The 69,761-nt window shown below is 33.4% G+C and overlaps 7 protein-coding genes and 1 pseudogene across 15 annotated transcripts in view; 2 read left to right on the top strand and 6 right to left on the bottom strand.

Annotated features, from left to right (window-relative positions):
- The window catches only part of LOC149515961 (uncharacterized), a 2,702-nt gene extending 1,172 nt beyond the window's left edge, over positions 1-1,530 (bottom strand). The window contains exon 1 of the mRNA XM_089768690.1: positions 267-1,530. Coding sequence (XP_089624816.1) covers positions 267-570 — 304 coding nt within the window. The 5' untranslated portion in view covers positions 571-1,530. The remainder of the gene's footprint in view (positions 1-266) is intronic.
- A 192-nt stretch (positions 1,531-1,722) lies between these two features.
- Positions 1,723-3,703, bottom strand: LOC111289385 (E3 ubiquitin-protein ligase BOI-like). Of its 2 annotated transcripts, none has more exons than XM_022880380.2 (3): positions 3,238-3,703; positions 2,677-3,133; positions 1,723-2,582 (listed from the first exon to the last, which is right to left on the bottom strand). In XM_022880380.2, exons 1-3 carry the CDS (start codon positions 3,282-3,284, stop codon positions 2,043-2,045), a joined length of 1,044 nt encoding a protein of 347 aa, XP_022736115.2. In that variant the 5' UTR covers positions 3,285-3,703; the 3' UTR covers positions 1,723-2,042. The 2 variants fall into 2 exon arrangements, with proteins under 2 accessions (XP_022736115.2, XP_022736116.2); XM_022880381.2 differs by having other exon boundaries at positions 2,677-3,130.
- Positions 3,704-26,275: 22,572 nt separating this feature from the next.
- On the top strand, positions 26,276-34,919 carry LOC111291478 (lon protease homolog 2, peroxisomal-like). Its single transcript, XM_022883280.2, has 17 exons — positions 26,276-26,581; positions 27,077-27,189; positions 27,270-27,378; positions 27,543-27,712; positions 28,272-28,363; positions 28,509-28,688; positions 28,774-28,857; positions 29,156-29,283; positions 29,578-29,779; positions 29,870-30,076; positions 30,770-30,900; positions 31,184-31,397; positions 32,299-32,601; positions 32,981-33,175; positions 33,799-34,044; positions 34,242-34,343; positions 34,469-34,919. Exons 1-17 carry the CDS (start codon positions 26,475-26,477, stop codon positions 34,550-34,552), a joined length of 2,667 nt encoding a protein of 888 aa, XP_022739015.2. The 5' UTR covers positions 26,276-26,474; the 3' UTR covers positions 34,553-34,919.
- Positions 34,920-35,526: 607 nt separating this feature from the next.
- LOC111291479 (ATPase, F1 complex, delta/epsilon subunit) lies at positions 35,527-37,445 on the bottom strand. Its single transcript, XM_022883281.2, has 2 exons — positions 37,074-37,445; positions 35,527-36,127 (listed from the first exon to the last, which is right to left on the bottom strand). The coding sequence occupies exons 1-2, from the start codon at positions 37,338-37,340 to the stop codon at positions 35,783-35,785; spliced, it is 612 nt and encodes a 203-aa protein (XP_022739016.1). The 5' UTR covers positions 37,341-37,445; the 3' UTR covers positions 35,527-35,782.
- A 1,062-nt stretch (positions 37,446-38,507) lies between these two features.
- Positions 38,508-53,335, bottom strand: LOC111291498 (MraZ). 2 transcript variants are annotated; one of them, XM_022883332.2, is made up of 24 exons: positions 52,939-53,238; positions 51,935-52,054; positions 51,001-51,845; positions 49,921-50,036; positions 49,606-49,814; positions 49,280-49,399; positions 48,506-48,634; positions 48,273-48,398; positions 47,461-47,516; positions 47,265-47,364; positions 46,522-46,639; positions 46,179-46,388; positions 45,644-45,968; positions 45,063-45,156; positions 44,238-44,346; positions 43,839-44,098; positions 43,597-43,721; positions 42,804-43,038; positions 42,243-42,431; positions 41,869-42,155; positions 41,236-41,443; positions 40,908-41,147; positions 39,480-39,565; positions 38,508-38,921 (listed from the first exon to the last, which is right to left on the bottom strand). In XM_022883332.2, exons 3-24 carry the CDS (start codon positions 51,840-51,842, stop codon positions 38,762-38,764), a joined length of 4,344 nt encoding a protein of 1,447 aa, XP_022739067.2. In that variant the 5' UTR covers positions 51,843-51,845; positions 51,935-52,054; positions 52,939-53,238; the 3' UTR covers positions 38,508-38,761. The 2 variants fall into 2 exon arrangements, with proteins under 2 accessions (XP_022739067.2, XP_022739066.2); XM_022883331.2 differs by having other exon boundaries at positions 51,001-52,054; positions 52,939-53,335.
- Positions 53,336-56,717: 3,382 nt separating this feature from the next.
- Positions 56,718-59,867, bottom strand: LOC111289909 (F-box/LRR-repeat protein 25-like). 4 transcript variants are annotated; one of them, XM_022881268.2, is made up of 4 exons: positions 58,066-59,867; positions 57,759-57,929; positions 57,129-57,178; positions 56,718-57,035 (listed from the first exon to the last, which is right to left on the bottom strand). In XM_022881268.2, exons 1-3 carry the CDS (start codon positions 58,978-58,980, stop codon positions 57,158-57,160), a joined length of 1,107 nt encoding a protein of 368 aa, XP_022737003.2. In that variant the 5' UTR covers positions 58,981-59,867; the 3' UTR covers positions 56,718-57,035; positions 57,129-57,157. The 4 variants fall into 4 exon arrangements, 2 of the variants coding, with proteins under 2 accessions (XP_022737003.2, XP_089623687.1); XR_016346122.1 differs by lacking the exon at positions 57,129-57,178 and having other exon boundaries at positions 56,835-57,035; positions 57,759-57,901; positions 58,066-58,980; XM_089767561.1 differs by lacking the exon at positions 57,129-57,178 and having other exon boundaries at positions 56,835-57,035; positions 58,066-58,980.
- On the top strand, positions 59,415-60,395 carry LOC111289910 (uncharacterized; annotated as a pseudogene).
- Positions 60,133-69,761, bottom strand: part of LOC111289908 (regulator of nonsense transcripts 1 homolog) — a 10,821-nt gene continuing 1,192 nt past the window's right edge. The window contains exons 2-29 of one of the 4 annotated variants that reach the window (XM_089767560.1): positions 68,704-68,955; positions 68,461-68,631; positions 68,297-68,347; positions 68,077-68,169; positions 67,838-67,933; positions 67,608-67,658; positions 67,409-67,527; positions 66,748-66,856; positions 66,527-66,649; positions 66,390-66,461; positions 65,602-65,673; positions 65,443-65,509; positions 65,067-65,209; positions 64,915-64,986; positions 64,691-64,819; positions 64,432-64,587; positions 64,113-64,226; positions 63,919-64,017; positions 63,729-63,806; positions 63,285-63,419; positions 63,077-63,151; positions 62,808-62,925; positions 62,258-62,628; positions 62,093-62,155; positions 61,936-62,007; positions 61,391-61,522; positions 61,196-61,315; positions 60,133-60,933 (exon numbers count right to left, since the gene is read on the bottom strand). In XM_089767560.1, coding sequence (XP_089623686.1) covers positions 60,781-60,933; positions 61,196-61,315; positions 61,391-61,522; positions 61,936-62,007; positions 62,093-62,155; positions 62,258-62,628; positions 62,808-62,925; positions 63,077-63,151; positions 63,285-63,419; positions 63,729-63,806; positions 63,919-64,017; positions 64,113-64,226; positions 64,432-64,587; positions 64,691-64,819; positions 64,915-64,986; positions 65,067-65,209; positions 65,443-65,509; positions 65,602-65,673; positions 66,390-66,461; positions 66,527-66,649; positions 66,748-66,856; positions 67,409-67,527; positions 67,608-67,658; positions 67,838-67,933; positions 68,077-68,169; positions 68,297-68,347; positions 68,461-68,631; positions 68,704-68,955 — 3,306 coding nt within the window. In that variant the 3' untranslated portion in view covers positions 60,133-60,780. The remainder of the gene's footprint in view (positions 60,934-61,195; positions 61,316-61,390; positions 61,523-61,935; positions 62,008-62,092; positions 62,156-62,257; positions 62,629-62,807; positions 62,926-63,076; positions 63,152-63,284; positions 63,420-63,728; positions 63,807-63,918; positions 64,018-64,112; positions 64,227-64,431; positions 64,588-64,690; positions 64,820-64,914; positions 64,987-65,066; positions 65,210-65,442; positions 65,510-65,601; positions 65,674-66,389; positions 66,462-66,526; positions 66,650-66,747; positions 66,857-67,408; positions 67,528-67,607; positions 67,659-67,837; positions 67,934-68,076; positions 68,170-68,296; positions 68,348-68,460; positions 68,632-68,703; positions 68,956-69,761) is intronic. The other 3 variants (XM_022881267.2, XR_016346120.1, XR_016346119.1) reach the window with 3 other exon arrangements.

Below are 69,761 nucleotides of genomic sequence, written 5' to 3'. Positions count from 1 at the left end.
TTGACCCAATGAAATGGAAATATTGATGATGTGCTGTTACCATTCATTTAACAAGCTGCTAGATCTTTCTTTCAGTTATTATATGTGATTTTCTCAAATCTTATTACATTCTTTCATCTATATATCAAAGCATGGACTTCAGATTTCGTTGAATTGTTGGAATAGATATTACAGGTATATCATCTGTGGTTATGGAAACAAACAATATACTTTATAGCAATCAAATTGGCCAATGCGCATATATATATATATATATATATCACTACCTTTATGGGACCACTGGCAATGTTTCAGCATCTTCAGTAGTAGTTGCCATGGGACCAAACCCAATAGTGCATGCAATGACTTCAACTTGAAGCAGCAAAACACCGTCATATAAATCTGAAAATTTAAATAAATTTTAACAGAAAACAAGATTTTTAACCCAAGAGTAAATTCACCAATGTTTCCAATTAGCAAGCTACAGTACTGACAAATAATTTCTTCTCCTATATATATATATATATCCTTTTGAAATAGGTAGTATGTTTTTAAGGGATTTGCCTCCAAAATGCAATAATTAAAACCCATTATAGTGGTGGTTGATGTCTATAATGAAGACATTGTGCATCTCAGCAACACATGGACTGTTATAACTTGGATGATATGATTATGCTTCAAATTTGAACCATATAGCTCAGTTGGGTTTCCATTTCATTATTATTGGACAGGTTTAATCCTTGTTTTGGCATTAAGCAATACAAGAAGTTTCATTCTAAAAAAAGGAAAGAAAGAAAGAAGGAGAAAAACTGCACAATTGATACAAGAAAATGTTGGATGGAGTTTGAAACCATGCAGAAAAATTAATACAAAATGCCAAAATAAGCAGAAAGTTTAGAGTTTCCAACACAGAAACAATTGCTCATCTTTTGATTAACTTTGTATTCTTAGAACATTGTCGATTCATATTTTTGGCATTAAGCAAACAACAAGTTCTTGATTTGTCCTATATTTCCTAAACTAACCACAACAACAACAAAATTGAATTCATTGAATTCAAAGAATGCTATAACAGTCACCAATTTGAAGAGTGATGAGCTAAGGGGTAACGTAAAAAACTAGTTGGAAAAAAATCCTAACATTGAACTATACAATGATTCATCAAAATGTATCTTCATAGCTTTCACTGATTTCAGCAGTAATGCTTAAAAATCTAAGGAGATTTAAGTCAGGAATTAACTGTTGATAAGGACCTCAATACTGCCTACGAAACAACCATAAGAAACATGAAATTCATGAGTTTTCAACAACATTAACAAGTTCTCTAACATGTTTTCCCTTCCTAACTTAATCAATTATGGGTAAATTGATCACTGACCACTTTTATAGCATGTACAAATGGAGGCAGATGAAACTTTTGATGCTTTTTTTCGATGAAAACGATTGCTAAAACCTAAAGATGATAATTTATGTTTTTTTTTTTAATAAAAGCGATCATAGTTTGAAAATAAAATTATAAATACTAAAATTTAAATCTTATATCTGTTAATGTCTCGTATCAGAAGCTAAATCCTGTTTTAAAATGTCTAAGATGATGCTTTAAACATAATGCATTTGCATTTTATATCGCAATGGACAAGCTGTGTAGCAGGTAATTGCATTCTTCCAATTACCATGCAGAACAATAAACATGAACATATTTAACAACATGACTCCCGATATATTGATTAAGGGCAAAGGATATTTATCAAATAAAAGAATTTATATTATGAATTAAATTTCCAAAAATTAAACAAAAAAGAAAGAGACAGAGAAAAACAATGCCACCACCCACGTGGCTATGTACATTACCTCCGAGAGGGGGAACCAAGTAAAAAGAAAAGATAAAAAAGATTAAATCTACGGGTCTTGGATGAACAAACATAGTATCAGACCCAAAAAAAAAAAAAAAAAAACTGAGAAAAATGTAGAATTTATTATTATAATCAAAGGTTATTTTGATTTTCTTTTCTTATATATTTTTTTAAACCATTTTTTGTTTTTGACTTTTTTTTTTTTTTAATTCAAGAAAGAAAAACCTCAACGCTTGAATTCCTGACGGTGAGGCACAGAGGGCAGGCTTGCGCCACTCGATCACACTCCGTACACAAGCAAAGATGCCGACACGGCAGAAGCACCACCGATGAGACACGTGTCCTACACGCCTTGCAAGCCGGTCCCAAAGCGATCACCCGCTCCGGGTCCACGTAAGCCGACTCGGCGTCTTCAGCCTGAACCTCCACTCCCCCTGGGCACTTTAGCCCCTTCTCCCCTCTCCTGCTATCCTGCGTCACGGCAGCGCCTCCGCTCATTATAGCCTGTTGGAGCTGCGCTTGTAATGAAGCCGCCGTTGCCTCCTGTGCCCTGGCTTTCGCCTGCCAAACCTGCGCCTCCACGCTAAGTTGCGCTGCGCGTGCCTCCAACTCCGCGTTTCGACGCGTTGCTTTCTCCACTTCCGCTTCTTTCTCTCTTAACCTCCTCGCCACCGATTCCTCCGCTGCCCCCAGTAGTGCACGGTAGTGCCTATGCCTTTTCTCTGCTAACGTACGCCGTAATTCCTCCCCCTATAATAAATAATAAACGAATCCAAAAAAAAATTTTACTTTTTCCAAACAAAAAATTAACCAAAACCCAATTTATAAAAGAGAAAACTGGTACCTGGGCTTGAAGAAATTGGTCTAATTCTTCTCTCTGGCGTTTGATTTGGGTACCCAAATCATCGGATACTATCGACAAAAAAGCAGAGGAGTTGGAAACAAGATTCTGCTGTTGGAGGTGGTGGTGTTGTTGATGTTGATAACTTTGATTTTGATTTTGCGGTAAGTTTTGTTGTTGCTCGCCAAAAGATAAGCGGAGGCCGGTGGAGACTACATTTGGTTGGTGGAGTTGAGAAAGGTCTATCAGCTGTGGCGGTTGCGTTTGCAAAGAAAATGAATTGATTGGTGCTGTTATTGCTGCCTCTGCTGCAACTTCTTTTCCTCTTTTCCTTGGATTATTATTATTATTGTTATTATTGGTATAGTTGCTTCCATTGTTGAAGAACATTTGGGATTGATCAAGAAAAACTCCTCCTGCTTGTTGCTGCAATGAAAACTCATGCCCCTCTTGTCCACTTCTGAAAATATAATGCCAAAAGGCAGAAAAAAGAAGAAAAAAAACTATGATAAGAAATGATAAACAGGCAGAGAAAGAGAGAGATAGGGAGAGGCAAAGACGAACCTGTTTAAAAGGAGGACATTTGAAGGGTATTGAGCTTGAACGGCCATTAATACAGCAATGTGAAGGGAAAGCAATGAACTTTGAAGAAGACAAAGAGAAAAGAAGATAAGGGAATGAATCAAGCAATCAAGAATGAATTATAAGTTCAAGAACAAGCTGGTAGAGCACAATCCCAAATCACCCATCTTCTCATTTCCTTGTTTCTTTTTTTTGCCCCTTAGGTTTTGGTTTTTCACCCACTTTTTGCCTTTGCCTTTGCCTTGCTTGATATGCTTCTTTTTTTGCTTCGTTTGTTTCCTCTGTTTGATATATAGGTAGAACAGGAAAGGGAGAGAGAGAGAGAGAGAGAGAGAGAGAGAGATGCGATTGGAAAGAATCAGTCCAAGAGAGAGACAGCTTATTCTGCTCTTTCTTTCTTACTTTTGTATTTGTTGGTTTTGCTTCCTCTTCTTCTTCGCGTGGGGTTGGTTTTTCTTCAGGCGGAGTCTCGTGTTCCAATTAATACCTCTCCCCTCCGTCTGCCTCATATCTTTTCCCTTATTCTAATTTTCCTTAATTAATTATTAAAATATTTTTTAATTAAAACACTTAAAAATTCCATAAATAAAATAATATATATTTTTAAATGGCGTTGGTAAAACGAAATACATAGTGGTAAGTTGGAAGGTTGGTGTTGTAGTGCGTGCAGTGCAGGTCTCTGCCGGTACCGCTGCCGCTGGGATTGTTAACATGGCCCATGCATCTTTCGACAGCTTTCTTTTTCTTTTTATTAATTTCCTATTTTTATATTGGAACATCCCACACTCTCTGATTTTCCATAATTATGTTCCCAATCCCACCCATTTTCCTTATAATTTCTTCATATTTATGAAATTTTTTTCTTTTGAAATTTATTTATTACGTGGTTTTGAAGGTTCAACATAAGTCGGTTTGTTTGTTTGTTTGTTTGTTTTTTTTCCATTCCTTGATTATCTAAGAAAATAGAGAAGAAATATACATAAAAATGGATGATAAGTAATCTAATTGCTTTGGTGGGTGTTGGTTGATTTTTCTTGATAAAAAGGTTGGCATTAGATCAAGATCGAGTCTATATCAAATGGCTAAGGTCGTACTCTTCCCAAACCCTTCCTTCGGTGATATAACAATTTGAAGATAAAAAATAAAAAATACTTTTCAACTCTTGAAATATACGTTATCCTTTTTACTATCATACATTTTAATCATTAATTACAAAAAAGAAGATTAATGTTACAAAAATTTTCAATTCATTAGTGGGAATCACCAATCAATTCAATCAAAGGTTTCATTAAAGTCCCTTGAAAACAAGTTTTCATTAAAGAAAACTAATTTCCCATTTTAAGAAGAGGAGTGACACCATCCTCATATAAATGTTGCCTAGATTTATCTTAAACTACAAAATTTTGTTGTATAACTTTTCTCAATTACTACTTGTTGACTTTCATATATTCCCTGCATGGATAGATCAACCAACCCTTTGCTAATTAACTAGAGCTAATAAATTTTAAGTCTAACTAGATCAAGTGGAGGCTTAATGCATATGATTAATGGCATGGACACAGATGCTTAGTGCATATGGCAATAACGAGTCCACTATAGGTTTAGGTAAAAAATTTTAATCAAAGTAGTAATGTTCTTATCTTTATTTTTTATTTTCATTTTTTGTCAAGAGATGGATTTCAGCTTGTAAAATTTTTCCCAATTTCCTAAAGTTTTGACATCTTTTGTATAAAAAATAATGAAGGATTTTAATATATTTTTATTCAATAATCTCTTTTTATGATGCAAATTATGTTAGTTAAGTGTATAGGAAATGTAAAATCATAAAAAAAAAAAAGAAATTCAATTAAATCTCACAACAAAAGTTACCATGGAATTGGTGATCTTCCACAAAACCAAGAAGGGTTTTTAACTTTAATAAATAAAGGTGACAAGGAAAGGGAAGAAACCCCCCCCCAAAAAAAAAAAGAAAAGAGAGAAAGGTTTTGCAGAGATGTGAAAGAGAATGCTTGGAATGGAATCAGTCACACATTAATTGTCTTTGGCATTGGTCCCACTAGGAAGGGTCGGCTCTTTCCCTCACGATTCCCATCCTATAGCAATTGAAATCATAATCAAAACTCTCCTCTCATAGTCATACAAAGCTGCACGGCATTTGCATATTATTCACTCTCTCACACCCAACTCATTACTCATTGTTTTCTTCTCCCTTTCTCTAACACACCACCCTTTCCCGTCCATCCTCTTCTCCTTTGTTTTTTTCTTTGTTTATTACTGCTTTGAAATTAATGCAAAAGGGCATCAACCCTGTCTTTTTTTACTTGGTCATTTGCTTATTCATGAAACTTGGTGTTTTTTTTTTTTTATATATATATATATATATATAGAATCGTACCCATAATTTTTTTTAATGTTTTGAGAAAATTAGTGATTTAGATGAAATGGGTCTTTCGAGATTATTGAAGACTTAATTGAAGTTGACTGGTTCGATTTTGATGGAATTGTATGAAACCAATGTTTCATGAAATCAAAATGTTACACCAGCAGGCCAAATTGCTTGACCTTACACCTAGCTAGTTTTATTAATTTGTAGTAGGTTAAAATTAAATTTAAAATCGATATTTAATTTAATTATTTCATGTAATCGCTTTTAATACTTACAATCTTCCTACGTTATTTCTTTGAAAAAAATTAAATTTAATCAAAAACCTTAATTTTTTTTAACAAATAAACATCTTGGATAATTACTTCGTAATGATCTAATAATTTTCATACAAATTTAGGTAAATTATGTAGAATCATCGATAGTTACATCAAATTGAGGTTATCATTGAGTGGACAACAACAATTAACTAACGTATCTTCTAGTCTTTTGTTAATGTAGATTACTACTAAATTAAGGTTTGAAATTTGAGTAAAAATTCTAGATTGATGTGAAGATTGAACATTGGTTTGATAAGAACAATAATAAAATATTTTGAGTCAATACAAAACAGGGAAAAAAAACAGCCAGGCTAGTCAACACGGTTGGGGGATGATCAAATTGCAATGGTTTAACAAACACAAAGCTATTTTTTCCAACATGCTTTTTTTGAATTCTCTGTTAGCTTTGTCTCCTTGAAGCTTTTACATGGGGGGGTTGGGCCATGAAACAAGGTCACGAAATTCGGTAAATTGTATAGAGAAGTTAACCACAAAAATGTAATGAGAGAGGAAGCTTCATTAATCGCCATCTCTTTATTGTTCCGACCAAAAAAAATTTTGTATTCCTTTTTTTTTTTGGTTTTATTTTCAATGATGATTGAGACTAATCTAGGCAGATGTTTTCACTTTCAATATAAATATTGATTTTATAATCTAAAATTGGTAGCTTTGTTATGCAAATTTGGAAGATTTTTTGGGTATTTTTATGAAAAAGTTCTTTTGGTTAAAATGTTTGAGTAAAATCTTATCTAAATAAAAAAAAAAAAAAGAGATTTAATTCTACCTCTTGTTAATAAAAAAAAAAAGGATTTCGTTAATCAGTATTTGAAGGGGTATTATGTGTTTAAATTCTTTCAAATTCGTAATTTTCAGAATTATAATCAATATGTATACTATTTGAGTTAATACTTAATTGATTTTTATTAATAATTTTTAATGAGCTGTGTGAATATATTATTTTATATGATAACTTTTAAGAATACTATTAGGAAAATCTTTAAAAAAAAATAATGGCATAATGAATTATTGATGTTTGACAAAGAGAAATTTGAGATTAAAGTCTTGAAATAGTGTTGTTTACCATCTTTTATATAAAGTTTTTATGTACCATATAACTCATCAATATTACAGGGATCAAAGTTATTCATTATAGCTTTCAAGTGAATAATGCAAGTAATCATTTGTCTTCTATAATCATGCATTGATTTGAAACAATTTATTTAAAAGGTCAGTGTTTAAATTAATTTTCAATTCATTAAATTAATACTAAATTTGAGGCAATTTTCTACCTTGTGCTTTTCATGGGATAAAACTTGCAAGTCTAATATGAATCATGATTTTCAAGAAGTATCATGAAATCAGGCATATTTATTCCTTGGGTTGAAGGCATACCAACTTTACTTAAGTCATTTCTTTAATGCTAATCCAACCATTTCCCATCCATTTCCTTGCCCCACAAACCCTCTGAAAAATAAAAACTTCTTTCCATTATTTCTTTGCATTCCTTGGACTTTGTTTTGTTTACATTGTCACCATCCTTATTCCCACAAACCTCCACCACTTCCCAACAGTCTACCCACTACTTATGGCTTTCTTCACACCAAAATCACTGCCAACCATCCCCATTTCCAACCCACAAATATTTCAGCTTCATCTATTCTTTATTTTCACTTTATTTTATGTATCATTTTCCATGTCCCTATATATGCAATAACCCCACCTTAAATCTTTAAGTGCTCTAGCTTGCTTTCATTGTTAGTACTAAAACCTAATGGCTTCACCAAAAGCAAAAGGCATTTCTTTATTTATTCTATTAAATTCTAAACATAATTGGGAATTTAATATAAATTTTTTGCAATTTATTAAAAAAAAAAAAAACTCTTTTGTGAGAGATGAAAAGTAAGGAATATTAAGTGCCTATCAAAATGATTACAACATCAATATAATATGCAATATATAGCATATTATTATGATATTATTCATGGGTATTTTATGAACTAACAAATGAGGGGATGGAGGATAAGTGATCTACATTTGTTTTTTATATCAAGTTTGTGAATTGACACCTAAATCATGCTAATTGGATTACCTCATAGGTTTGCCACTCATTTAATTGGTTGACGAGCTTAACATTGCTAAAAAGTAAGGAGAGAGTGAATAAATTTCATTCTAAGCAAATCCAATTGTAACTCACCAAAAAAAAAAAAAAAAGGTGAGAGAGTTGTGGTGGGATACCTAATTCTATTCTTTTTTATAATAGTTACCTCTCGATGTATGCTTATTCCTAGAATTCTTGCAATATATATGGAATTGGTAAATTTGAAAATTAAAAATGGTAAAAAACATTAACTTTTGTAAAAAAATATGGCACATAACATTTTTACGGAAACAAAACTTGAAACAATAACAATTTATGATGGTTCAAATCAATTATATATAGAATTTAAAGCTTAATTAAGTTGATTTATATAATTATATTTAAAACATAACATTCAACAAATCTAATATTCAAATTTCAACACCTATATCCTTTTTCTATATTCTCAAGCTGTTGCTTTCTTTATATATTAAAAAATTAACTATATATCAAACTCTACCACTTGTGGTTGTTATCAATATAAATTCAAACAATAACCCCTTTTCTTGGAAAGGAAAATGGCAAGAGAAGATGGATTCGAATTAAAATACGAGAAACGAAGAAAATAAAGAAGCAAGAGGGATAGATAGAAAAAAAAAATGATGATAATGTCAGTAAGGAAGGAGGTGGTGGATGGTGCTAAAATTTATGAGAGTCTTTGAAATTAAGTTCATTGGCATGCATCTCTTCTATCAAGTGTTAATGTCAGTCACAAGAAAAGGAATAGCAGCCTAAGGGGGAAAAAAAAGAAGAAACAAAAAAATTGGAAAGAAAAGGAAATTAAAAAAAAGGACTTGAAGGGGTTAATATATGGGGAAACATCATATAAGAGTGGGGCTTTGCATTTGCTGCAAAACCAACCCTTCCCCCTCTATATTCATTGCGGGCACATTTTCAGAGTCATCTATAGGCCCCATTTGTATGGGATTCTGCTTAATTTATTCGTACTTCAACATTGTTTTGTAATTGTACATATATATTTTCTTTTTCTTTTTTTGTTTTTGACATTGACATGGGAGATTTTAGGCAATTTCTTGATGATAATCAAAGATTACTCTTCATTTCTCAATTAAGGATGGTTGTATTTTCATTAATTTGCTACTCACTACAAGGATGACAAACATGGATTTTTTATTCTTCTTTTAAGCTTTTAGATATTCCAATTTCCTCAAATGTGGAATATAATTGGAATTTGGGGAATATGACAATATGCTGTTCATTAAAGCTTAACACGCAATGTATAATTTCAAGCAATTTGAAACCCAATTTTAATTATTTGAAAATGTCCTATTAATGCTTAGTGGCCCACAAAAAAAAAATTCAATAATTCAGCTAGAATTTTATCATAATTTCACAATCATATCATTAAACATTAAAAAATATCACATTTTTTGACAGCAAGGGAAAATGAAATTAAAAAAAAATCCTTGAAAATATTGCACCATCCATAATGAATGTTGAGCAAGTTTGGTTAAAGAACAAAAGGCATAAATACTGGGGAAAAAATCAGTGGTCCATTAATCCAACATAACAGTACTAACAAATTTTGAAATCACATGAGGCTTTAACTGTGAAATAGGTAATGTATATTTTCTATATTGGTATAGGCTACCATTGGCAGAGCAGACTATTATTTTCTATTCTTTTTTTTTACTCTTTTTTTCAGTTTAAATTTTGCCCTTTTCCCTTCTGCCTAAACTGACACTGTAGCTCCAATTTGGGGATGCATTTTGGGACCAACTTTGATGAGTAATGATTTTTACTGATTCCAGACAGGGATTTGATTGGCCTATTTCAGGAATAGAAAAATAGTTCTCTGCATTTTGTAGCTTTGTAGTTAAAAAAAAAAAAAAAAAAAAAAACCAAGAGAAAGATGGGTTAGCCCCATCTGTTTGCGTGGACCCCTTTCGTCCTTCATATTAATTCAATTCAAAATAAACAAAAAGATTACCTTAGCTTCTTTTTCTTTTTCTTTATTTTTTTTCTCCACTAAAAATAAAAATCTAACCTCTCTCTTAAGTGATGCATGCATGTGCCCCACTTGTTTTATTTTAAATTTAGGGGGAAAATGGATTATCTTTTCTGTTGTCAGTTTGATGAAAAAAAAACTTTTGGCTCTATTTGGTTTAAAATCTGAAAGAGAAAAAAAAAAGATGGAAATTGATGGGAAAATAAAAGTAAATTTTTTTAAACTTTTTTGGGGATTCTAAGCAATGATTCATATTTTTTTTTTTTATTTAGTTGCTGATTCTATACATTGAATTTTGATGCGAATAAAATTGGGATTCAAAATTAGTGAAAGTCAAAAGACGAAAATTCCAAATAATAAAAATATATGAAAAATTCTTCAAATCATGAAGTAGTATCCAATAAAACTGAAGGGTGTGGCATGTATAAGCACATATAGAAAAATCTTTCAAAATAATGAAAATGAAGGGTTGGTTTTTGTTTGTAAAATTATACCCTAAGCATATTCCATATATATTATCAAAAGAAAGAAAAGAACCATAAAGTTTAGGTCTAGAAAACATTGCCCTTTTAAGATTCTTTTTTTTAGGGGGAAATTTGCCTTTAAAGATTCTTGATCATGAACAATCTTTTCGAATTTTGAATGGACAAGGAATTTGGATGATCTTGAGGCTTCTGACGATGGAATCATATCAACAAAGAAACAAAAACAATAATAATAATAATAATAATAATAATAATAATTCATGAGGATATAGCTGTGGGGGTGTGTGGGATATCAGAGAAAAGATGTATGATATGAATTAGATGTGAAGTTTTTTTTGTAAGTTGAAACTTTTTTACTATTTTAATAAGTGATTAATTTAATTTAAATTTTATCGATAATTATTTATTGAAATTATTTTCAATACAAAATTTATAATTATTTATTTTATGTTATCAAATATGATATATTTTATATTGATATAAATGATTAAGTAATTTATTTATTCGAATTATTGTTCAAAAATACACTCTTTCACTTTCACTGTTTTTCTCTCTCTCTCTCTCGATTTTACGTACCCTTCATTTGCAACAAATGCATCACTTTCTCTTTCACTCTCTCTCTCTTAGGAAAACGAGACGCATTTATAACGTTTACAATGCAACAACAAAGGGAAAAAAAAAAAAAACCCTCTCTCTCTCAGCTCTTTTCTTGTTCGAATCCAACAAAAGTAAGCTTGGCAATTGGCAAGCGAAACAAACAATAATCACTAGAGAACTTATTGTGGTGGGTACATGCAAATATTTCTTGGCATCTTTTATTTTTATTCATAGAATTGTTTTTTTTTTTTTAAATCACATCAGTTCTTTTAGGTAATTGGGCATGCATGTGAAAAAGTGAAATTGTTATATATATTTGTGTAGTTGGGTGGAATAAGTGAGAGCATATCTCCAATTCGATCTTGTTTTTTTTTCTCTTTGCTTTGATTCTTGTTGAGTTGCTCTTTCTGTTGGAGATAGGCTTGTTTTCGATCGATTGTTCCCAAGAATTTTGGCTTCATTGGAAAGGGTTTCTATTCATTTTGCTCAAGTCATTTTCAAAATGGGGTAAGTCTACAAGAGTGACATGTTTGGTTTAGGCCTTTTCTTAAGAAACCCTCCTCTCTTTTTTTCTTTTTAAATAAAATTTGCATTAAAGTACGTTTTTAGGAGATTAAACATGCATTCCCCAAGTTGAAGTCCTAAACAAATAGAACAATGCCAAGTGGGGGAATTTCTTTAAATTCTTTCAAACTTGTCATGCAAAAACAAAAGCGATTGACCCAACTTCTACATATATTGTTTTGAGATGGAGAATAGTTCAAATAAAGCTATATATATCATTGTGGTTCTTATCATCCCATTTCATTTTCAAGGGGTGTGATCACCCAAAATTTGACTAATCAAAATTAATTACCCTAATCTAAGGCATGGACGGTGAAACTAAATTTTTTTTCAAATATTTAAGGTCAGATGTAGCTACAACTATATATAACAATAAATCTAACTTTCAAATCTATTATTTTTAGCCATTCGGAGGAATACTAAATACTCGTTGCGTCGTTATTAAAATATTTAAAATGAATAAATAAATAAATATGAGAAGAAAATAAAAAAGCAAGTAGTGAAAGAGTGACTCACGAAACAAGTTACCATAATTGTAAGTATTTGCTAGTCTAAGTGTGCGTGTGTGTGTGTGTGTATGGGAGAGAGAGAGAGAGAGAGAGAGAGAGAGAGAGCCATTCATGGTGTGATATTGTGAAAAGATGTTGGAAACTTTTAACTTTAGCTGTAAATCTTAGATATGCCTTACTGTAGGTGGAGAGAAACTTGAGATAAAAGATAGATTCATTGAGATTTGGACAGAAAGGAAATGGGCTTATAAACTTTTTAGGAGACAAAGATGTTTCTTCTCTATAATATACATAATTTTTTTTCTTTCTTTATTTATTTCATTTGTTAGTTTTTTGGGGGAGGGAGATTGGAAGAATAGCTTGCAGATGATGTGAAAAGGCACGGGGGGATGTGTTGGGTCAAATTGCACATCTCCTCAACAAACATTATTAAGTGATGAGGCTATCAAAAGAAAAACTCTTCCCCTCATTACTACACCACCCCACCTCTCATGGCATGTATATGGATGCATATTGTCAGTACTGGCAACTGTTTCTTTCCTTTGCCACCACGTTGCCTTGGCAGCTACCTCATCTCTCATTGACCCTCTCTTTCTTGCTATAATAATTCATGCTTTCCTCCTCATCTATCACACTTGGTTTTTTTTTTTTTTGGCACGTATTCCCATTTCAAATCTCACCTAGCTAGAAATGATCCCTCCTTTCTCATCTTCACCAGTTCACCTAACTAATTAGATAAAAATAAAATAAAATTTTGGAAAAGGTGAAAGGAGATGGAGATGATGGGAAAACTTAATTAGCTTTACTAGAATCTCTTTCTAAATGTTGTAGTCCATGGGGTTATTCATTAAATGGGGTACTCATGTTTCAACTTTCTTATCGGTTTTTCCAAGGCAGTTCCAACTCTCCATCACATGCACCATGCATTCTTTCTTTACCTATCTTCCAAGTTCAAACAATTCAAACCCCTCTCTCTTCTTTGATTGAGTACTACATTGTGAAGGGAGGGATACATTAAAGAGATTTGCCTATGTCCCACATATAAATAACCAAGAATAGTACTTATGGATGGTTTCATACAATAGTGTCAAAGCTAAGCAATTAAGCAAGATTAAATTTTTTTTTATAAATTTAAAATTGTCAGAATTTGAATCTTAATAACTAAAACTACTAATTCGATACTTTATTAATAATTCACTCGAATATTGTATGTAAGTGTGTGTGATTTAAAATATAAATAATTGTAACTGAAAAATAAACTGGATTGCTTTAATGGTCTCAAACTTTTCTTGCACTGTTGTATAGAAAATTAGGTGGCAGTGGCAGACATTGAAAACTTGATTTCAATGTTAAGAAACTGTTTAAATTAGAGAAAAACATGCACAATTTGACCTGTACATTCTCCATTTGGTCTTCTAGTCTCTTTCATTCTTTCTCACCTCTCTTGACCTAAATAGAAAATTTCTTCATTTTTCATATAAGAAAATGATAGTACATTGTACACCTTTCGAATGGTAGAATTTTATATGCTATACTATTTATTTTGAAGTTTTGAAAATCTTTTGCAAGATTTTTATTTAAGCATCTCTTTATTTCAAACTTTTGCATCCTTTGCCATGATTCATGATTTTTTTTTTTTTTTTGCAGTTCTTTAATTTACTTTCTCTTGAACATCTATATAATTCAAAATGTACTAAATCTTTGTTTTGTGAAAGATCAGCTGTCATGTGACATCAAGAATGATACATGAATCTAAATTTCTAGCTACCCCTATTATTTGAAAAAGAAGCCAACTACCCAATTTTAAATATTTAATTTATTATTTTCTTAAAATTGAAAATTTCTCTTAAAATTTTTTTATTAATTTCAACCACTTAATTACTCTAGATAGAAAAATGAATTGAAGTAAATTCTTTTCTATCTCTGTTAAACTTTCTCTTTTCTTTTTTTATTTATTTGTTATATATTTCATGACAAGATGAAGTGGTCAGAGAGGAAAGGAGGTTTGGGCCCACCCATGGCCTTGTTGGGCTAAACTAAATAGTATGAAGAAGGGCAGGTACACCAGTACCAGACCCATAGGAGTCCCTTTGTGATTAGGGCTAACTTGTCCTCATCACCTAGGAAGGGGCCCCAACTCTTTCCAAATCTGAATCAGATCTTTTTCAACAATTATAAAAATCATGACAGTTGAAATGAAGCACATCATGTGCTCCACAAGTGAGTTGGGACACATGAAAATCCCAAAGTAATTCATTTGGTTCCATTCATCCATCCCCTTCTCATGTTTGATATACATATAAATTTTTTAATCCCCATGCCTTAATCTCCTCCCTCTAAATTTTATTAAATTTTTTAATCGGATTTTTGAGTATGATTATAATATATTAGGCCATTGCTTACAACTTGATAATACCAACAACCCAAATTAGAAGGTGGGTTTTTCTTAATTGTGAAGATTATGAGAAGACCTACATCATTTACAATTTAAAAAAAAAATGATAATAAAGGTGATGAGAAAATGAACATTTGACATTTCATCAATTTGTCCTCTTCTTTTGGTGGTGGTTTTAAGTTAGAAGAAAATTGAAGCTTAGATTAAGCATTTTTTTTTGGGTTCTTAGTTGGATTAGGTTAGGTCCATTCCCTCTCTTTCTCTCTTTCTATCTCAAAATTGATGTGCATCATCAACACTAGAAACACATGGATTTTCTCTAAGAATATTTCCCACTAGTCCACTATCAATCTTTTTGGCATCTTTTGTGATTAATTTACTCACACCAACCCAAATAGTAAAAACATAATTACAAATTATTTATCTCATGTGTTTGGACTTACACCAACTATACATGTAACAAAGAAAAAAATATCGAAGATTAATTAAAAAATAAAACGACCTTGGCTTAACTAGATCATACAAGAGATGATATTTGCAAATTAATAAATAGATAAACATATAAAATAACGTCAATTACCCAGGTGAAAAGAACATTGGGGGCATTTAATTAATTAAATGTTATGACTTTGAGTTGAGGGCAGCTTTGCTTTATTACATTTATTTAATGGATAACTGATTTTTTTTAAAATATTTTAATTTGAGTACTACAAAGTTATTAATCATGCACCTATAGATGTTTAGCTTTAACAAAGGTGGTTATCTCAAAAATTTTGTATAGTTTAAAATAGTGAAAGGGATATGACATATAATTATATATGGAAGCAGGCATCAAGACATCATTACATGATAGTTTTACTTAAGAAATTAAAAACGCAATATATAAAAATATATATATGTGGACAACTTAGGCACCGGCAATTCAACATGAACGAATCCTTCAATGTCTTAATCAAATATAATTAAGGATAGTTTAATTTCACAACTAATTTGTGGAATAAAAATATATCCATCTCTCAGCAGCCTGTTTGTTGTGACAGCCACACATATATATATATATATATATATATATATATATTTAACTAGAAGTCCATTTTTTAAACTTATTATTTATTAAATTCTTGACAAGGTTTAAAAAAGAGAAACTGAAGTTTAAAAATTAAAAAAAAAAAAAAAGGAAAAGAAAAAAAAATTTTCCTTTTTTTTTTATTAATCATTTTTAAAATATATATAATTAAGATTCAAACTTAAAATCTTCAATCTTAAAATTGATTTCAATATAACTAAACTAACAAAGTATTAATCTTGTATTTCTGTGTTAGAAATTGAAAGGTTTTTTTTTAGTACGAGGGAAATAATGTAAATAGATCAGTCAAGTTTTTAAACTTTTTAGATTAAAATTTTGACCTTTTTTTTTTTTCTATATAAAATATGAGCAATTTTTGCCTTTAATCAGTGAATGCCGACAACATCTATTTATTGCATGTTTGTCCAAAGAATATCCTTTTCACTTCAATGTGCTATCCAACCTCATTTGAATTGTTTCTTTGCCCAAAAACGTTGCTTAATTTTTCTTTCAGTACACCTGCCAAGTTGATCCCTTCACACAAAACTTGATGGTATCTAATCGCTTTTCTAAGCTTCTCCCTTCAACATTTTTATTAGTAATTTGTTCAAAATCATATCCATTATAGAAAAGGTGGTGTCCCTATCTCATATATCTTTTCTTGTACACCTCTAAACAGACCTATATTAGCTTAGTAGATGTTCAAAAAGTTGAAAAAACCCAAATCTCTAATAAAATAATCTAAGAGATGATAACCTTCCAAGGAAAAAATGGCTCAATGACAAAAGATAAAGAAACAAAATATTCTAGGATCAATTGGTCATCGAAACCAGTATTGTTGTTGGCTAATGGGGTTAGGCCATGCGCCAAATTGGCTAAGATTTAGCAAACTTGAAGCTAGGTTTTTGGTTCTTGTTTTGTAGTCACTTGTTTGGATTTGTTGCCTCATTATTGTCCCTTATGAAACACGTTCCAATGTGTGATTAGAAACAACAATTGACTTCACCTGCCTCAATTGACTATTTATTATCTACAATCCCAATTGCTTAGTCAATGAAGCATTAATCAAAGAAGCAAATTTTTTGTTCTTGAGCAAAGAGATAAGCCACACTAATTGGAATATATTCTTGGTTAATGGTACATGGGACAGACAATTGTAGCTGTTTGAGGGTTTTCAGCCATAATAGGATCATTGGGTGGCACCAATCTTGAATAATATTATTGGCTTTCTTTCGCTTGTCGCCTCAGGTTTGCCTAACTTGCCTTTTACTTTCATTGTATATATATAGGTCACTCTCAGGAAAAGGTTTGGAGGTTTGTGTTAGCAACGAAATTCTACCCAGAATTTTATTTTATTTTATTTTATTAAAAAGCCATCATATTAGACCAAGAAATTGGATAAATTTAGTTGGCTCAGCATACAAGTTATTCAACTAATGCATAATTATACATCAACTCATTTTAATTATCAGCAGTTGCCTCAGCAATCAGCATACCAAGTGAACAGATTTTTATTTATTCCATCTAAAATGACCTGTATGGCTGCACCAAGGACTTGGTTATCAGGTTTGATGGGAATTTTAAGCAGGTCAGAAATAAAAATGGAGAAGCAACTGATTCTCAAATATGGACCTGGTTATTTTTTCAATCTAAAACCAGAAGTCTGCCTTTGGAAAGTCAAAAAGATTAGGTGGTACAGAAAATCTAAATGTTGAGTTTTGTGAATTAAACATGTGTGCAGACTGTAGAGAACAAAATTTTGGTTGCTGATTTTTATGCTTTCTGGCTAGTAGCGATTTAGATTCTTTTGCTTTCATGAATTCAGGAGACTTTCCCTGCCAAAAATGTGCTGATTGTTACATGTACTCTAGAAAAATTCTTTGAAATCAAAAAGAAAACTAAATCACTTCATTTTCCCAATTGAAAAGCTCAAGTTTTGTTGACATTTGGGGTGACTCTGATTCATAGGCATTAACCAGGTTAAGTATATAAGGCTGATAAATTTATTTGTAACTTTTCCACATGTTGAATAATGTTAACCCCATGTGGTAAAGTGGGACTTTGACAACCAATCTCATGATCCCTAGTGGAAACCTTTGGCAGCAAACAGTTGAAGCCATGAAAAGTGAAAACCAGTGGCATTGAAATGGCATCAATCACAGCTCCAACTGTACCCCAATACACAATTATAGAGAAGCCATGATTCTTGGCTGCACATACACATGGGAAGACTTTATAAAAGGGGAATATATATATTTATAACCCAACCAAACATCAACAGAAAATGATGCTTCCTTCTCAATCTGAGCTTTCTTGATAGTCACCAGGGACAATATTTTATCTCCGTTTTTATTTAATCCTTATCACCAACATAATTATGGGTTATACTTGGTGTGGCCTTGGTTAAACAATTGAGCTAGATTGAATCAAGGAAGGTCCAGATGGAAAGCATGTGAGAGTAATTGAAGTCCGTGAGGGGTGAATAGTTCATGAAATTGATTTGGCTTCTGAAACTTCCATGTGTTTTAATTAAGACTAATATGTATGGCAGGCAGGGATATTGTCAAGTTTGATTTTGATAATTTACAAGGTAGGAATTTTTTGAATACCTGTCTCACAATTGATCACTAGGAAAAGTTGGGTTTTAGCTTTGATTATCCAATAAAAATTCCCCACTTAGGAGTAGCATTATCAAGATCCTCCTTGGCAATTTCTAGGCTCCCATTTGTTCTTTTAATGAAACACTTGCTACGTTTTTTAGGTGGGCTAATAATTTAGTCTTTGAATGAATCAAAATCAATTAGGATGAGGAATCATGATTAAGATCAACTGGTTGAGAGCACACTGACCATGATAATGGGGGGGTGGGTTGATAAAAATACAAAAGGTCCTTGAAAAAGGTGATGTTGAGATGAGTATAGCCATAGAAATTGAAAGAATTTGACAGCCTTGTTTCAAGGGAAATGGCCTAGAAAGATTGATATCCACCAAGAAAGTAGTTTGTGGGTTGAGAAGTTGAAGGAGAATAAAGCAAAGAACAATAAAAAGGCAATGCCCATTAAGAAACCTACAAAGCTTAATGGCTCAACAGAGTCTTTCAGTAGCAAAAATCAGAAAAAGATAGAATTTCTTTGTCATAAATCATAATGCGATGTGCCTTTAAACCCCATTTAGGATTCTTTCTTTGAAGGCTCCAGTAGATTGTCTAACCAATCTGACTTTGATTCAAAGATAAATAATGAATAAGAACATGTTTGATTGTCTCATAATTATTATTTGCTTCTCTCATTTTCAATCTCATTGCCCATCTGAAATGACCCCATTGTTGAACACCCCTAGGCCTTATCTTGCTTTTCTTCTTTTCCTGTGGGATGTTAATGTATTCAAGAAGTGTGGATTCGAGCTAAGGCATCCAAACAAACCGCTAATCATGACCTAAGAAAACAAAAACAAAAAAAAAGCCTGCCCTATGGTTTAAGTGTTCAGATTGATCAAGACATGATATCATTGGAAAATCACGAATTTTTTAAACTGGGTTTCTTAAAAGGTTTAAGAATAATATTTTGCATTAATATAGGTATAGGGTTAACAATTAACAGATTAATTGACAATATAAGATGAGATATGAAGAAAGTGAATAATGTATAATTTAAGGCAGTCGGCCAGCTTCCTTGGCCCAAAGAGGCTGCTGCTAGTGCTGCCATGACCAGGCTTTTCTTTGTTTTGTTTCCTTTGGTGGTCTTGGCAGGCTGCCGATGGCAAGTCAAACATTAAAAGTCAATACAAAACGAACCTGTTCGATCAAGGAAAATTTAACGACGGCCATTATATTCCAAAGAAGATCCTTCTGTTTTGAAGCAAATGTTGGATCTTCTCCAAAGTAGTTCTAGGCTGTCCCAGCTGGTTCATTTTTATAGTCTTCTGCACGAGAAACTAGCCATTGGGAAGAAGTCCAATCTTTGCTACTATCATTCCAATGGCTTTCCAATTCAAATCATCCGACAAACTTGCTTGACACAAACACTGCTCAAGGCATAAAATCCAGCCTAATATTCACAAGCAGGATGTCAAGATTTGGACTACCACGGTATTAAAGTTTAGTGCCAACATACACCAATAACCAAGAAAATGCTCGCCATTTTCTTATCAATTTGTCAAAGATTTATATCTGATTTAACTGTTGAAAGTGATTACAGGGCTTTCATATCCAACCAAGGAGTATAGATCTTCATGTTGGGCTTTCTTCAACTTACCAAAAATAGTTTATCTTGTGAGCTGATCTTTCATGTTGTTGCTTTTGGGGCAACATGTTAAGAACAAAAAGAGAATGGGCTACTTTGGACTGGGTATTGATAAGATGGGATGCAAGTAATACGGGATTAACCCACTTTGTAAAATATTAAAATTTATATATTTATATCATATTTTACATAAAAATTATATATTATAATATATGTTAACATAAAAATATAAAATATAAAATTTTTATTTTATTAAATTCATATATAATTATAATTTTAAATTATATTATTTTTATATTTTATTTTTGTACCATAATCATATCGTATCATTATATCATATTTTAAATTATCAAATTTTTTATCATATATATTTGATATACGATGGAAAGATGGAGACTCTTATCGGATCGTGATTTTGTTTTATGATTGAATTTATTTTTCTTACGTTATCTTTCAATGAGCCTTTAGAAGTGGATTTTCTCTTCATCTTTCCAAGTGGTTCAAACGGCTGGAATTCGATTTTGTTAAAAGATGAAAACGGCCGAACGGCTCGGAAGGTCCAAAGAAAGCACCTTAAACGGCTAAAAACTACTGACATTATGGTCTGGGCTCTAGCTTTAGGCCCTATGTTGTGTTTCAGGTCCACCTTTTTTTTCCCCCTTCTCCTTTTACAATTTATTATGAAAATTATATTATTGCTAAAATATTTAAACTCTACTAATAATAAAATTAAAGAGTTATCATGCACCTCAACAAATTTTCAATAATTACAAAATTAATATAATAACTAAGAGAAGTGATAATATTTTAATCTGAATTAACAGAATATCAAATGTTAACCCTTTATTTATTAAAAAATTAATTACTTCTAAATCTTTTTTTTATTTGCATTACAAATTAATATTTTGTGATAATAAAACTAAATGTTAAAAGATAAGATTTATTTTTCAATTATAACTTTTAGTTATCTTTATGCGGAATTCATGTTGATGGTGACATATAATTTATCAAGTTTAATTTTTATTATATATAAAATATTTATGTGTATTTACGTATGTGCATAAAAATATAATAATATAAAAGTATCAATAAATAATCGATTCAATCGATAGGTTCATATTTTTAGATTATGAGATATTGAATTCGAGTCTTATCAATAATTATTTGTTAGAGTTATTTCAAATGTATGATCTATAATTATTTGTCATAAATTATCAAATATAATACATTTATTTTAAATTAAAAAATTGAATAATTTATTTATCTCTAAATTTTTTGAATAAAAAAAAAAGAAGTGACTTTTTAGATACCTCCGAGTAATTGAACGTGAAAGAAATAATAATTTTCGAAAAGGACAAACGAGGCCATTATTTAAGGAATAACATACTTTTAAAAGGTTCTTGTCACGCATGACGGGGTGGATGTCCAAATTGGATTTTTTTTTTTTTTAATTTGAGGATGTTGAAAAATTGAGAACTTATTTGTTTTGTTATAGCAAATTCAAATCCCATTAGTTTATTGAAGAGGATCAAATCAGCAATCCACGTGAATTGGAGGCCCATGGGGAGGCATGTCTACATCTCTTTTTCTTGACAAAAAAGAAAGAAAAATTATAAAAGTTTATAATGTATGTCCTTTTTAACGTTTTAATTTTTTAATAATTTCACGATCAAGATTAATTAATATTTTTTTATATGAGCTTATATGTATGTTGATTAAACTTTTAAAAATTATAATTTTGAAAAGATTTAAATTAGTAATACTTTTGCAGATGAATTAAATATATAAAGATTGAAAAGTTATAAATACTTTCTTATATGATAAAAAAAAAAGGAGAGAAAAGTTATTTGAGAAAAAAATAATACAAGAGATGTTAAAAAATCTAGAACAGTGGGTCCAAATCCATTGAATTTTGTATTATTTATGTACCGTATCATTATTTTTGTCTTTTTATTTTCGAAATCAAACCATTTAACACGTCCAAACGATATTTAATTCAGCCAACGAGAAACCGGATAAATGCAAATTATTGAGCTTCTTCAATGTTCCCATCCACCCACTACCAAAAAAGAGAAAAGAGTAAAATACCCATAATTTAATTAGAAAAAATATCATCCATCTGCCGATTGCCAAACTCGTTGATTAGTTTTGCAAGGCGCAAATATGCAGTTGTGAATCGACCACACAATGTGCCCCGCGCAATTGACTCGATTTGGCTTAGTTGACTCCGCGACATCTTTGGTTGCTTTTCAGACTGACAATTCGCCAGACCGCCGGCTGCTCACGAAAAGAGTTAACCAAACAATTTGAAAATTATTAGGAGAAAGACTTTGGCAGTTTAGTTTGGTTGTACTGTACACTTTTTCTGAATAACAATCACGCGTCAAAATGATGAGTTTAAGGACAAAGGTTACGTGTAAGACGAAAATGATGAGTGAATGCTTTTTTTTTTTTTTTTCTCGAGCAGAAAAAAACTAGTAGAACTTTGCAGAAGATTTTTGTTTTCCTTTTAATTTGTTATATATATATTTTTAATAAAATTCTGTTACAAAAATAAAGGATCTTTATTGTTGTCATTAGGTCATTAGAAAGGATCGAACAGGAACAATCCCGTCTTTTTTTTTATAGGAAGTAAATTTTTAGATGTCACTGCTCGTTGGATTTTTTTTTTTAAATTATATTTTAGGCTTTGGAGACCCATCCCACTCACTTTTGCCTTTCGATTCTCATCCCTTTCTTTCTATTCTAAAAGAAACAATATTATTTGGTATTTTAGAATATTAGGGAATTTTATTATTTCAAATTAATTTTTTTTAGAAATAATTTTAGTGGGTTAATTAAGTACTAAATTCTAATTAGCTTTCATAAAATATAGGTTATGAAAATATATATTTGTTCATCAAGTGAAAAAAATAGCATTTGTTCTCCAATAATAGTAATGTTTAATAATGAATGAAAATTTTCAATTGTTCACCAACAATAATAATGTTTAATCATTGATGAAATATTACAATTATTAATCGAGAATAATAATGTTTTTCATTGATTAAAAATTACATTTGTTCATAAAAAATAATCTTATAAAATGACATGTGTTTTTATCTATTATATAAAGAACATTTTATAAATTTATTTTCATTATTATGCTTCGAGTGCATAAAATTTTATTGTATTTTAAAAACATATTAAAACCTTAATAAATAAATCTCAAAGCTTTATTATTTTCTTACAAGAAGAAACAATTAAATATATATTTGTTTTTTACTAAAAAATTAATAAATACATCAAGAATTGAGTAATATATTAATAAAACGTTAACTCTTACTTTTAATTATTTAATTATCATAAGTTAATCTTTGACAACTTCATATGTATGACATACACGATTCTCATTTCATTGCCTAGCTTTTTTGCTTGAAGGTTTAATAAAAATAATTAGGAACGTGTTAGTGTTATATAGTTTTATTCTTCATATATAATATATACCCAATTCTCCTTTCATTGATACGATAGTTTTTATTTTTTTAATAGATTTTACTAGTGATTATCAAGTACATCCAATAGAATCCAAACACGACCCTCCGATCCCATCAGAAATTGCCACGTGGTGCAACTCGGTGCAGGCCCACCAACTCTCACGAAGCGCCGGCGGTATTTGATCATCCTATTCATCAGCGTGCTGAAGCGTATTTTCCCAACTTATCCCTACATCCAACGGCTCAGAACTCGTATAGAAACAGACGTCTCCTCATCGGACGCTAGATAATATTTTTCATTTTAATATTTGTATGGTCCCTTTTCCCGCGCCTCTTCAGGCTTTAAGCAGTGGAGTTCACATTATAGTTTCCTCGTATTTTTCATTGCGTACAAACACATTATTTTTTTGTTCTATTAGCAAATATGTTTGACTAAAATCTGAAAACATATTTTTCACTGTCTGCTCAAGAATTATGAATTAGCACTAGGGAAGGTAAAAAAATTCGTACCCAATGGGTTTGGTGGGTTTCGGTTCGATCCAATTTTTTAGGATCAGTTTTTTTTTGAAAATCGGGGGTCAGGTCAGGGTCGGATCGGGTAGCATGAAGATAAAATCGGGATCGGGTCGGGGTCGGGTTTTAGGCAAACCTGACCCTATCCGACCCAATATAAAAATAATTTTTAAATTAATTTTTTAATTTTTTTAATTATATATATATTTATATAATGATATTTTTAAATATTTATATATAAATAATATTTTATTAATTTCAGGTCGGATCGAGTCGGGTACGGTTTATATAGTGTCGGGTTCGGGTTCAGGTATAAAAAAACAAAAAAAAAATTTCGGGTAGGGTCGGGTTCGGGGCGAGCAAAACCCGCCCCGAACTCGATCCGATGCCATCCCTAATTAGCACTTATCGTTTATTTAAAATAAAATAATTCATTTATTAATTTATTCATGTTGTAATTCTATAGATATTTTATTAAAAATTTAGATTTTATTTATTATTTCTTCTGTACCATTTTCTTTATCCATAACTTTTTGGAATATTTCAAAATTATGTTTTTTTGAACGTCTAAAACTTTTATTTTTTAATAAATTTTTTGATATTAAAAATCTGAAAACTTTAATTTATAAACAAATTAATTTTAATATTAAATCAATTAAAATTAAAGCTTTTTTTTTATTTTCATGAAAATCAATACCACCCAAACAATTTATGACAAAAAAATAATTAATTTATTTTGTATGATTTTATATCTGAAATTTGTTAACTTAGAAAATTAATTAAAATATTATTTTTATATTTTTATATTAAATATGGTAATTAATTTGATGAATTAAGATGCATTAAAAAAAACACCGCACAATAACTTTAAAAAAGTCTTTAATGTACATTATAATAAAATTTGTTATAATTATAATTTATATTTGATATGTTATCAATATATATTTTATATATTATCCGAAAATCAAATATTATTTTTATATTTAATATAAATAAAAAAATCTTTTTAATGTAAAAGTTTTTGAAGATTTTAAACCAATTAGTTTATTTAATCATAAAACTTGTATGGTTCAATGAAAAATAAATAAATGTAAATAATGTTACAAGAAAATTAACATGTGTCGGTAAATATGAATCTTTTGATCAATAATTGGCCGATTTATTAATGCAGAGGTTTTTTTTTTTTTTTTTTTTTTTTTTTTTTGTAATGGAGAGCAATGCTATAAGTAGCACTTTTTAACAGGGACAATTTCTTTATCTTCAAACAAATTTATTTTGTTCTTTTATATTTTAATGACCCATTCCTTTGCATGAACTATCATTCATGATCATGATCGATTATTAGTATATGTTATAAAAGCTTTGTTTAATATATTATTTTTATTAAATTCAAATGCATATAATATATTAATTAAAATTTTACTTTTTAAATGTTTAACTTAATGACATTGGCTATCAAGTACATCCAATAGAATCCAAACACGACCTCCGATCCTATCAGAAATTACCACGTGGTGCAACTTAAGGCCCACCAACTCACACGAAGTGCCTGCAGTATTTGATCATCCTATCCATCAACGTGTTGAAGCTATTTTCCCAACTTATCCCGACATCCAACGGATCAGAACTCTCCCAGAAACCGACATCTCCCCATTGGACGCTAGAAAATATTTTCCATTTTAATACTTGTACGGTCCCCTTCCCCACCCCGCTGCAGGCTTCAAGCACTGGAGTTCACAATATATTTTCCTCGTATTTTTCGTTGCGTACAAACGACTTTCATTATTTTTTTTGTTTTATTTGCAAATATGTTGGACTAAGATTTGAAAATATATTTTTCATTGTCCCCTCAATAATTATGAATTAGCACTTTTTATCGTTTATCTAAAATATAATAATTCTTTTATTGATTTATTCATGTTGTAATTCTATAGAATCTTATTAATTAATTTATTTTGTCAATATAGCTTAACTTAATGACATTGATTACCATTTTTCGTAATGTAAATTATATAAAATTTTATCATCCAATATATGATATATGCTCCCATAGCAAAAAAAGCAACTTCAGACTTTCTATTTTTATCTTTAGATTCTTTCATTCATTTTTTTTAGATTTTTATAATTATATATAAGTGTAGAAAACAATCACCAGGTACAAGATAATCGTGAGAAGAAAATAAAAGTAGGAGAGCATATTTGACTGGATTTTGTCAGTGCAGCATTAACTAGATGTCCAACGAAACCAAGAAATCCAAAAATGTGGCAAAAAAATTGAAAAATAAGATAAAAAGAGCCAACAATTTAAAACAGGGGTCGCCGTTCGGTTCAATTAAAATAGCGAACCAAACCAAAGCCCCGCATCACTGCAACACAGCCAGCCCAGGCGGGCACCCACGCGCTTTTCCATCGCTGATGCCGTCTCCCGTTACTTTTTCATTTTTCAATTTTTCGTTACTATTTTTTTCTTCTATTTAATCCTCAACTAAACAAATTAGTGATCTCTCCATCTTTCTTTTGGTTTTATTCATTTCTATTTTCTCTGAGAAGCGAAGGTTTTAAAAATGGCGGAGGCGGTGGAGTTGCCAGGTCGTTTAGCAATTCTTCCATTCAGAAACAAAGTTCTATTGCCTGGCGCCTTTATTCGAATTCGCTGCACTTCGCATAGCAGGTCTCTTTTTTTTTTTTTTTTGATGTTTGACTAAACTTAATTAACGAGTTACGAATCTTCTTTCTCTTGTTTGTTTCCCTAGAAAATCACAGTACGGAACAAAAATTAATTTGGAACTAGGATCGTTTCTCTGATTCTCTCTTTTTTTCGAAACTTGAACTAATTGAATTGTTTGCTTGTTTATTGCCTTGTTTTCTGGCGTATAATATCAGGCGTTGTTTTCCTCTGTTTTTTCTCGTGCAACATACGCGCCTTTAAAATTTGTAACTCGAACTCATATTAACCGTTCTCTTTCGGTTCTTGGAACTTCAAGCGATTTCTTCTTAACTTCTACTAAAATTATTCTTTTTCCAGTTACTGTTGGACTTTATTTAATATATTATGTTCATTTGAACTAAATAATAAAAATGGAGCTAGTAGAATCTCGGATTTGTTCGTTATTTATTCTGCGTGGAAGTTTGGATATTATAGAATGAATTGGTTTGACTAATGCAGTGTGAAATTGGTGGAGCAAGAGTTATGGCAGCGAGAAGAGAAAGGATTAATCGGGATTCTTCCTGTTCGAGATGCTGCTGAGATTACCTCAATGGATTCCGTGTTATCTCAAGGTTGTTGTTTGTGGACTTGTTTTGCTATCAAGAAAAATGTGTATAGTTTTTTAATTGAGAGTTTTTAAACGGTTTTTCAGGTGTTGGAAGTGAATCTGGAGAGCGAAGCTCAAAAGTTCAGGTTAGCACATCAGATGCTCACAAGGTTGATGGGAAAAACCACCCGGAAGTTATTCATTGGCATAACAGGTGCTTTTCAATCAACCATATACTGTTATTTTGTTCTTTCAGATACTGTTGGGTCAACCCTGTATCTATTTTGCTAATGTCAATATTCAAGACCTTGTCATTTACTCATTTAGTTCTTCTCAGAATGTGATTCTGTACTTATAGTACTTATGTTTGATTCTTAGGGGAGTGGCTGCACGTGCTTTGCATCTGTCAAGAGGAGTGGAGAAACCGAGTGGGAGGGTCACATACATCGTCGTCCTCGAAGGTTTATGCAGATTCAATGTAGATGAACTTAGCACACGAGGACCTTATTGCACTGCAAAGATATCTCCAATTGAGATGACTAAAGCTGGTAAGTTTGCATCATGTTCTTTCTTGTTTAACTACAATCATTTAAAATATTTGTAAGCGTAGTGCTGTTTCTGTTGCACATATATTTTCTTCAACAAGTCTCTCTTTAGTTCATGGATAAAAAGTATGTCCTTTGGTCTTTGGCTAGAATTAACTCTAGATCCATCTAGTGTATTGATTGCAGACATTTCTGAACACCTCTAACAGAGGGAAAAATAGTTAATTTTGAACGAACTTGTTGTCAACCTCTTCAGATATGAATCCATCTATTTTAGAGGAGAAGAACTTACACTAGTATCTCAATTTCAATTCAAACATGGGTTTGATTTGCGCTCCATGTTCTGAAAAATATTTATCATCCGAAAAGCAGAAAAAATCTGTCTAAAGAAATGGGTTGAGAGTGGATGTATAGAACCTGGGCTATATTCTTTTTTTTTTTTTTTGTTACTAACATTCTTTTAAAAAAATTGGAATGTTATTTATGATTCTACCACGCACTGTTTTTAGGCATTATGTCATAATCTGTACACTGAGTTTCTTCTACTTTTAATCATATTTAGAGATGGAGCAAGTGGAGCAAGATCTGGATTTTGTTACATTGTCTCGCCAGTTCAAAGCAACTGCCATGGAGCTTATTTCTGTTCTTGAGCAGGTAAACTATGTAATCTATTCTTTTCACTTATTAGTAACTATGACCTATGCCATAAATCCAATAAAGGTTGTTAGTTCTCTTGTGAGTCTGCTATGTTTGTATGTTGTCATTCTAGTGATAATTCATGTTCCTGTGCTGCTTGTAGAAACAAAAAACTGGTGGAAGGATAAAAGTTCTTTTGGAGACGCTTCCTTTTCACAAGTTGGCTGACATATTTGTTGCTAGCTTTGAGATGAGTTTTGAAGAGCAGCTCTCTATGTTGGATTCCATTGATCCTAAAGTAAGGCTTTCAAAAGCAACTGAGTTAGTTGACAGGCATTTGCAGGTGAGTTATTTATTTATGGTTAATATGGTGTCAATTTAATTCTTCTTCTGACTTTATCCAATAATTTAATGTATTAATTGTGCAGTCAATACGTGTAGCAGAGAAGATTACACAAAAGGTTGAAGGGCAATTGTCAAAATCACAGAAGGAATTTCTTTTGCGACAGCAGGTTAGCTTTCTTACTTCAAATATAGGTATTGTGGAGGGAGTGGAAAGCAGAGGGCGCTACAGATTTTGGTAGTTATGAACTAATTAATAATGTTTGTTGTTGTCCAGCTGTTTATATAGCACCAGTAGGGGTGGATATGGTCCATATGTAAACATCTTTTTTGGTGGTTTCTCATGTCTAATAGTTGGAGCTGTGTTGGCTGCTGAAAAAACCTTTACTTGATTGTTTCATGCATGCTTTTATTTTCTAAGTTTAGCTGCCTAATGATTTGTCGTTTGGCTATTCTAATATATTCTAGATGAGGGCCATAAAAGAGGAGCTTGGAGACAATGATGATGATGAGGATGATTTGGCTGCCGTGGAAAGAAAGATGCAGAGTGCTGGGATGCCTTCAAATATCTGGAAGCATGCACAAAGGGAGTTGAGGTATTATTATTTGAGATAACAGTATAATTGACACAATCTTGTGAGGTTGCACATCTAATATCTTCCAATGGCGCAATAATAGTTGTTCATAGCATTCTATTTCCTGGGGATATTAATGGAAGCTATCAGCAATTATATTACAGTATTTAATTTGTTGGTGACGGTATCACTTCCTAGCCTTTCTTGTTTCTCTCTTCAGTTTTTGAAATTTATGTGATCCGAACTTGTTGGCATCCTATATATTAATTGGCTATGATGTTTAACAAAGTTGCTTGTTTATTATTTTCATTTCAGGAGGCTTAAGAAAATGCAACCGCAGCAACCTGGATATAATAGTTCACGTGTTTACTTGGAGCTTCTTGGTGATCTGCCTTGGCAGAAGGCTAGTGAAGAACAAGAGTTAGATCTAAAGGCCGCAAAAGACCGTCTCGACTATGACCATTATGGTTTAGTGAAGGTCAAGCAACGCATTATTGAATATCTGGCTGTTCGCAAGGTTGACCAATTATTTATTCTTTGTTGCCTTGAAGGCTAAATTTTATATTTTCACTTTGATGTTCATTTGTTTTGAATTATTTGCACTCAGCTTAAGCCAGATGCAAGAGGTCCGGTTCTGTGCTTTGTTGGCCCACCAGGTATTGGGAAAACATCATTAGCATCATCGATTGCTGATTCTTTGGGCAGAAAATTTATGCGTATATCCCTGGGTGGTGTTAAGGATGAGGCTGATATCCGAGGGCATAGGAGAACATACATTGGAAGCATGCCAGGGCGTCTTATTGATGGATTAAAGGTAAAACGGGTTTCTTGAATTAGAATGTGATTCTAGACATTGTATTCTGCTCTATTGCATACTGCTTTTATGAATGTTGTTTGCCCAAACTGGTTAAGAATATCCATTAGAGTTCTAGATTGTTTTAACAGAGCGTCATTTAGCTACCTATTTGTTCTCATTCTTCTTAAGAAAATGCTCTTGGTCTACTTTCTCATTAAAATGATTTATTAGTCTGTAGGGACATTATGTTTTATACTCTGAACTTCTTAAGCTGCTTTAATTTTGATCTGTGTAGTCAATTCCCAGTTTTAAATATGCTTGAATTTGATTTATTCAGCTTTTGTCTTCCACCATTTCATTGTGTGTTTGTGCTGCATAGTAGCTTTCTATACCTTACTGTTGGTATTATGCTGCTGCGCATTACTTCATTAAGGTATGTGAGGATGCATTTTGCCTCGTTAATTAGTTAAAGAACCCAACAGTTGCTTAGAACTAAATGGAGATTAAGTTTGTAGATTGCAATATCAGATATATCACAGGCTGAATGATTGTTCACATTTCTACCATATGTGGACAATATATAGAATTTGAATTTTGGAGAACTGAATCCCCATAAATTAAGATTATCAACATCTTCATGGGAGCATTTATATTTTATATATCAATGATTATTGGTCTTACTCTAATGATCTTTTTAACTTTGCCTTCTAGAGAGTAGGTGTGTGCAACCCAGTCGTGCTATTGGATGAGATTGACAAGACAGGTTCTGATGTGCGTGGTGATCCAGCTTCAGCTCTACTGGAAGTTCTTGATCCTGAGCAGAATAAATCTTTCAATGATCAGTATCCTACTTTCTTCTAGGTCTAGATTATCATGGTGAACCTTGGTTTTGGATAAATATGCATAAACTTTATTGACCTTTTATTAGTAAATCCTTTAAAAAAAATTGCATTGTTGTTTTACTAGATGGCTTTTATTTAAGATTTATTCCACTGGCATTTTTTGAAATCTATATGACTTTGCTGCAGATTTTACATGTTTATTTGCATCTATTACCTTCATGACTCTAAACAATTTCGTGAATATGAGTGGAACCCTTGTGGTTCTTTAACCGTGGTTGTATAGCTATTTGAATGTGCCATTTGACCTTTCAAAGGTGATTTTTATGGCTACTGCAAATTGTGTGCAGCCTATTCCCCCTCCACTCTTGGACAGGATGGAAGTCATTGAGTTGCCTGGATATACAGTCGAAGAGAAGCTCAGAATAGCCATGCAACATTTGATTCCACGAGTTTTGGACAAGCATGGGTTGAGTTCTGCATTCCTTCAAATTCCAGAGGTGTTTATCATTTGTACATCTTTTCATCATTTTAAGGGTTATGCTTCCGTATTTGATTATATTAGGTATCTTGTCACTCTAAGTTCATTAAAATCTCTTGTCCTGACTCCCTGAGCATTGAGATGTTTTGAGAAATTTGTCAACTGGTCTTTGCATCCGTATCACCTCATATGGTTGAATAAACAATTGTAGGAACTAATATAAAGTATTAAGAGTGTGTTTGGGGCACATGATTATGATATGATAGGATAAGATGATATTATGAATAGGATTAGATTAGATAATGTCATCCTATTTTGTATTTGATGTGTACAGGGATTAGGATAAGATGATTTTATTTATTGGTCAAAATTATCCTTCCTCAAAGTTTATACAATTTAAATTATTGATGTAATTTTTAAGGGTATAATAGCACATCTAAGTTTAATCCTATGGATTAAAAATAATCCTGTCCACTTTGGGAGGATTCATCCTATGCCAAGAGGATGATTAATCCTCCTTGCATTCCTATCCCCTTTTTTAGATACAAACCAAACATGGTATAAGATGATTATCATCCTATCATATTGATCATCCTATGCACCAAACATAGCCCAAAGTCTGTTCCATTTCGTTTTGAAGGCTAAGCTTACTGTATGGTATTTTTGATTTCCTCCATGCAAGATCTCTAAACTGTTTCATTTTCAATATATAACAAAATGAAGCTGCATTCATTTCTTCAACTCTTCTGTTTAGGATTTAGATTTACATGTCTGAGTAGGATGCAAGACAAAAGAAGCAAATTTGTTCAGAATATAAGAATTGAATTATGCTGTGTTATACATTCCATTTTATTTATTTCTTTGCAATCCAAGGCCTTAAATTTGGTAATCTTTTCTTAATGCCTTTACCATTGTGGTAGGACATGGTTAAACTTGTCATTCAGAGGTACACCAGGGAAGCCGGTGTTCGTAATCTGGAGAGGAACTTGGCTGCCTTGGCTCGTGCTGCTGCAGTAGGAGTTGCTGAGCAAGAACAGGCTGTCTCAGTTAGCAAAGATGTTCATAAGCTAGCTTCTCCACTGCTGGATAACAGGCTTGTTGAGGAAGCTGAGATGGAAATGGAAGTCATTCCAATGGGTGTAAATAATCATGAGATATCAAATGCATTCAGAATTGCCTCACCTTTGGTTGTTGATGAGGCTATGCTGGAAAAAATATTGGGGGTAATAATTCCATGTATTAACTCTTTCTTTTATGGATATTCACTTTTTTGGGGGGCCAAGTGTGATGATTCACTTTAGTAAATCTTTAGAATTGGTGTTCCTAATTTGCATACATCTTAATGTGGTTGGGCATCGGTCCACCCTTTTAACTTCAATACTGGGGAGGGGGCACACCTGTCATGGTGTGAAAGTTTTTGAAAACTAAAAATGAGCTGACTAAGATTTTTTGGTTTTGAGTTTGTCCTTTACTGCTGCTTCAGGCATAAGCTCTTGATGTATGATATGGTCCAAAGACTTGAGTAGGCTTATGTTGACAGTGGCTTGAGTTTAATATTATTTCTTAACATTTCTGAGGGTGCTTATTTGCTTTGTAATACAGCCTCCTATGTTTGATGACCAAGAAGCTGCAGATCGTGTTGCCACTCCTGGAGTATCTGTTGGGCTTGTTTGGACCACTTTTGGAGGAGAGGTTCAGTTTGTGGAGGCTACAGCAATGGCTGGGAATGGTGAATTGCATCTTACTGGGCAACTTGGTGATGTTATTAAAGAATCAGCACAAATAGCACTGACATGGGTATACTTTCTTGGATCACATATTTTCTACATTTGTCTGGTGTAAAATTCATCAATATGAATGCTTCTGCTGGTCATTTAAAAATTGCTAACAGAATAGCTGGTGGTATGGGTATAATCTCTTGGATCACACATTTTCTACAAATAGCTACCCAATCTTTCAACTTTACAAATTGACTTGAATTATTTAAAGTTGAAATAGAGCACTTCCTGTCAACTTTCTTTTTATTCCATAAACAGACGTCATATGGATGCTGCTTACGATCTTAACTTTCATCACTTCTGCTTCTTTGTCATTAATCATGTTTTAATTGCTTGTGTGGTTGTCATAGTTCACCATGCTGCTACCCAATCTTTCAACTTTACAAATTGACTTTAATTATTTGAAGTTGCAATAGAGCATTTCCTGTCGACTTTCTTCTTATTTCATAAACAGATGTCATATGGATGCTGCTCACGATCTACACTTTCGTCACTTCTGCTTCTTTGTCATTAATCATGCTTTAATTGCTGGTGTGGTTGTCATAGCTCACCATGCTTGCTGGAATTGTCAAACCATTGTATAGTAATTGAAAAATCTATCTTCTTTGAAGGGTCGGTTTGAAATAGTTTCCTATTTTTCAGGTAAGAGCCAGGGCGGCGGATCTTAAGTTGGCAGCTGCTGAGGAAACCAATCTGCTGCAGGGTAGAGGTATTCATATACATTTTCCTGCTGGGGCTGTACCGAAGGATGGGCCTTCAGCTGGTGTGACCCTTGTAACGGCGTTGGTTTCACTGTTTAGTCAGAAAAATGTAAGAGCAGATACAGCAATGACAGGGGAAATGACGCTGAGGGGTCTTGTGTTACCCGTTGGTGGTGTCAAGGAAAAGGTGCGTTTCATGAGCTAGTCCTCTTCTTTTCCTTTGTTGCCAGAGATAATATATTCATCATAAGCAATAATAGGTATTTTCATGTGTTTGATTACATCTCATCTTTGATTCGGAGAATACTCAGTGACAAACAGATTTACTGGCAACGCTTTTGCTTCTCATCTTTTTCAACATTCTTTTGTATATGAAATATGTAGATACTAGCAGCACACCGTTACGGTATCAAGAGAGTTATTCTGCCAGAAAGAAATGTGAAGAACTTGGTTGAAGTACCTGCAACTGTACTCTCCAGTGTGGAGGTAAATTTTTTTCTTGCTTTTATTTGAAGCAAAAATATTACTCATGGCATTACATCTATATTACTGAAATCGTAAATTATATATGCTATGTTGGACTTTAATATCTATATTTATTGTTTCGCCAGATTCTGCTGGCAAAGCGAATGGAAGATGTGTTGGAGCATGCATTTGATGGGGGATCCCCTTGGAGACAACACTCTAAATTATGACAGCCCTCAAAGGCACATCTAACGTGTTTCCGGTAACTGGATTGTTTGGCTAGCCTCTTCTCTGAGTTAGAACATACAGTCCCAATATTTATTCAGCAGCTGCCTTTGGCAATTGAGGATCCAAGACATGTACATGAGCTCAGCTGTCATGGTCCATCAAAGACTGTTTAACCATTTGCAAATGGAGCTTATATAGGTTGTTTTTGCATATTTCCGGTGGAAACTGCTGGTATGTCTTTTTTTTTTTGCTCCTATTCCTTCTAACCTATTCATGTTTTTCCTTTTGCTCATTTTTTTCCTGTATAATTTAATAGCCCCGCAATGTATAATACTTTTCAATTAAGAGTTTTTTCTTACCATTCAATTATTGAGATTGTGGTGGGATCGTTCAGTGCCTTGAAAAAAATCGTGTTTGTGCAAATTGTGAAACTGATGCTTTGCCCTATAAAAAAAAGATGGAAAGACGTAAATCCATGCGGAGTAAAATAAGTTGGTGCTTTCGAACCATATACATAGGAACAAAAATGATTAAATTGAGATAATAAGATGAACATAGGATGAGATGTAAGTGATTCTAATGAAGGCAACTCACTTGTCAACATTGTCTTACCCCATTTCATATTATTCATTATCTAGTAGATCAAATGCAACCTAAAAGCACGACAATTGGAGTATGGACCTTAACGATAAGTCTGTATATGCCAGTCCCATTTATCTTACAGTGCTAGAAACGTAACCTGAAATTTAAGGACCAGACTGGCTGAACACGATCACTTGTGTTACTCACGCTTCTGGCGATTCATCCAATAAACAATTAGCCAAAATCTGCTGTCACTAGTATCAATTCAGTATCAAATGCTGCAACCATAGGATTCCATCTGATCTCTGGACATGCTCAATACAAGACATCGACTGTTTACAAGTCATTTATATTTTTGATCTAAAACCAAACACCATAAACTGATTTCCAAATATTATGCAAAGCAGAATTATGTTGGTATCATCAAACCAACTTCTAATGCATAAAAAGCATCAATAGGAAACAAAGAGCGATTACAAGGTTCTTGTTTCTGAAAATTTTATTTCAAACTCAGAAAATCAACATCGTAGGTATCTTGACAGATCTCAGTCGTTTGTTGATCTTGAAGACATTCAAAAAGTTGATGACGAACAAAATGGAAAGCATTATGAGAAAGCCTGAGGATTGGGCAGAATTGATTAAGAAAACAATTAGCCTGTAATTGCAGAGTTCATTGCACTGTGAACATCAACACCTATTTGGGCTTCAGCTTTCTCCAAATCAGTTGTAGCTGAGCCAAGCTTTTGGGTAAATTCTGCCAGACCCTTCTGGACCAAGGCAGGGTCAATGTGATCAAGCGGCACAGCTTCCACAGCAACAATATCAGCAACAGAGTTGGCATGGATAAGAGCAAAGCCACTGCTAAGGAAATATTTTGTTACATCATTTCCTTCATGCACTGACAAGACCCCAGGTTTCAGTTCAGCAATTGTAGGTACATGTCCAGGCAAAACACCCATCTGTCCAGTTGTTGCTGGAACTATTACCATGTCAACCTGATAAACACTAGATGCACTGTAATTCAGAAACTTAAGAATATAATGTCTCCGAAAATAGCATTTTTTTTCAAACACCCCCAAATAATATAGTTTACCTTCATTGCTTCTTTTTGCATCAACTAATGAGAAAAGTGGAAAAGGAAGAGAAGGAATAGTAAATGGGATAATAGTTTCTTTGATTCAGAAGATTCTTGATGATAACACCCAACCCTATGCATAAAAGGCTTAAAAATGCTTTGGTATATAAACATTCCTCAATCTATGTGCTTTTCTAAGTGCATTTAGATAAATTAACTGAATGATAAATAATATGCAAAAGACTCCAACTGATATAATCACCATGCTAAAGACATTCCATGATTCAAATAATCCATAAGCTGTAACTCCAAACAAATGTTGTCTTAGAAATAGAAGATACATTTGAACTAAACAAGCAAAATAACTACAATCCTATTACCCACAGAAGTTAAGTAGAGAAAAGCTATTGGATTCTATGTGGAATTCTTGATAGATAATTGATTCAGTATGCCCGTTCATAGAATCAAATAAAAACCTCAAATTAAACAGACAAAATAAATTTCTCACTAAATGTGTAAAAGTAACCATTTTTAGTTCTTTTTTTTATTCGTAAACTAATCACCAAATTGATTAAATTAAAAAAAAAAGAAGCCCAAATTACAAAGAGAAATAAAAAAAAAAATCCAAGCTAAAACAGCCAATCAAATACTACACTCCAATTTTAATTTTTTTATGACCTTCTAAATAAAAGTGTTAAAATGATTAATCAAATTAAAAATAAAACATAAATCAATCAAAACAATCCACAAAATCCAAATCCAAGCCAATTCCAGGCGCCAAAACCCTAGGCATTAATCATACTAAAAAGAACCAAGCAAACCCCGATCCAAGAAAAAAAACCATTTTTTTGAAGATCAAAACAAACCTCTTTTGCGGAGAGCTCAGATGCATAAGGAAGCACGAAGTTGACAGTGATTTTCGAAGGGATAGAAGCAGGGGTTGCGGGGCGAGGGGTCATGAAGGAAGACGGAGTCTTGGGAGGATCTATGTTGGGTATCACTTTCTTCCATGATTCGATGAAGTTTGAATCTTGTGCGGGTGTGGCTGGTACGTCTGTGGAGAAGGCTCGACTCCTCCTCGATGTGGCGGCCCCGGTGGTTCGAGCCAACAGGCGTGACGTTTGGCGGAACATGGTCAGATCAGAGTCCTTTTGCTTTCCTTTGGTGGCGGTGGCTTGGGGTTTAGAAATTGCGAAATGTGGGCGTTTATTTTGACTTTTTTTTTTTAAATTTGTTTACTAGTGTTTACTTGTTTGTTTTTTTGCCTTTTTTTTCTTCACTCTTCATTACTAGTAGTTTATTCTTTCCTTTTTATTTTACTGTTACTTTTCCAATTTCATTTGTATTAATTTTATTTTCCAATTATCATATATTAGTAATATTCTTTTTACAATTTAACATTATGGAGTTAATTAAGTATTAATTTAGGCAATATAAATATTTGGATTAGATTTTTAAAGGTTACGGAATTCAAAAGATTTAAACATATAATATTTTTCTTGATAAAATAAAAGTTGAGAGATTAAGTTAGATTACAAATTTCAAAAAAATAATAACAATTTGATATTACTTTTTTTAAAGAAAAATTTAAGAAACTTAGAGTTCATTTACTTTTATAAAAATAAAAGGGTTGTAAGTGACTAGTTCATCTTTAATCCTTACACATTATTCAACATGAAGTTAATCTCTCTTTTTATTATCTTTTTATAATAGCTAATAGTAATACTTACCATTCTTTTTAATATGTTGATCCCATTTCGAATTACGTATAAGAAAAAATATAGTAAAATTATGTGAAGATAATTTTAACAAATTAAATTAAATAAAATCTAAAACAAATCAACGGCCCATTGCTCTTTCATGCCCAAACAAATATGAGCCCAGATTGGCCCACAGCTTGAAATCCAAAAAAAGAGCAAAAACAATTGGGGAAGCCTGTGTTTCTATGGAATATCAAAACCTGGTTGTGGGCCCATAACCCTCAACGCTTCCGCTGCGACTGCGATACGTATAATTTGGCACTAGTGACTGCGTCCTCTTGCACCTCCTCGGTCCCGCACGTTTCGATCCATGCTAGTGCTAGGCAAACTTAGTGGACAAGCTTCCATAAGGATTAATAACTATACTATTGAAAGAACGGAAAGACAATCAAATTTACTATGAAAGTCATTCAAAGACTTCCAACAACTTTTTTTTTTTTTTTTTATAATTCTAAAAAATTGTAAATACTAAGATTTGAATTCAAAATCCAAAATCGCATGCATGATGCAGCTAATTCTAATATATAAAGAACCAAAACCTTTTTGCATCTTATATTCTGAAAAATAATTATAATAAATAAAGAACCAAGATATATCTATTCACTGATTCACAAAACTCTCAAATCATTTTCTGCAACTATACCCCATAAAAGTGCAAAAATGCAAAAGCCTAAACCCGATGCTTTGTACAACTTTGAACAAAATTTACAGTGGAAAGCAGCTGCCGCTCCCAGAGCCATAGCAGAAGGTGGGCCTCTGGTGGTTGATGGATTGGAGGGGCAGTCTCCTATAAGTCAAGAAGAAGGTTCATGGGCCCAGAAAGCATCTGGATCTGGACAGAAGAGGGAGAAATCTTGGATTTCCAGATTAGCAATGTGCCAATCAACAAAACGAGCTTGTATTGACTTGAATAGCAGAAGGATGGTTGGCAAGAGCCACCATTTGTCATCTTCCCTGTTGGCAAATGCAATTCAAAGAGCTATTAAGCATCTAGGTAGAAGAGAAAAAGTTTTGAAAACCCTATAAATGCACAGGTTCAGACAGGCATAACGAAGTCCTCCGGTGTGGACAAATTTATGCACAAATAAGAAAGTCCACAAGAATGATGATTATCTAGAGTTAAATCAACTTTTATGCAGGAAAGTTTTCTTTCAATTAGTAAAAATGATTCCACTACCTTTTGCAATAAAAATTTCTGTCAACTAGTAAAAATGATACTATCCACAGATGAAGCCTGTAAAATTTCCTCTATATCCATTTCTTAAGGAAGCAACAAGGACTCTATTACGAACATCCAAGCTCAAAAACTAACTTGACACTCCAGCCTCGTTAATGGACCTGATAAATAGTTTCCTAATCGCTGCTGTTCCGCTAACACTGCATGATATAGTAGTATAATGTGTAACACTATAGATGCAAACTACAAAAAAAATTGCATTTTTTAATCACCCTGAAATTTAGATAAGCTTCCTAGAGTTCCATCAGACTAATAATAAGTATTAATATCCTCACCTTCTAGTGTTCCAAGAATTTTCCTTGTCAGGCGGCTTGAAAGAGGAGAATCCGTAATGAATAATGCCGCAAATGAAAGCCACAGCCTACAAGAAAAGAAAACTAGGCACATGACACTGGCACAGATATTTAAAGCTCAAAATCGATTAATAATGTCTTATTCACAGGTAACATCAGACTCAGTGATTTATTAATTACACAAATTGCAAAATTCCTCCCTTATGCCATATTGCTATTGCCGATCATCTATATCCTATATATATAAAAGTACCAACTTCAAAAGTGCATATGGTGAATGCATAGATACCTTTGAATTTTGACAATTTATTAAATTAACTATTTTATCCTTAATTATTTTTTTATTAAATTAAAATATAAACAAAATTTCATTAATTTCTTATAACATTGAATTTCTTAATTATTAAAGTAAACTTTCCTTAATTGATAGTTTTCTTATTAAATTAAATATTGACCTACTTTCACAATTTATTTCCTTATTAACCTTGAACTCTATGTAAAGATTTTTTTAATGTGGCTATCCATTAAAGGTAATATAATGGTCAACATGGTATTGAGCTACATTATTAAATAGGCACATTATGTCTCTTATAGTGTCCTTATAAGTAATCAAAGAGAATAATTATCTTGATAATAGAAGTGTACCTTTATAAAGAGTAGAAGTATTAAGGAAAGGATTCTACATAAAGGTAAAAATGGTAGATTATAACTAATGCTTAATTATACTTTATTATGTTATTATTAATGTGGCCAATTATCTTCAATTATAACTATTAAGGATAAATGTTGCATTTTTCAATTGTACAAATATAAAGAAGCCGGTTAAATATAGTTTAGAATTCATATAATTCAAATATTATAACATCCATTATTGACTATGGTGAGTTTCAATTAATTTGACATCCAACTAAGAAAACATGATGCGTTAAAAATATATGTAATGTTTTTCTTAATTGATAGATATAATGATTAATGTGATACTTATCTATATAATACGCTTTATTCATATTAGTACTTATTACAATATTATTTTTATTACTAAAAAATAAAATTTTAATATAAAAATTCATTGATATTTGTATGTTAATCATCCACATGTGAGCCATGTGTAGTTTTAAGAAAAAGCCAATTGGAGGAGAAAAATCTATCCTTATCTTAAATTATTTCTCTAAATTGCGTAGTGCCTCATAGACAACATAACATCCTTACGAAATTTTAGGTGACTAAACCATAAGCGTGAAGGAATAAATTGGCATAACAGTACACTTTAGTTTATTGCATCACTAAACTATATTTCACAGAATGAGAAAAGTAATAGAAAACCCAAAAGAGTTATATCTGACTCGTGCTAATGTCAAGAGTGGAATAACTATCTCTGGTAATAAGTACTCAGAATTTGGAGTTACTTACAATATTTGACAGAGATGTAGCATTCCACAGGGAATATATACGAGCAAGTGAAGCTCTCCGAGGCTCTTTACTGAACAAGGCATTCAAGCCAGCTGGGATTGGAGAAAGCAGAGATAAAGGAAGAATAAGCAGGACAGCAAGGAATACCCCAAGCGATATCCAATAGAACTGAAGCAAAGTAAGAAGGGTAACAGAGAGATCTGCCAAAAGCATAGTAGTAATCAGGAGCTGAAGGGAGTCCTGAAACACAAAATTTAAGCGTTATAAGCTGAATAATTCAAATATCAGACATAGGAGTGAGGTTATACAAGTAAGATCTCTGAATCACCTGACGACCAATGGGTCTAGTGTTGTGCAATAAGAGAGAAAATGGGAAGAGAAAGTCTCTTTTAAATTCCAAGGATCTCAATGTCGCATCATTTATAAGACCTCCATTAATTCCCCCTGTGATCTTCTTACGAGATAATGCATGACTTGGGCATGGCCAACATTTTTGGAGCTGTTTAAGGCTTTTGCCTGCAGATGCAGCATCTTTCCTGAATCAATAATACACAAACAGCCAATGAGCATATAATAATTTACAGAGCTCAAAAAGAAACCATTCAAATATTGGAAACCTGCTCATGCTCATTCACTAGAGTGCTAAAAAGGGAAAATAAGTTTCTTCATATATTCAATCAGTAAAGTAAGTTCCAATCAACAGTAGTTATTGGAAATGAAGGGTCAGGCAAATAAATTAAAACCATTTTGCCAAATGCTCTGCCACAAAGGATGTTAATATTGTAATTTATAACTAATTTTTAATAGCATCCACATGCTTCAGCTGTTTCCATAGAAGATTTAATTCATATTTCTTCCACTGGCTTTCTACATTTTACCATCCAGTTAAGGATCAGCGATTATGCTACTATGCTTTATTTTGACAGTTAGAGCAATCTAACAGACAGTTACTTGAGGTTACCTTGGGTATCCATCATTGCTTCTATCTAACAAATCAGGTTGCTGCAAATTTTGAAAAGTATAGTCACCAACCACTACCAAGATGCCCAGCTGATAGTAACCAGAAGCTGTTGCTTGAAACCAGCCTAACTCAATTTTAACCCCATGGAATTCAAGCTGGGGATTTCCATGACTAGCTATCCAATCTATAACAGGAACCAATGCAGAACGGATGGATCCATGTCTTACAGTCCTCAACTGAGCATTCAAACCAGCCACCAAACGATTCCAAACAGTTGGTGGTATGTGCTGAGGATAGCATATTTCTTTAAGTCAGATGAATATTAAATCAAGTTATGATAAAGCTACTGAAAATTTATAAGACAGCCAAGACACCTGGCCAAGAAGATTAGTCAACAATGCATCACTATGAAGATTGTATGGTGACATATAGCTTCCATCACCACCAAATATTATGCACATGGGGAATCTCTTTTGTATGATTGTTACCATGTCCACACGCTTCTCGTCGCCACCAAGGAAAAAATCAATGTATGCAACCATCAAATCAGGTGTAGCTCCAACCTGCAAAAATTAGGTACATGTATAAAGACATGATAGAAAAGACAAAATGAATACAAACCTTGAAAAAAAAAAAAATCTATGTAACTGTGTATATAAGCCAATTAATGTGTGGATAGGTTTGACTTCCGTTTGCTGAATTTGCATAAAGGATAATGTCACTTGGTAAACATATCATGGTAGTTAAATTCTGATGATATAGAAACTAGCATCTTCTTCAAAGTCATAAGCACCATTAAGACAGTAATCAAACATGGCATCAGAATAATTTCAGAAATAAATCTCAAGCTAACGTTAAGGAAATGGTTTTGAGCAGATAAAGTTTGGCACCCAGGGAATAAAATGGCTCCAAAAGAATGAAATGAGAAGTATAACCTTCATCCCCTTGTATAGAGCACGTGATCTGCAAGAGCGGAGACATGAATGGTCATATTCTGATTTGACATATTCCTGAAGCCGATGTACCTTTTTCCTCCGCCGCCACTGTTTCCAAGACCAGGCACAAGGATATGCAAGCACTGACAATATACTGTGCACTGACCCTTCCCACCAATCATATGCAGCAACTGAATTGATCTCATCAATGAATCTGTTAAAAGCATCTTCATACCTACAGCTCAATGAAGTTTGTTTATTATGATAAATGAACACTATTTTAAGACCAAAAAATAAAATGAAAAGCAGGATTCTAACATAAAAAGGGGTTAAATAAACAAAATTCTATTAAGCAAGATAATTATCTACAGTACAAGATATTCATTGCATCTCTATAATTGGCAGGCTTCAATATGACATGTGTCTTGCATCAAGAGCTAGTAAACAGGTGATGCACAAGATTACTGCTATTCTCTCATGGATTCTTTCTTGTAAAGGGTTCTTTGCGTCTACTTCCATGTCCATTAGGCAATTCCTTCTACCCCTCCCACTACCCCCACCCACCCTCCAAAAATATAAATATATAAGTAGACAACTATTCTAAAGTAGCCAGCAGGGTATTAAAATTTTGGTTTACTATGCTAGGTACAAAATATTTAGAGCATAGCAATAATCCTTTTTTTGGCGATGGGGGGAGGGGGATAAATTTTGAGCTCAGCAATGATCATAATACTACATTAGCATAAAAAAGAGCCATCATTTTATCTCTTTGTAACTCAAGTTATTTTCTTACACGATCTCAATGATTGTATCAGGAGGAGAGTAAGGAAGGTGCCATGGTTCTCTAAAAGTATTGGGACCCATGAAGTACATTCTGTAAACATGACTCTGAGTTTCTTCAGCTCTGGTTCCCCGTACCTAGAATGAAAAAATATATGTAGTCCACAAAGGAATGTCATAAAATGATGAAACTGCATCCAGTCATAACTGCATACCAATAAGCAAGAAGATAAATTATGGCTTTCAAAAATATACCTCTGACAGGGAAAGAAGGTATGGGAAATGATGACTGCTCTGATGTTCAATATTAGCAGCATAAGAGCTTGATTCGACCAATTTGATTCTTAAAGTGCTTAACAATACAGCTAGAAGCACCAAAATGCCAGACAGAAGAAGTGCAAAAGGCCAAGGACCTCCAAATGTATACATCAACTCCTCAAGAGGTGTATAGCAATTTGGCATTCTATATTTGTCAGATATGCATTTATAGGGGCAAAATGGCCGACAGACTCCTCCTGGAGAAAACACACACCCTATGGTGAGAACGAAAAGTGTATAGAAGACCATATATATGAGAAAGAATCGTGGGAAAAAGAACATGGTATGGAAGACTGTGGATAAGAATAAAATGTAAATCACACTTTTGACAAGTACCTCGTACATATATGAAATTTGCACGATTTGGAAGAAGCTCCAAAGGGCAAGGAGTGCAAAGATCTTCATCAGAGCCATCAATATCTTTATAAGTGCCAACGGGGCATTCCTGTGAATGAATTCCATTATAATTTTAAAGAAATCCAAATTAGTTGAAATCTCACAAGTTTTGATTGTCAATAGCTGAGATGATGGATAGAACTGATAACCAAAATTCTAAATCTAAACAGAAAGACAATAGTTTCGCATCTATGTTGATGTAAAGTTAACAGGTAAGAAGAGTCGAAAGGCTCATACCAACATGATGCACAAATTAAGATATCTGTGCATGCATAACCATAGCCAATTAGCAAAGCAAACCAAGTCCTAATTTCTCATTATAATCTAGAAGTAGACTTGAGTAGCATCAGACAAATCAGACTATAGTCTGGGAAGTAATTTTGGACTTGAAGCAAACTCTAGTAACTAAGATTAGGCGCTTCTCCTCATAGAACAAAGAAAAATGATGGCATTAGGACTAAAAAAAACCATTTAGCAGTATCAATATCCCTCCATAGCAACCTACGAAGAAAAACTATCATGAGATGTTTTCAGAGGAAATTTTGAGTTGGGATGGAGGTTGGTACAAGTAGCAGTGAGATTTTAATGAACTTCTAGGGGGATTAGGCAAATAGTGCAAATTGCAAGAATTATCCGTATGTATTCTTGCAACATAACCCCATCAATGTGATGCAAAACGAAATAAGGCTTGGCTACAACACATGACGTCTTCAACAAAACTTTTAAAGGTAATTGTAACTATTTCAAAAGTAAGTGAAACCTTACCCTGCAGAATGTACCATAGAGGCCTTTTGGACATTTTTTCCCAGTTACTGTGCCCTCGTCTCCAAGGAGTCCACCATTATCCCCAGCACCTCCACTGTCATCCATCATGATTGAAGTAATAAGCAGCTACTTAACAAATTTTCTTTCGGAAAGGCTTCCATGTCAAAATTGTAATAGTTTCTTAAGGCAACAATCTATTTAACACTACACATTATTGGTGAGTGTATCAGTGGAGACATTAAGTAATAAATCTTTCCAAGCCTTACCGGAAAGTATTTTTCATATGACCTGTTAGTTTACTCCAAATAATCTGATAATAAAAAATTAATAGTAAGTGCAAATAGCCTTACAGGAAAAAAACTTCATCCAATATTTGATGTATTAGCAGTTGGTTAACTCCTTAATCTGATACTAAATACTGAATATCATAGTGCAAATAGCCAAAATCAGGAATACCCTAAAATGTTTGTGACATTATCTGTTTATAAAAGAATTACATGATCAACCAAGTAGTTAGTTACAGGTCACTTCACTTAGCACTATTGGGAAATTATGACATTTGTTCCATTAAAGAGTCATACCTACTATTGATGAAACCACTGATAGTAGCAACTGGAACATATTCATCCTCAATGCCTATCTTGGACCAGTGAAAATGCACTCTTCCACCCCCACCCCCACCACCACCAAGAGGACCACCATTTCCCCCAACAGTTGATAAAGATGAATTTTCAGCAAGCATAAGCTCTTGAAGGAATAGAAGAACTGTCCCACCAGAACCTCCACCAAGTCCACCGAATAATGATCCATTACCATTTATTGTTGCTTTACCAAAGCTTTGACCATCAGCCCTCAAAGACCCATAAATGCTGAGCATTAGGAGAGGCCATTGGGTTGAGCCCATTACTAGTGAAGAGGCAACCATAAGTCAGTTAAAATAATCAATGCATAATGTCAGAGAATATAAAAAATGGTGAAAGCACTAAGAATATTGTGGACATATTTACTAACACACTAATTCTTGAAAGATTAGTAGCTCCCATTACATGTTAAATACTTAAAATAACAACCTAATAAGATAGAACATTCTGGCAACTCATAAACTGAAAAACTCACCAATCATTCCTCCTCCAACTACACGTCCAAATGACTGAGTGGGACCCTCTGTTCCACTTCCCAACTCACAAGGAAGATCAGCATTTCCATATTCATGACCACCATTGCTAACTCTTCCATTGAAATATCCAGCACCTCCTCGTCCACCATGCCCAGCACCACTACCAGCTCCATTAAGATAATTTCCTTTTCCTATACCTTTGCTGCAACCTAAAAAAAGGGTAAAATTAGAAATGTTAACAAAAGCATGATTCCTACTTCACAGAAATTAACAGATTATTTTGAACGCCTTGTAGACAACATTGGATCAAATATCAACACTGCTGGTTATACTCTTTGTTACCTAATTCAGATGCAGTGATCAGGCCATTAGCATCAACGGTGACTGTCCTTGCCCCATGAATGTGAATTATACTTCCCTTAACGATCCCATTAACAAGAAGGTCCTCAACCCTACAAATCTGCGAATAGGTCAAATATAACCAGTTAGAAATTGAACCATGCCACACTCACAATAGCATCCTAACACTGTGAGTGAGCCATGAAGAAAATCACTTAAAGCAATAAGGTGCATGTTCTTCCTTCCCCAAGTCCACGGTATCAAAACAATTCCTCTTAAGAAAGAAATTTTTTCTTTTTTTGATAAACTGAAATGAATTTACAAGATGGCACCTCTTTTTTGCTATACATTCTCATTGTATCAAAATCAGTTCAAACCTTGTAACCAAAAGAACAGATGGATTATATTGGATCTATCATGCTTCACCCAAATGTTATAGAAAGCATGACCAACTGTGATATGCATGCCAATCTCAAATTCTAACTCTGAAGATTGTCACTTTCCCAAATACTTTCAATACATTATTTCCTTTGAACTTACAATGTTTGACCAGATAAAAGTTAGCATTTCAAATACGGTTATTCTGTTAAGTAAGACTTTTTAATAATCTAATAGAATGATATCAATTGATCATGAAAGCAACCTCTATGGTATATAATAGCACAATTCTTATAAATAATGAAAAACAAGTGAACAGATATTAAGTTGGAGTCACCAAATAATTCGAATTAAAATATGATTTCTACCTGGAGAGAAAAGGATAGTGTATAATTAACATGGCAATCATCTGGAGGAGTTATCAAATCTATTGGGCATGTTTGGCTCTCACAAAGGGAATTTGTAACCCTACAAAAACAAATGAGGATTTAAAGATGAAAGAAACTTCACTCTGATGCTCAATGTTATGAAAATCTATTAAAAAGAATTCAAATTCATACTCACACACTTCTGCTAGCATCATCATCCATCGGAGCTTGAAGTAAAGAGCCTGGCCCAACCTGTGACATGCAAGGACTTGTAAATAACACAGGGTATCAAATGAAGGAAAAAGTTAAATTTAGCTCAACAGAAATAAAAGGATGTCAGAAATATCAGAACAATAATAGAAAACTCAGAGAGAAAAAGGAAAAAGGGGAAAAAGAAAGAGACAGTTCCATAAAACCAAGTAAAACTAAGTTTATTAATCAGATTCTGATGGACTCGAGGCACAGTACCTGCAAAAACTTTATTGTCTGCAAGTGCCAATAATATTGGTCAATACATTTTTGTAGGGATATTGATCAAGACATAGATTCTCACAAAACATTACCTCAATTCCACCATACAAGTTAAAGTAAGTGCAGCACATGTCGGGCGGGGAGAAAAAGATGCTTTATAGGTCACTCCAATAGTATTTAGTCCCTCATATGCTTTTCAAGTTATAAAACAGAAAGACCGAGATGTTACATAAGGTTCTCGTATTTATCAAGACAGGCTTCCCCCGAAGAATCTCAGTTATAATATAGAGAAGCTTAGACATTTTACATACCTTTTATATCACCCATACATAGCATAATACCACAACATCATAGTATTTCTCTAGAGCCACCTGTGCAGAACTTGCACAGATATACATGCATACACAAATATATACACACACAGATAAGCATCTTTAAGATACACTCATACAAAAATTGCAGTGCCGTTAAACTATCACATACCCTTAATAAGTATAAAGGGCAGAAAAACAGTCATTCATGTCAGTAATAACTTACTGTTATGTTATAAAACAAAGACAAGGAAAGCCGTTGGCCTTTAATTGCATCACCCTGACCAGTTAACATCAGCAGTCCTTGACCATATACACCCAAGTTTGCGTTTGAACTAATGACAGAGTTCTCCTACAAAGACATCAAAAATATCTAAAACTTATAATCAACCAGGATAAAATTGAGCATTAAGAACAAGAAATAACAATGAAATTCATGATGAAGTTCAAGCGTCGTACCCTTAGGACAACCAGATTCCTTACTTCAAGGATAGATACAGTGACAACAGTATTTCCACCACCGTCTATTTGAATTTTGGAGTTCCACATGAGTAGCATTTTGACAGAAACCCTAAATGCGCCAAATACCTTCATTTTTGAAAGGGAATTATTTAGACTAACATTTATAAAAATGACCCATGCCTTCATATAGGTTAAACAAGACTGATGCTTCACAAGAAATTCAAAAATTAAAAAGAACATAAATCTTTAAAACTTCAATAAGAGGGCTACACAACTGTGGTCACCTATCAGAACATACTGAAATGAAATTTGCATATAAATATTGAATCAGTTTATCTAAGTATCATCACAAATATTCTGCAAACCTTCACAAAGTGAAATCTATAAACGTCAATGGTATTACAAGGTAAATAATAATACTGAATTTATCATATGAAAACTTACTAGTAATTGTCCCAAACACAGTTTTGGAAGGGAACGGCTTCAAAGAAATATTAACAAAGCAAAATCTATTATTAATCCTCTATGCTTCTTTAATCTTCTGGTAAGAACCAAAATCTTGGTTGGGAACTCATGCTAACTCAAGCAATAAATGCTCATCTTTCAAATGTACTCAACCTCGCTTAAAAGAACTCATACCCTAACTATCTAACATCAGATACAGCCACTAAATTTTGCAGTTCAGCTCAATCTAAACTAAAAATAATATTTAATATAAAACATTTTAATGTTTCCCTTAGAAAACATAAAATATCAATCAATGTAACATACCTTTATGATGGAATCACTCATTAAAAGTTCTTCTGCAACAAGTTCAAATTCTGACACCGGGTATGCAGACAACCCAAAGACAATTGTTCCCCCACGATATAGACTAATTTGGCCTCTCACCTTTACAGTTAAAAGGAATAGAAAGAAATCAGCATGCAATTGGAATATGACCACTCACCCTATTCCAGAGATCAAATGCTCTGAAGGGCAATGTATTTAGATAAAAGCAATTGTGCTGGGAAGCTATGAAATATAAAAGAACAGAATAAAGTGATAAATCTATGAAAAAGAGTAGCTTATTTGGAAGAAGAAAGAAATTACGCAACCTGAACCCTGGTCCAAAGAAGAGGAACCAAAACTTTTGCATTATTCTCCACAAAAACATTTGACCATAATGGTCTAGTAGGGAAATCAAGCAAAGGAGTTTCAGTTTCTGTGGTGACATTGTCGTTGCCAACTCTTAGACTCAGTAAATCAGCATTGAAATATGTACCAGCTGCTCCAGAATTTCCAGGACAACCAAAACTGAAACCACCTGCCAAAAATTGAAGCATATAACGCTGGTGATCTAACCACAGTAATTTGTTATTTTAAAGTAATGTATGAAATTTCTAGCCTTTATGGGTGTGATCAGTACAAACCATGCACAGAAACCTTGACATCTTCCTGTATGCTGTAGCAATCTAAAGATACTCTTCCACCACCACCACCACCCCATCCCATCCCACCAGCTGCACTTATAATACCATATCCCTTCCTACGTAATCAGATCACAAAGCAAACATATAGTCAAGAATTATAATCTAATTTACCATTTTTAAATTTGTAAGATGTTCAAAATTAATGACCCAAAGTGGTCAACAGGCTATGACGCCATTGTTTTGTCACTCATAAGCAAGCTTTTTGGGTACCAAAAAAGACTGTATTATCTTGAAAAGTCATGGTAAAAGAAAAACCATGAATCAGAATGTATCTCACTCTCTTCAAACCAGGAAGAAATAAGCCAAAACAGAAGTAAATTACATTACGTGATTCGCTTTGAAGCTTTTAGGATAAGATCTTTCCAATTGCTCCATCAACTAATCAAGCAATAGATTTCATTCAACAAATTATAAACTCCCATCCATTTGAATTGATGACACAAAAGCCTACAACTGATGCTACCACAGAAAATAGTGAGAAACTGGCCAAAAGGAAATTGGCAAAGAGAAACTCAAACAAATTTTTTGGGCTCAAATCTTAACTATTATCAATGAAAAATGTTACAAAATGCATTCATAATTTAGTCTGCTGAGGTATCTTCATCAAGTTTACCATTATAAAGATAATTCCAATATAACTTGCCACCGTAGCAGATGCATGCAGCCCCTTTCAGTATATCCATTCATATTCAAATAAACTACAGCAACAGAGACATTGTACTACCAACCATGAGAAATACAGTAATTCATTAGCGGATTAAAATTGCAACTGTATACTTGATGTTACATCAAAATTAATATATTACATATAGAACCTTTATATATGATGTCTGTGCATTAGCAGGAAGGGTAAGCATTAGTGAGAGCATTGATAATGTAAGAAATGATGGGTACCGTTAATAGATTTTTGTACAAGTGCTCAATCAGTAGGCATTAGTATCAAATGCTAATGCCTAACAGACAATGCAAAATGCAGAAAACTAAAAATGAAATTAGTTAGTTCAGGTAGCATGTACTCACAGCTTCACAGCCCTAATGTAGATACTTCCACCAGAACCCCCTCCCCCTTTTAGTCCTCCATCCCCACCTTCTGCAGTTACAGAGCCATTCAGATATAGCACATCCTTTACTATAAGCTTAACTCGTCCTCCACCCTTCCCTCCGAACCAAGGTCCATGGGAAGTACCATTACCCTTACTACCACCTTTACTCCCATAACTCCATGGCTCAGACAAAGTTGACCAAGCATAAACATCACCACCCCAAAAGCTTGTCTTATTATTTTTCAGACATGAAGCACCCCGGCCACCATGTCCTCCACCAGCTCCTTCGATGCCAACAGGTGTACCACTAGTTTGAGGAGGAGGTAGACCAGCTAAGGAAGTTGTATTAATAGCTGAATTGTGACCAATGTTCAAATTGGCACCGTAAATTACCACTGAACCAGCAACAATGGCAACATATTGACCCACATTTACATTGCCAGACATATTAAAGGTAACCATACAGCCTTCTGTAGCGCACTGGATTGAAACATGGGGAAGTATCTCCAAGTTTCCCGTACCATAAAGGTAAAGATCAGAACTCAAATACAAGTTTGAGTTTAGCAAGCAGGTAGTATTGAATGATCCAACACCTCCCAAGTCCTCGCAAGATAGAGAACTATTCAGTGGTAATGAGTTTGATTTCTTACCGTGGATAGAGGTGCCACTTACAGATTCATCACTCAAAACTAATCTCGGTTTCTGTAAAATATTTTCGGACTGCTGCTTCAAACTAAGACAAAGACCAGATGTGTAAAGATACCCAAACAGAATGCACAAGCAGAGGTAACCCTGCATTAGCAATGGATGCATTACCATCCACTGCAGCTGACCATTAGATAAAGTTGCAAGCATGTAATACTGCACAAAATTTTAGCTTCCCACTCTACCATAGACTTTTATCATCTTACACTTATCTATAGAAGATCATGTACTTGAAACCATCTTCAGGGGTCCTTCATTCCAAATGTTCAGAACTATGCTCCTTTCTTAAAACAGAAACTCGTATAACAACAATCATCAATGCTATCCTGTCAGAGAGACCATACATTTAGATTCATAAAAGGGCATAATAATGAAATATTAAATAGAGAACACACAGCATAACATACATAACTAGACAGGACTAGTTAAATGGAACAAGATTAACTTAAAAAGATCTCTGATGCATTAGAACACAAAGAGAGCAAAATACCCCTTGAAGTCCAGCTAAGCAGACGCTTCTTACGATCAACAGAACCTTATTTATAAGAATAAAAAATGATTGTACTGAATATGGAATGCATTGTATATGCAATTGTCTACTGTCCTTATCTTTGTCTCTTCTTGATAAATATAAAGCTCAGTTCTTCCTAGTTCAACCAACCCATTAGATTAAACAGTATCAATCAATCTTAGTTTACATTCTCTTTGAACTGCTTCCAAGAATAAGCAACAAATCTTATCAGCACCAATATTTTTGTCCAATTAAAATTACTTACTAATTATGTCAAAGTCATGACACAGTAATTAAAACAACTTTCAATTTCACGATCAATGTCTTTCCATTAAAATCGACCACCAAAAAAATCCACAAATACACTCAAAGTTAATTAACAATGCAATCATATCATGCAATGCAGATCGCAAGCTCACTTTTAATATCAGATAAAATATTTCCAAAAAATATATATTAATCCTTTTTCTTGTTTATTTTTCAAAGTCAAAATCCTACACGATCTGTCATTTCGGTTACAAATTTCACATTTCAGGCATCGAGAACTGAAAGAAACAAACTAAAATTATAGAAAACAGGTCCCATCACAGAATTGAATTTCGAATTCTAAAAAAAAAAAAAAGAAACAAAGAGTGAGTGCGAGAGCGATAGAGTACCGTTTGGCAAGAGAGAAAAGAGAAGGAAAGCGAAAGAAATTACCTAGTCAAATCTTGAGTGAAGCTTCCCTTTTAGTCACAATTTCGCTCTCCAACAAAACTTTACTGTATTTTTCACCCTCTCTGAGTCAGAAATTGTCTCTGCTTTGTCTCTTCGCTTTTCTTTTCTTTTTAATTTATCTTTCCCCTGCTTTTTCCCCCTTTTTGTTAAAGATTAAAAATTAAATCAGTACCTGTTTGGGGAGAGAGAGCGGAAGGCTGAAGAGTGAAGCGGAGAAGGAGAAGAGGAAAGTCTCATACGAGTCCAAGCTACGTTTTCGTATAGCTGGACTCCGATAACGATAGAGATTTACGCGTGTGCTATTTTGTATAATCAGGACTCTTGCTCCCATATTGCCTTCTGTTTTGCATTTAATTTCGGGATTGCCCCTGCGAATATAAAGACGAAAATGTGAACACACATTTCTCTTTTATTAACTTTTTTTATTATTATTCATAGTCAAGAAAAACCGTTTTTTTTCACTGCTATCATATCAATGTTATTTTTAAAACAAATTGTCAGCCTGATATGAGTTAAAGAATATATGTTATCAATAGTTTTTTTTATTTTTACTACATGATGCATAGTGTGATCCTTCTTATAATTATTATAGGTAATTATGATTCAAATTAAATTTGATTTGATTAATTTTTTGGATAATATATAATATTATAAATTTTTAAATTTTGATCAAAATCTAAATTATTTTTTTTAAATTGATTCAATTCAAATCAAATTTTATTAATTTTATTCGATTTATTGATTTTTAAAATTTTAAATTTTATATATTATTTTAATAAAATTTTTAATATATTTATATAGATTTTTATATATAATAATTATTTTTACTTTACAAAAATTTAAAATATTTATAAAAACTAATAAAAATATATAATTCAATTCCATTATTTTTTTAAATTTTTTACATTTCAATTCAAAATCTCATTCGAATTTAATATTTACATTTAATATCTAAATTAAATAAAAAATTAATTCAAAGTGAATTGAATATTATAATTTTAAATCGATTTTTAATTTTTTTCTTTTTTTTTTCAGTCTTAGTAATTATGTATATAATCAAATGAAATAGAAAACATTAATCAATACTATGAGAAAATGTTTGTTATAGAATTTTCTTAATATTCCACATACATAATTTATACCCTATATTTAAAATATTTTTTTATAAAATAAATTGTCTAATACTTCTTTTAAAGTGAAAACTTTTATTACTAGCATTTTTTTAATATAACAATTCAAACATCAAATATAGTGTCATTTTAAATCCGTTTTAACAATCACTAAATATTTTATCATAATATTTATGTAATACATCGATAAAATATTAAAATTTTAATTCTAATAATTAAATAAAAATAAATTTTTTGAATAAATTTTAGGATATAAAAACGGAAAGAGCTAATGCTGAACAATAGCTATAAGGAAACAAATAACAACAATCTAACACGTGGCAATACGAATAACAGACAGTGATCAAAATTTTTTATATTATCTTTAAGTGAAATAAATGAAAAACAGAACCAACGGACGGACGGCAGTTAGATACGAGCTTTTGCAGTACACACGTAATAAATACCTGTAGAAAGAAAGAGGTTAAGAAATGAAGGGTAAAGATGAAATTTAATGGAAAACGAGGGAGTTTTACTCTGAAGCCATGGACTACAGTTCCAACCGTTTATTCCTCTTCTTTTTCTTTTTGTGCAGGTGGGTCCCATATTCCAGGATCCGAGCTGCTGAATGTCGTTTTTACTTTTTTAGACAGTTTCGTACTGGCCGGATTTTTTTAGTTTTTTTTTTTTTTTGTTTTATAAAGCGACGAAAATGGCTTCACGGTTCACACATGGCCAGCGTTGTTAGACATGGCCCACTGATGCATATTGCTAGGCCTAGGCATGATTGGCGTCCCTCTCAACCGTTGTTTGCTTCAGATCATTTACACATATGATAAACAATAGGATAATTGGAGAATAATCTAATTTTTATTTTAAATGATAAAAAATTTATTATCGTGTGATGAAGTAATTTTTAATATTTTTTGAATTAATTTATGATAAGGGTAGTGGAAATAAATATATTGTTACTTCTAAATTTAGTCTTTACAAATAGAATGTGAAAATATCAATCATTCCTTTTAATCTCTAATATGATTTATGCCTTTAGTATATATGATTAAAATTAATAAAATATTATGAATTCTTTTATAATATTAAAATTAAAATATGGAATCATTCTTTGGTATATATCTTAATTCGTAGAAAAAAAACTTATTAAATTATATTTATTCATGAAAATTCAATGAAATTATGTACCAAAAAATCAATGAATTTGTTTTTTAATAAAAAATAAATTTTTTAAAGAACTGAGTGTTCAAGTTTTAGTTCATTAGCTTAATTCATTTTACAATTTATGTGCATTATTTTTGGAACTACTACTAAAGAAACCAATAAATTTTTTTAATAATATTTTTAAAATATTCTTTTATCAAAATTAGTTTATATTTTGTACTTTTTTATAAAAATGACATATTAGTATCTTATAAAATTGTTCATTTAATGAATATTAAATTTTTTTTGTAAGGTTACTTTGGATATTGTTATACTCAAATTTTTTTTCATACAATATCAAATATAGTGATTTAAAATCATTAATATTATATCAAATATAGTAATTTAAAATTACTCATTATCAAATCACTTTTAATGATCTTATCATCATGGTTATTAAATCATCGTGATAATTTTGAAAATAATATTAAATATTATTTAAGTGATGTTTGATAAGGATAATTTCTTTAAAATTAAAGATAGATTTATTTATTAAATCACCATAATTGATAATAATTTGAAAAATTTTGGTGACAGTGATTTACATCATCAAAATTAATTAAACTATTAGGTTGCGGGTGATTTAAATTTCATCTAAAATGATGAAAAAAGTTTTATCATTGAGAGAAAATGATGTTTAATATAATTTTAAGATAAATTTATTGTACTCAATAAAATATACTTTTCTCCAAATTTTTAGTATTATTTGATGATAATTTGAAATATATGACACTTATTTACATAATTAAATTAATTAAATTATTACATTATCGGTGATTTAAATCTCGTCCAAATTTATGAAAAAGTTTTATAGGCTCATCTAAAATGATGAAAATGATACACAAAAAATTTGTCATAAAGATAACCTCAAAGTGATCACCAATAAAATAATTTTTTTATGAACTTTTAGTTTTACAAGCAAATTTTCATTTTATAATAAATTTTATAAAATAACAACTTGCTTAATTCTTAAATGTGAATATATCAATACTTTTGAATTATACTTATCAAAATTGGTTTATATTTTAATTTTTTTATAAAACAATTAATTTTTATTTTATAAATTGTTCGTTTAATGAAATTGATTTTTTTCTTTTAAATAATTTTATTGTTAAATAATTTTAAAGTATCTAATTTTTTCCTTACATGTTAATTAAGTTGTTTTTCTTTGTTTTAAATAATTTTATTAGTACATAATTTTCAACTCTCATTTTTCAATGTTTTCAGCTAGAAGACAATTAAAGGAAGTGTTATAATCGAGTTTTTCGTAAATTATATTGTTGAAGATTATGAGCCGATAAAGTTAAAGTTTCCTGATGAAAATTTGAAGGAGCTGACATTGCTTGGGACATGGAATTGGGAATTATTTTCACAAAGTAAATAATTCAACATCTTCTTTGAAGGCTTCCACCTGCTATTATTTTTAGTCTTAGCCCATAAAAAACAATTGACTTTCAACTTACATATCTTTTCAATTAATAGCATGTGCTCATTTACACAAAATAACCAACACAGAATATTAAAAAAAAAAAAAAAAAAAAAAAAAACTACTAATGCAGAAAATGCTGAAAACATAATAGCATGTTGTTTAGACATGCTAATTATAATCTAGTTCATTACTACAAGGACTGTAGAGGACAAATAAAACCAGCTATTTAAATAAAAGGGCCAACATTGTTCTCTGTCTTATAAAACTTCACGATTCCTGCCTTTGGCTCCCGCAACAAGGACAGCAAGACCCACCAAAATAAGCCACTTTTATCACAGAAAAAAATGGGGAAAATAAAGATAAGAAAATGGAAGATGTGTAAAGGGGGTGCAATAGATGAAGCCATGAGTTTCATTTACCTAAACATCTTTGCATATATTACAAGCCATCAATCCTCAAAATCAGACAGCTGCATGGAAATAAGAGGTGAATAAAAAATGCAGATGTGATTCTCAACAATTTAGCAGGGTAAATGAAACAAAATTTCATAAAGAATAATTGCTAGATCATCAACATTTAGTATAGAAGAGAAATATCTAATGGGGATTTTCCAGCCTAAGCCAATGAAATCTCTAACCTCATAACCTCATACTCATAACTGACAAGGGCGTTGCATATAAATTAGAGAGACGAGACTTAATAGACTTGAAATTCTTTAACAGCTTTAGAGAATTTGATAACTTAACCTTATTCCAAGCCCCCAAAGAGACCAAGTAATCAACAAAACAGAACCGGTGGGGAGCACCAATAAACTATGACAAGATAGTCAAACTTGTTTTAAAAATTAAGTTAGTTGAGTGAAAATCACCGAGAGCCCCAACATATCATCTGACAACTCCTGTTTATTCTTCGGTTTACACTCCATTGTAGATAACTAGAACTCAGAAGCCATAGTAAGGAAAGTTTCAAGAATTGTAATGCTGCCAATATCTAGGAATAACATGTTAAGAATAAAAACTACTAACAAATTAGGACTAAAGTGCACGTACCTCTTGAATCTCAATGCTAACGTTTTCACCAAAAGTAGAGCCACTAACAAAGTAGTTCATCACGTTATCAGGTATAATGAATGATTTAATACAGCATTCGATATTCAAAGTCTTTAACCTGCCAAAGGGAGAAGCTTGGGCTTCTAGTACAACAGGCAACTCCATGAGAACCTATGTAGTTAGTAAAATTAAATAAATAAATTAGACGAGAGTGAGAGACATGACAAGCATTTTTTATAGGAATAAAAGCGTGTCAATTCCACCTATAAAAGTATACAGAGGTCAATCCAAGAAAAAATAAATGTACCTCAATGGTGTTGGAAGAAACATGGAGAGATTCGGCATGATAAAGCCCTCGAAACAAATTGATTAAATTCAAATGGGATTTTTCAAATAGCTCCTCGGAATCCGGTAAAAAAGCATCAATTTCAGCAATTTCCAAGAGAGGAAAGTCAAGGTTGGAGAATTCCACAGGCATTGTATCTATAAAAAGGAATGAATGGAGTTTTGGGGCAAATATCTCAACCTTACAGCCATTCCATAAACAGTGCTGGCGTATGGCCAAGCTATGGAGTTGGGGTCCTGATATTTTAAAACTTGTGACGCCAGCCATGTTACAATCCTTTAGTTGTAAACTCTTCAAATTGACAAGGCTAAGAAAAGGATCGATGGAACGGGTCGATCCATGAGAACAAAAGGAGCATGAATAGATGTGCAAAGTGGTCAAGGTGGGAAGACTGAAATCCCTTAGTAGAATTAATTCCCTAAAATATTCTAACTCCAGGGTTTTCAACGATCGACAGCGGCTGAAAAGAGGGAATAGGATTCTAATGGACGTGAACTTTAAGCCGATGCTAAAATGCTGCACATTATGGGACACGGAATAGTTGATTATTCTAGTGACGAGTGACTTATCTGCCCCAAGGTAATGGAAAAAGAATTTGGAGACAGGTAAATTGTTGCGGCCAGACAAGACACGACGCACAAACTTCTTAAAAAATGAAGTGTCGCAGCCCCATCCGTTAAAGATGAGGTCAGGAAGAGAAGCCCACAAGCATTTCCATCTCTTGGATAGGACACTGGTTCGAACTGACCACTTGGTTTCTGGTAGAAACGAAAGGATGTGAAGGAGGACGCAATCCGGCAGATCGCTCAGTCTATCCTTCGCCTCTTCTTCGTCTTCATGATTCTTGGCCTTCTTCTCGTCTCTGCCTGCCATCATAAACCAGAGTAGGAAACACAGAAGACGAAACAGAGGGGAACACAAACCCTACTCTCGCGTCTAAGTAAGAAACTTATAGTAATCACTTACAAGAAAATTGGGTTTTGGGCTCAACTCTGATATACTATCGGGTTGGGTTCCTTTTTTTGGTTTTCAAGGTCTACATTTGCTTCTGCTTTGTTAGAACTTCTAACAATGACCTAAACCTCAATGAGTAGTAGTTAAATTTGAGCATCCGAGACGAATCGGGAACAAAGGCAATATTCAGAGGAATCCCCAACCTTCCTCAGCAACTTGTCTTCCACAGTTCCACTCTTCCTTGCCCAGCAAAAAAAACCAACCTTGTACCAGAACAAAAAAACTACTTACAATACATGTAAGTAACGGACCGCCAAAACAGACGGTGAGGTGAGGCAAGCTAGCCTCTATAAGGCATGGGCAAAAGAGAAATACAAATAGCAGCCCACAACCACAACCATATAGTCCAAGAACCCGACGATATCTATGACTCCATCACGAGTCAATGGCTCATGGTTGTGGGACTTAGCACTCGTTTTCAAGGCAAGTTTGTCCTCGAGCTCGGAGCTGGCGCAGGCCTCCCTGGCTTGACAGCGGCTTTGATTGGCGCCAGCCGAGTATTGCTCATCGACGTACAGAAGCTCCTTGCTGGACTCTCGAGGAACGTTGAAGTTAACGGGTTCAAAGAAAGAATCGAAGTGAGCGAAGGAGTCAATGAGTGGAATCACTGAGCCAAGCACGTTTGATGTTGTTTTGATGAGTGATGTGTTGTTTGATCCGGAAGATATGGTTGGCAGGCCGCTGGGTAGGACACTCAAAAGGATCTGCTGACAGGGAACTAAAGTTTGGGCGGCTAGCGAGTTGAGGCCATGGACCGATTAATGCATGAACGAGTTGATGGCTCGAGGCTCCCAAGTTGTTGAGTTTCTGACTAGTCAACTTTGTGTTCAAGAGGGTGTGGACGACTAACGCGTCATTTGCCATCTTTCGAATAATGCAACTACTTGCAGAGAATTTGCAATCTCACCGTAACAGAGTTTTAATAAAAGTTTTGAGTCGTTCCAGCTTTAGAATGACAGAAACAGTCGGTTCAAACAAAAATTTAGAATAGCAGATACTGCAGGCTCAAACAAATCGCATGAAACCATTATGACATTTTTATATACCAGGGAAAACAATTCTATGTCAAACAAACCCAATTTCTCACATCAAAGCCATCAACAGTTTATATACCAGTTATGTCTACATGCACCAGAACACTTCTAACATATCGCCGTCGTCTACTAACAATAGTGAAGAGTATAATTACATGTCAGGAAGAGCTGAAAGGGTCAGGCGATTTTCCTCAGCATGCTGTACAAAAATTTTCACCTGTAACTGCTTCTCTGTATCCATAATGGGTTTATCCCGTTAAGTCAAACAAAGCCGTCTTTTATCAATCAAGCCCTTTCGACAAAACCTTGTCATGTAATGCTCTCTCGAATCAAAGAACTTTCTTCAAAACAAAGCAAAACTTCCAAGCAGGTATTTGAGGTTATCCTTTTCTTTCTGCCACTGTTCGCACGTAGCCTCATAGCCGTCATACCCTTGCTCCAATTATATTTATTCCCATTATCAGGAATCATCTTAAGGGTTATGGACAGAATTAAACTGACCTCAAACCGGCAAACATTTTGCCCTTTAGAGCAGGATATATTTGGGCACACAAGGACAGCACAAACCAAGTTGCTGATTGCAAAGGCTATAACCCATCAAAGCGAAATGCATCCTTATTCTTAACCATTATAGTGAAGTTTCTGGTTTTGGGTGCCCTGGCCTTGCTGAGGCTGCTGCTGTTGAGGAGCCTGCAAGTTTAGTCGCTGTGTGTTGTAGTGAGCAAAGGGCTGGGAGTAGGGAGAATTCGTCATGCCCTGCAAATAGATAGCCATATACTCCCTTTTAATTCAGGAAAGACGTTAATAAGGTCACAAATGTATGGCCCAAAAAAAACAAGTCAGAAAATAGGTAATGTAACGATCTTGCATTATGACAGTTTTCTAACCAGATAGACAAGGACTTAAGACTACTACAATAGAGGTTCAATTTTACAAGCATTAACAGGCAACTTTCTAGTTAGAAAATATATTTTAAATCTTGCCAATTTGACAATTTTATCAACAATAATTCTCTATCAATAAGTAATGGTATAAGAAGCAACCTGAGACTGAATCTGATTGGGATTAGCCACACCAAAGTGGCTCTGTGATGCATCCTCATGTGAAGGGTCATTAAAGCCAACCTGTGTAAACAGGCCTTGTGATCCATGATTCATGTAGTCCTGTAAAAAAAGAATTGTCAGAAGAATAACTGGGAGAAAATATAAACTCATCACACCAAAGCACTTTGGGCAAACCTGAGACATGAAATCATTTCCAGAACCAAAGCGAGAAAATCCAGCTTGAGAATTCTGATTTAGGAAGTTCCCTGGAAACCCACTCTGTGCTCCTTGAGTAACATAATCAACAGCATACCCACTCTGAGAAGCCTGCAAGCAAATGCATAATCAAGCAACCCACAGTATCAAACCAAAAGTCAAAACATAAAAAAAAACTTTCTTGTTCTATTTACAGAAAAATACAAAAAGAAGAGAAACTTATGGAAAACAGATTATTCTAAACATATTCAACACCCCCTCTAATGCTTTAAGGCCCTCAGTACACATCTAGCTACATTGCCATGATACTCGGTGGTTTTTAACCTTTTCTTGCTCCTTCTACTTATTTTAGACCATAACATTGAGGTTTGAAAAGTTGGCAATGACCCACTGACGCAATCTCTCCAATAAAATTCCAAGCAAATACCACCCAAACCCCGCTATCTGATGTATGTCATATGGGATTGAGAAGAATAGAAGATATTATTAATACAATAAAAATACAAGAAGTCAAGAGCCTATACCTGCGTTGAAAAATCTGCAATGTTATAAGGGACATGTGAGCCTTGGCTTTTGAAGTCATCACCCAAGAAGTCCTGTGGGATGGTCAACCAAACCAATTACAAGTTGTTATCAAGAACATAAATCGCAATTATTGAAGGAAAATAGAAGATTTAATACCTGGGACATTCCCCCCATTGAAAATCCATCACGAAATGTTTGGCCTGGCCCTTGGACAGGCATCTATTATAGATGATAAACATACTCAAAATTCCACGCGGTCAAAGAAAGGATTAAAGTTACAAAAACTAAAACAACAATAAAAGGAAAAGATAAAGTACGAACATTGTTAACAAGTCCAGGTTGAGATAATGGACCACCCACAGATGGCTGGCTGTTTGGATTCTCCAGGGGAGGGAAGTTAAAAGTAGATCCAATAGTTCCAACATTTTGCTGCGTGCCTTGCTGGTGCGGGAGATGACTGCCAATAGGAGCACCAGTATTACCACGCCCAGCCCCAAAGCCTCGACTTCCTGGTTGAGGGACCTGAGGAACGGCTCCCACTGGTCCATGTACAACTCCACGAGTCGGAATAGCATAAGGCTGAGAAGGAGGACCAGGAAATGGTGGAAGTGAAAGCCGAGGCATTGGGTACCCAGTAGGGTGCATTCCAGACTTGTGAGTGCCATTGGGTGGACCTGGAGGCATATAAGCACCTGCAATTGGCAACATGAGAAGGCTCACATTATATTAATCCCTGTCAACTTTAATACAAGTGCCAATGACATATTCTACTCTTATGTAAATGTCAGTATAAGCCACATCACTTGCAAGTCCCCAAAGTGATTATATGAAAGACATCTAACTCGCAGACTCAAGATGCTCAAGAGCCTACCCTGAGCACGACTGCTTCTTCTATCAGCATTTGGACTAGATGAGGCAGCAGACCCAAAATTATCATTAGGCACAATCCCAGGTCCACCACCAAAGAAAAGTCTCCTATCATTGTAGATCTATAAGAAACACAAACAAACATTATATGAATTCACATTATCCTTGACAACCTCTAATGACTAAAAAGTAATTGGGACAGGCAATGAGCAAAAGCAAAAGCTTGAAATTTAAACAGATAACAGGCACCATCCTTTCATTCCATACACAAACCTTTTTTGGCTTTTGGAATTGAACCATACTTTGCTTCAAGTTATTGAGGGGTCCTTCAACCAGGCACTCGTGTTCCTGCAAATTTTAGTAGAAACCAATCAGTGATAATGATAGCAAGATTCTTTGAGGCACAATGAACAGTAAGATACCTTTAACATTTGCATACACTACCAATAGCAAGGTGTTACAAAGATACGTAGCAAGATACCTTGTAATGTGTCAATAAACCATTCCACAGAGGTTGTTTGCTAAGAACTTTCGGGTTTCCAAGAATTACAATACCATATCGAGCTCGTGTTAGGGCAACATTAAGCCTGCGAGGATCATTTAGAAATCCAATACCCTAAAAAATTGGATAAAAAAGTTAAGCACATTACGTTAGTTTTTCTCATATAAGAGCATAAAGAGACAGGCAAAGAGGGTTAAATATTAGGATTAGACTTAGAATGAACACCGTAACTAGAGGCTAATATGTCAAACACGAGAAATATTAGAGCACATCTAACCCTTTTAACAAACTTATGGATGGTCAAGAAATTGAAAATTAGTTTGACATAAGACTAAAAGACTGAAAAATTCAGTCAGGTTGAAAATTCATTCATGAAGCTGCTGCAAATGTTATTTCACATCTTACATAGATATGTTAACTAACCTGATGTTCATTACTTCTCACACAAGACAAGATGATGTAATCTTTTTCCCGTCCTTGGAACGAATCAACGCTTGCAACCTGATATAAACCCCACAAATTAAATAATAAATAATTACATTAAGGCCAAATATTACATTAAGGCTAAATATCATAACAGCATTTATTCTTAGAATCCAAATCCACACAGTACCTCAATTTCCTTGTAAAGCTGCTGTCTCAAAGCACCATTTCTTGACATATAATTCACAATATATGCCCTTTGTCCCTCATAAGGTGTTATGACCCCAATCTGTAATATATTGAAACAGTTGTTAAACCAAAAGTTATAATAGTGCCTGATATCAGTCCGAATAGAAGAAAAAAAGGGAAGTCCAGAAAAATCACCTGACTAGGAACAACACCACTCCTCAAGAATGTGGTAACAATCTTTTCAACATTTGCAGCTTCAGTTCTATTAAGATATGATGTTCCACTAGCACTAATCTCCTCTTGTCCCATCTAAAACAAGACTATGTAATCATGAAACATAACCATGGAATATATAAAGAACTGGACTGTAGGCAAATTAAATTGTATATGATGTCCTTCCCCATCTCGTCCCTCCCCCACCAGCACATAGAGAGCAATGGATAGAAGAATATGAATGGGGGACAAAAGATAATTTATATTTGGGTTATTACAATCCTAACCACCATTTCAATACCTGTACATAAAACAACATGGGACGATTAGGCACAGGCCAAGGGAAATCAATGCCCAATGATTGCCTTTCATTGATTGTCACTCCATTTTGTAATGTGCCTTCATAGAAGCTGTTAGAAGGAAACTCCGACAAACATGGGTGCATACGATATTGAACCTAAATTAGAACAGAAACATTTACTATCAGATAAAAGACATGTTTTCTACCAGCAATTTCATTCACATGAAGGTCAAAATCAACAAACATATAGGGACGTTACCTGCAATCTAATTGGTTTAACACCAAGTAAAACAAGACGTTCAAACAGAGACTGTGCTAGCCCAGCACGAGCTGCTTTCTTGCACATAATAACAGGACCAAGTTGGCAATGATCACCAACAAGAACAACCTAAAATAAAAAAATATACACATTGGAATACCAAACAAGAGATATTCAATGGGAGTGCGAGAAATCATATCTTGATAAGTTTGTTCCTTCATTACCTGCTTTGCTCCAAGAACTAAAGGAATGAGACACTCAGGTTCTGTCGCCTGAGTAGACTCATCAATAAGTACCTAAAGAAAGGGAAAATAAGATTGTAAGTGCTTTCATTTGTTTATTGATCATTGAATATTACATATCAGATGTATTCAACCTGGCGGAACCTAAAATTAGCCAATCTAGGATCTCCAGCCCCGACACAAGTGCAACAAATGACATCAGCACTTTGGGATATTTCCCTCTCTGTTGCTCGCTTCAGTGCTTTGTACTTTTTCTCATCACTGCTTGACAACTCACCTGAAAGAAGTAGGATTAAACAAAATCCAGTGGAAGTAAAATTTTTCAATTTCTGAAAAGAAGATTAATAAATGCACATTCATTGTCACTCTGTAAGTTAATAGAACAGTTCCTTTTCATCCCAGTTTAATCAGGGTCATGTCACGGTAAACTCTAACCGGGAAGAGTTTCATTAAAAAAAAAAAAATCCATCCAATTAATTTTTTCATTGACAACTGGAAAATTATCACAACCTTGTTCATCTTTCAATAGTTGTAACTTGTGAAGTTCACTCTTCTCAGATGTGTCAAGATGTCGGACCTGCATGTCGTAATTGCAAATATGAATGGTGCCATGAACAACAAATGCAGAACAGTAACACATAGAAGAATTAGACAGTAGACACCACAAACCTGATAATGCAGGGTCAAATGTTCAACAGGAGAACTCACAGCTTCCCTTGATTTCGCACAAAGCCTTACAACCTTCAGACAAAAGACACATTGGTGAACAAGTATCGATTTACAGATATATACAAGTTAAAGCTTCAAGATATTTAATTATCTTTGCCCAGAAAATAAATAAGTAATGCATCATAAGATACACCTTCAAAGAAATAAGAATATAAGTGCAATGTTTCTAACAGTTTCTAGCTTCCAAAGCACCTTAGCAGTTGCTGAAATGTTTTAACTTCATACATACTATCACGTTATGTTACTAATCCATCAACCCCCCTCCTAGAAAATGGAAAATAGAAAATAACACCAGCCATCCAATTGTGAGAAATCACATTAATTTGGTGATATTGAAACTAGTTTAAAGAAAAGCATAACTTAAATTGTCAACTGAAAAGGCTAGAAATGCTACAACTAGGAATGTAATGCAAATGAGGGACGACATTTAATTGGGGAAAAAGGAAGAAAAAGCTCATCACAGTTCTGTATTAATTAATTATAGCAAAGAAAAAGAATGATGCAGAAAAAAGCTTCCTATAATTTGGCTTCTTTACCAGCAATACTTTTTGTCAGGATATTTATATTGTATCGTATCGTAACAACCCACACCTATATAGCTAACACTAAAAATAGAACAAGCATGCAAAAGGAAGATGACAAAGAAAACCCTAAATTTACCACAATCATAAGACCCAACAATGCCAATGACAATCAGCATAACCACAAGCAGAGTTCAACTTCTCTACCTTTAACCCAGTGGCACTTATCTTTTCAGCTAGCTGATCAACAGCCACATTACTTGGAGCACAGACCAGAACCTGATAGGAGAATGAAATATCAGAAACACAGACAATAAAAAATATGAACTATAAGAATTTCTTACCTGCCCCTGACCCTGTTTAGCCATGTGATATACAATGGCAGCAGAAGTAACAGTTTTTCCTGTGCCAGGGGGCCCTTGAATCAAGCTTATAGGCTTCTGAAGAACACTCTTTACAGCAAAAACCTGTCCAACAAAGTAAGATCAACACAACTTGATGCACAAAAAAAACCATTATATAGAAAAAATCATATAAAGCCGACCAAATGACAAAACTGCCATACTTGAGATGCATTCAATTCTGGCAGACCAGGTGCACCAAAACGACGAGGCAGTGTATTGCGAACCATCTGAACCTCAACCTCATGGCCAAGCAGGTGATGGTAAATATATCTGCAAGAAATAAACCAATTAATTTACTTAGAAGGGACTAACAATTCAAGTTCAGCAAATATATGACCTTTGGGACAAATAACATAAAGTTTCCAACGCTAAACAGATAGCTGAAATGAAAGTGGCCAACTTAGCCTTGAATAAAGAGAGAATAAAATCAATGAAGCCATCCCAGAATCTTACTGAACAGAATAAATTTTATAGGCTAAAAACTTAATGTGATAAAAGAAATGTGTTTCAACCCATGCCTGACCTACATCTAACCCATCCTAAAATATGCACAAGAATCTATACCCAGAAAATTATACCATACATAGACCCTCAAAAGCATTGTGTATATTGCATGTCAATCAGTTAAATAAAACCATCCTTTTTTTTTTCAAAAAAAAAATTCTTTTACTTCCTTTATTGATTTATTAAAAAAGCTATAATGGTATGTGAAGGAAATGAAAATACTAACCTGAAATTTGGAAAAAAAAAAGAAAAAAATTATGGTGCCATAACAATCTAGAACAACAGGCAAATGTGAAGAAAACAAATCAGCAAACCTACCCACTAACACTTGTTTCATCGACTGCAAATGTTTTCATTGCCCCCTGCATCCGGTCAAAACTTGTACTCTTCCAGACAAAATCAACACTGAACCCATGGTTCACGTCAACAGGAGCTCCCTGCACAACGATAAGCACCAAATTTTAGGACCTCCCAAAATCCAAAATCAACTAACAAAACAATGAAATATCAAAACTACCTGACTAACACGGAGCTCAAGCGCAACCTCCTCTTGTGCCGTTAGCTTGATCTGAAATAACAGAAAGATAATTTCTAAGTACAGTTCTCAGAGGCGCACCAAATGCATAAACTTTATCGAGGAATACCACAAAATCAGGTTTTCCAGAAACAATACATAGAATCAATGTCACATGTACAGGCAAACATTTAAACCATAATTAAATGGGTAAGCTCATAAAGGACACATACCACATGCCCAACAGCCTGCCAAGCTGGATGAGCAGCATCTCCTGAATAACGTAAACGCAACTCATCACCAGGCACTAGACGCAGCTCATTGTCTTCCTACAGCACCACAAAATCAGGTTTAACATTTATCTTTACAAAATAAAAAGATACCTTGTCATACAGAGGGGAAGGAGGGGGCGATAAAACAAGAACACAATTAGGTGATGGAATAAATTAAGAGAAAATAATTAATAAAGCACCTTTGGAAAGACAAAATATGCAATACGTTTCTTGTTTAACCCAATATCCCATCGCATTGTGACGTTGTCCTTGCTTTGAGATTCTTTCATCATCTGCCGGAAAACAAAATTTTGATTTAGACATGAAAATTACATTTTAAAAAATACAAGAATATCGCAAAAACAATTAAACAGAGGGCAGTTGGGTGGAGAAAAGGAGTATGAACATGATTATACATACTTTATCATAGTCAGCTTCAAGCTTGATAAGTGGAGCAAAAACATTTTGATACTGCAAAGGAAAGCATCAACTTAATTAGTAAACCACATTACAGTATGAAACTTCTTGTCTTTTCACAATAATAAAGCACAAAAAAATGGTGCAATAATTGCAAATGTGGGCACCTGATAAGCATCTTCATACTTCAAGGCCACAGGCTGAGGTTCATCATCTACACCAGGCTTCTCAAGATCTTCAAGGGAGGCATCAGGATTTGTCTTCCAAAGCTCTTCTACCTTGTTTATTTGTTGGGCACTTATTTGCCGTGCCCTTAACTGCTCTTGTTCAGATGGGATCTGTAGAAGTGATATATATTAGGAAGTCCTCAGATAAATAGGTCATTTTCATGTGATTGAAGAAACACCAACCTTAACCAGCCACTGTAAAAAGCACCTATCATCAATAAGGGGACACCACTGACTCAAGTCCCAATTCATGTCCTTCAAAGCATTAACATTCAAACAAGGTTCTCTACAAAGAAGAACGACAACGCTCTCAGTCTTAGCAGATATAAAACCAAGAAGGAAAACATTTCTGCATCCACAGTTGTAGCATTCAAGAATTGTTTCTCCCAAAGGACTATCCTTATGAAGGCAGACTTCCTTGTGTTTAGCTCGTACCTAGAAAGGAACAAAAAGCAAACTCAGTAATCAACAGCATCCAGTGACCATCCCCAACTGGATAATCTACTACACTTGTTAATACCCAATTCATTAATCTCAGTTAATAGCATATATATTTACTAAAAGCAAATCAGGTGCAATACAGGTTTGAGCATACAAACAGATGTGCAACAAGCTATGGCAAGTGCAAAAGGAAACTTTTTCAAACAGAATAACACCATGGATACGTGAAAGTACTTTCTTAGGCAACCTTGAGTAATAAGGCACATTTTGAAAACTTACTCAGTTAAGCAACCAGCAAACAATTGTTTTGTTCGCATAAAAATTTAAAACTTTTAGATTGCAGTTTCTGTAGTCAGGTCTTCTGGGTTCATGAATGCAAGTTATATTGGATGAGAAAAGAGAACAAAAAAGCATGGCATAGTGCAAGACCAGTAGATCAACAAAAGCTCCAAGCAATAGGATGATGTGATGAAAGCATAAGAAAAGCACAGGTATGCTTCAGTGGCAACAATCAACACTGATCCTCAACATGTGTGAATGAATCAAACAAAATTGATTCCTAAAGTGAAGCAACATGGTAATCATGTAGCAAGTCCGACAAGAAATAAGTGCCATGCCATCTAGAATGAAAGCCTGACTTCCGATTGCCTTCTAGTATCCCTTTCTTTCAACAACAATCAACTCAGATCCGACAGAATCATGTACTAGCCATAATCGAACATAAAGTAAAGATCTCTCTGATGATATTTGTCACACTTTTTCTGATTGCCTTATAAGCAAACCCTTTATTAAGGAAAAAA

The sequence above is a fragment of the Durio zibethinus genome, chromosome 11 (assembly GCF_047325235.1).
Source record: "Durio zibethinus cultivar Kanyao isolate XHJ-2024 chromosome 11, ASM4732523v1, whole genome shotgun sequence".
In the NCBI taxonomy this organism is placed as follows: domain Eukaryota; kingdom Viridiplantae; phylum Streptophyta; class Magnoliopsida; order Malvales; family Malvaceae; genus Durio; species Durio zibethinus.
This window is presented reverse-complemented; position numbering and strand designations above follow the sequence as displayed.

Coding starts and splice junctions, on each gene's coding strand:
- LOC111289385 (XM_022880380.2), bottom strand. CDS start 3,284: ATGGCCGTTCAAGCTCAATACCCTTCAAATGTCCTCCTTTTAAACAG. Junction 3,134..3,237: donor AATGTCCTCCTTTTAAACAG/GTTCGTCTTTGC, acceptor TTATATTTTCAG/AAGTGGACAAGAGGGGCATG. Junction 2,583..2,676: donor ACCAATTTCTTCAAGCCCAG/GTACCAGTTTTC, acceptor TATTTATTATAG/GGGGAGGAATTACGGCGTAC.
- LOC111291478 (XM_022883280.2), top strand. CDS start 26,475: ATGGCGGAGGCGGTGGAGTTGCCAGGTCGTTTAGCAATTCTTCCATTC. Junction 27,190..27,269: donor GGATTCCGTGTTATCTCAAG/GTTGTTGTTTGT, acceptor ACGGTTTTTCAG/GTGTTGGAAGTGAATCTGGA. Junction 27,379..27,542: donor GTTATTCATTGGCATAACAG/GTGCTTTTCAAT, acceptor TTTGATTCTTAG/GGGAGTGGCTGCACGTGCTT.
- LOC111291479 (XM_022883281.2), bottom strand. CDS start 37,340: ATGTTCCGCCAAACGTCACGCCTGTTGGCTCGAACCACCGGGGCCGCC. Junction 36,128..37,073: donor CTGAGCTCTCCGCAAAAGAG/GTTTGTTTTGAT, acceptor AGTGTTTATCAG/GTTGACATGGTAATAGTTCC.
- LOC111291498 (XM_022883331.2), bottom strand. CDS start 51,878: ATGCTTGCAACTTTATCTAATGGTCAGCTGCAGTGGATGGTAATGCAT. Junction 47,517..48,272: donor CTTTGTTTTATAACATAACA/GTAAGTTATTAC, acceptor TGCATGTCACAG/GTTGGGCCAGGCTCTTTACT. Junction 44,347..45,062: donor TCTATGGTACATTCTGCAGG/GTAAGGTTTCAC, acceptor ATTCATTCACAG/GAATGCCCCGTTGGCACTTA.
- LOC111289909 (XM_089767561.1), bottom strand. CDS start 58,980: ATGATGGCAGGCAGAGACGAGAAGAAGGCCAAGAATCATGAAGACGAA. Junction 57,930..58,065: donor TTTCTTCCAACACCATTGAG/GTACATTTATTT, acceptor CTAACTACATAG/GTTCTCATGGAGTTGCCTGT. Junction 57,036..57,758: donor TTAGCATTGAGATTCAAGAG/GTACGTGCACTT, acceptor CTGTGATAAAAG/TGGCTTATTTTGGTGGGTCT.